The sequence below is a fragment of the Peromyscus eremicus genome, chromosome 5 (assembly GCF_949786415.1).
Source record: "Peromyscus eremicus chromosome 5, PerEre_H2_v1, whole genome shotgun sequence".
Classification (NCBI taxonomy): Eukaryota; Metazoa; Chordata; class Mammalia; order Rodentia; family Cricetidae; genus Peromyscus; species Peromyscus eremicus.
This window is the reverse complement of record NC_081420.1, coordinates 83,330,119-83,391,066: the sequence shown is the minus strand read 5'-3', so window position 1 is coordinate 83,391,066 and position 60,948 is coordinate 83,330,119. Positions and strand designations below refer to the sequence as shown.

At 49.1% G+C, this 60,948-nt stretch overlaps 1 protein-coding gene across 4 annotated transcripts; it reads left to right on the top strand.

Annotated features, from left to right (window-relative positions):
- Positions 1–6,061: 6,061 nt before the first annotated feature.
- Positions 6,062–43,957, top strand: Capn9 (calpain 9). 4 transcript variants are annotated; one of them, XM_059262486.1, is made up of 20 exons: positions 6,062–6,274; positions 14,085–14,154; positions 16,678–16,796; positions 18,624–18,757; positions 21,109–21,277; positions 22,365–22,448; positions 25,087–25,172; positions 28,123–28,200; positions 28,431–28,591; positions 29,810–29,967; positions 30,116–30,336; positions 32,320–32,356; positions 33,936–34,016; positions 36,243–36,300; positions 38,415–38,479; positions 38,896–38,964; positions 39,857–39,935; positions 41,360–41,476; positions 42,506–42,564; positions 43,775–43,957. In XM_059262486.1, exons 1-20 carry the CDS (start codon positions 6,062–6,064, stop codon positions 43,799–43,801), a joined length of 2,085 nt encoding a protein of 694 aa, XP_059118469.1. In that variant the 3' UTR covers positions 43,802–43,957. The 4 variants fall into 4 exon arrangements, with proteins under 4 accessions (XP_059118469.1, XP_059118470.1, XP_059118471.1 ...); XM_059262487.1 differs by having other exon boundaries at positions 36,243–36,306; positions 38,421–38,479; XM_059262488.1 differs by lacking the exon at positions 28,123–28,200 and having other exon boundaries at positions 36,243–36,306; positions 38,421–38,479.
- The last annotated feature ends 16,991 nt before the right edge of the window (positions 43,958–60,948 follow it).

Sequence of the window (60,948 nt, the reverse complement as noted above, 5' to 3'; positions counted from 1 at the left end):
AGGTATTCTACCCACTGAGCTACACTCAGGCAGACTCCAGTAGAAAGAAGTGTGTTTCAGCAGTCACATACATCTAAACCAAGTCTTCATAGTTAAAGTGGCAGAATCTGGGGGTGTCCTCAGGGTGCACTATGGGTCCTTTGGCACACAAAGTACTATTTCCATCACAGCAGAATGAGGCCACAGCAGCAGACAGAAAGTGCTGTTTCCTAATCCCTTTCTCCACCTTGGCTCATTAGCGTTCATGCGCCCACAGCCACAGCCACATGTTGCTGGTCCAAACTCCATGTTTGCATTGGCGCAGATGCTGGGAAAGCCTATGGGAGGGTGCTTCTGCCCCAGCTCAGTGAGTTTAGATAAGACGTGGCCCTTCCTACGGAAAAATGTCATCACCCTCTTTCTACCAGAGCTCCAAACAATGACAGAAGATCTGTCCTACGGGCCTGGCTGTCTCTTGCGAAAACTGAGCTCTGGAAATAATATTTACTTAATGGTCAATTCTTCTATGGAAAACACAGCAAAGACATTTGGAAACACAAATACGAGCATCTTTCCGCTGCAGACAAGGAAGAGGGGGGCAAGGTAGCATGGATGCAGGGCATGGTGGTACAAGCCCACAATTCCAATACTGGGGAAACAGAGCCAGGAGGATCCCCTCAAGTTCAAGGCCAGCCTGGGCTACAGAGTAAGATTCTATGCCCAACAAACAAACAAACACCAAGAAGGTGGATCAAAGGGCATCCCTGGAAGTCGGCCAGGGAACACTGTGGTTGCTGGGGCTCCTTAGCTGCCACTAAGTCGTGATTCCAGCCCCTGTACAGAGCCAGGCAGCTCACACTGCCTGGACATTCATGTGAGAAGAAACCACAATGGCTACTGTACTCATCTGAGTGATGAGAAGTAAAAGTGGCCTTGTGCACAGTCCGAGGCACAAGGTCCAGCCATGTGGCTAGGGATGCTGCACTTATGGGCCTGGGGAGACAGAGTGCCACCTGGTTAACATACACAGTGTTTAAAACAAGGGTGTGTGCCTCACAAGCATAAGGACCTAAGTTTGAGGGGGGAAAGGGAAAGAAAGAAAGAAAGAAAGAAAGAAAGAAAGAAAGAAAGAAAGAAAGAAAGAAAGAAAGAAAGGAAGGAAGGAAGGAAGAAAGGAAGAAAGAAGGGGTGAATATGGTGATGCATGCTTGTCACCCCAATACTGGGGAGGTAAAGACAGTTGTATCCCTGGGGCTCACTGAATGGCCCGCCTTGTCAGTTGTGGGGCAGTAAGAGACCCTGTTGCCAAAAAAAAAAAAAAAAGATGGTGGTTCCCAGGCGGTGGTGGTGCATGCCTGTAATCCCAGCACTTGGGAGGCAGAGGCAGGCAGATTTCAGTGAGTTCAAGGGCAGCCTGGTCTACACAGTGAGTTCCAGGACAGCCAGGGCTGTTACACAGAGAAACCCTGTCTCAAAAAAACAAAAACAAAAACAATAAATAAATAAATAAATGATAGTGCTAAGAAATGACACCAATAGTTCAACCTGACCTCAAATGTGCACATGCACCACCCTACACACATTCACCCCATACACACATGCACCCCCTCACACATGCACCCCCTACACACATGCACCCTCTCACAATGCACCCCCTACACAATGCACCCCCTACACACATGCACCCCCTACACACATGCACCCCCTCTCACACATGCACCCCCTACACAATGCACCCCTTGTCACACATGCACCACCCTACACACATGCACCCCCTACACACATGCACCCCCTACACACATGCATCCCTTCTCACACACGCACCACTCTACACACATGCACCCCCTACACACATGCACCCCTACACACATGCGCCCCCTACACACATGCACCCCCCTCACACATGCAACCCCCTCACACATGCACCCCCCTCACACATGCACCCTCTACACACATGTACCCCTACACACATGCACCCCCTACACACATGCACCCCCTACACACATGCACCCCCTACACACATATACCCCCGCACACATGCACCCCTACACACATGCACCCCCTACACACATGCACCCCCTACACACATGCACCCCTACACACATGCGCCCCTTACACACATGCACCCCTCTCACACACGCACCCCCTACACACATGCACCCCCTACACACATGCACCCCCTACACACATGCACCCCCTACACACATGCACCCCCTACACACATGCACCACCCTACACACATGCACCCCCTACACACATGCACTCCCTCTCACACACAAAGAGTTGGAAGAAAAGGAGAGACGATAGAGAAGAGTTTGGAGTAATACGTCTGTATGTGGCCTGTTTTACTCATGGGAGATGTATCTGTCATCAGGCATGTCCGCATAGTCTATAACTGTTAGGCTCACCATGTGGGAGGTCAAAGGTGGGTAAGCAAGACGGCTCCACAGACAAAGCACTTGGATCCAAACCTTCTAACCTGACTTCAGTCCCTGGGATTCACATGGTAGAAAGAGAACTGACTTCCGTAAATTGTCCTATGAAACTTGTGAGCACATGTGAGCGTGCACATACACACACACACACACACACACACACACACACACTAAACAAGTGAATGTGTGTGTGTGTGTGTGTGTGTGTGTGTTTTAAAGAGCGAAGGTGACCTGATCCTGTGCCTGACGTAACCTCCCTTCCACTGTGCCCTTTGTTACCCCACACTTCTGCTTTCATCTACACTCAGCCAGACCACAGCCTGGGGACCATAGCTTCCTGTCACCCTCCCCCAGCTCCAGGCACTAACCCCTAGTTAACCCCTAGTGCATGCTAACAAGTACCAGATAAAAGTAAAAGGTGTAATCCTTCCTACTGAAGATGGAAGAGTCCACTTCCCCTTTCACAAGGGGCGACCGTGTGCAGCCTGTCATTATGGGGACTTTCTCCTGTGGTTATGAAAAATTTCTTCAAGGACTGGGCAAGCTTAGCCAGTTGCAGGAACCAGGAATGTTCGCCAGGGTTCTGGACCATCTCTGGAGACACAGATAGAAGGACACAGGCCACAGTTCTGGGTCTCTGTGGGAAGCAAGACTTGACTTTGGGAGCATCTGCTCCAAGACACCAAGGCCTCCAGCAGGAGGATGGGAAGCTTGCCTTGCCTCTGGGTGAAGTCTTGTGAGTGATGGGCTCCTTTCTGCTGGGTAGTTCTTGGCAGCCAGGCTCCTGCATCGTCTGGTTCCCTGGTAACCAGAGCCTTACCTGATGCTGTGGAAGTTTCCAGCCAGGGAGCTGGCCTTGAGTTCAAGTCTAGTTCCAACAGCGCTCCCTGTTGTTCGGCTGCTCTCATGACTCCCAACAGCACCCGTCTGCCTGTCACATCTACACACCACCAGAAGTGAGTTTTTCTGTTCAAACTTCTGTTCAAGCCCCCCCAGAGAGCTGCTTTCCCAAGGCTGTTTCCCCAGTCAGTGTGCAGTCCCATTCAGGACACCTGCCTCCTCTTTACAGCCACAATACCTGTCTCCTGATCCCCCCGGTCCAACACCGTGAGCTCACTTCTGTCCCCCGAACCCAGAGGCTCCGTCCCCCACACAGTGGGATGCTTGCTACTCCCATTATGCTGTATCATTATACATATCTGGGCTCCAGCAGAGAGTTCGGTGACCACCTCCTTGCCCTACTCCTGCCTCACCCTATAGTACCACCCTGTTTCCATGTGACGCTGTTAGCACATGGCATGAAACTGTATTCCCACAGAAGGAAATCCCACTGACAACTCTTGGCTGTGAGGCAAATTTTCATGCTCGGCAATGTATTTTCACCTACCTGTACCCTGAAGCCTGTCTCATTTGCTAGAACTCATTAAGGTGCATCAAAATGTCATCCCTGGTGTGTGGAAACAGAAAGCTTCTGAGGGACTGGCCAAGTTCTGAGGAACTTGACCATGAAGTTCAGATGGGGAGGAATTATACAATTTCTTTTTCCTTGTTCCTTCCTTCCTCCCCTCCCTGCTGTCTCCAGGGTCTGTAGGCCAGGCTATGTAACTTTAGACTTCCACTGCTCCTGCCTTTCACCCAGGTGCTGGCATTACAGTCATTTACCACCATGCCAGTTTCTATGGTGTCAAAAATCAAACCCAGGGCCTCCTGCATGCCAGATATACTCTTGTCAGTGAAACAATAATCTCAACCCTATGTCTTGTAAATTAGTTTGACGGGGTCTCTTGAGGGCACTGTGAAGTTGGGGATCATTTTCATCTTAGCCAGCCACCCAGTTGGCATTTCCCAGTGGCTACCATAGACCTGGAAACCCTGTCACAGACTCTGCCAGCTGCTCAGGTACCCTTATCCTGCTCCAGGAAGAGAGGTTGTGCCAGAGAATGCCTGGGTCTACTTCTAAGATGCCTAGAAGCTTTGCTCAAGCCACTGAGAGCCTGCAAGATTCTGATGGAGAGTTTAATGTGATGAGAGACATTGTGAGCGTAAGGTCTGGAGGGGAGATTTATAGCCGTCCTTTGAGCTCACTTGCCTCAGGGTCAAACCACAAGGACCTCATGCTTTTGTAGAGAGTACATACTCCTCTGATGCCATACACCTTGTTGTTGTGGTTGTTGTTATTATTTCCTTATCTGTATGAGTGTTTGCTTGCATGTATGTATATCACCATGTGTGTGCAGTGCTTACAGAAGCCAGAAGAAGGACTGGATTACCTGGAACTGGAGTCACAGACAATTGTGAGCTATCATGTGGGTGCTGGGAACTGAACTAGGGTCCTCTGGAAGAGCAGTCAGTGCTCTTAACCACTGAGCCATCTCTCCAGCCCTCATACCTTGTTCTTTTTTGTTTGTTTGTTGTTTTTGTCTTGTTCTTTTTAGAGATAGTTTCTCTGTAATAGCTTGGCTATCCTGGAACTCACTCTGTAGCTCAGGCTGGCCTCGAACTCACAGAGATCCGCCTGCCTCTGCCTCCTGAGTGCTGGGATTAAAGGCATGTGCCACCACCGCTGGACTAACCTTGTTCTTTGGAGACAGTGTCTCTCATTGGCCTGGAGCTAGTCCCAAGAGACCCACCTATCTCCACTTTCTCAGTGCTGGGATTACAAGTGGGTGCCACTGTGCTCAGCTTTTTTTATGTAGCTCCTGGGGCTCAAACTCGGATCCTCCTGGGTGTGCAGTAAGCACTCTCCCACTTGAATCAATTCCCCAGCCTTGTAGGGAAGGCGAGGTGGGGATGTAACCTCATCGTTGTGACCGTCAAGTGCCTGGGATCCAGACGGTGTTCCACATACTTTAGGAAGGTCTGCCACACAAGAGACTGCTGAGCCCTGATATGAGTCAGGATGGGGTTGTCTTCACAAGGATCCATCTTTCTGCGGTGTACATTGTGATTCACCCAGTTCCCTCCAACCACAGAGCTCTGCCACTCTCTGCCTGACTCTAGACCCTCCAGCCACCTCCAGAACCAATTTGGCTGCTTGCTGTCCTTCCCTATGAAGCTGCCCTGCCTTTCCTTCAGGGACTCCTCAGTGCATCAGAAAGGTACTGTAGTGGGTAGCTGTTCCAGCTTTGCCCTGGAAGTACTACCCCCATTGAGGCTACTGTCACACCTATGAGGTGGGCCGAGATGGGACCCCTTAAGACCCGAGATCTGGATGTGCTGAATCTCTTGGTTCCTGGATCCTGGATGCTGGAGGTAGGATCAAGCAGAGTTCTCCAGAGAACACCGCTGGACTGCGCTTCACCTTTCCCGGACCCTGTAACCTATCCCTTTATTTGTAAGTTACCTCACAAAATAAACCTCCCTTTTAACTACGTGGAGTTGCCTTAATACTTCCACCAATAAGATACCTTCTCCCTCTGCTCAGACAGCCATGCTCCTGAGATGCCTATGGTTCCTCGGAACTCTGAACGGGCAGAGGTCTCACCCAGTATTTGCCATTTGGGAGGGCCCTATTTCATTTCACAGGGTGGTGCCCAGCAAGTGGGTGGAGGCCAGAGCAAGGGCCTCTGGCTGTTCCTCTCTGCTGCTGCCTACTCTCACCTTGCCTCTCACATCTTCTCTCTCCACCTGGCTGTGGAGAAGCAGTCATGCCTTACCTGCACCAGTCTCTGAGACCCCAGCCACACCCAGTCCCCAAGGATGCCCGGACTATCCACTCCTCGGGTCAAAGCTTTGAGCAGCTGAGGCAGGGCTGCCTGCAGTCCAGCACCTTGTTTGAGGATGCTGACTTCCCTGCCAGCAAGGGCTCCCTGTTCTACAGTGAGAGGCCCCAGGTCCCCTTTGTGTGGAAACGGCCAGGGGTAAGTAGGGTGAGGTGGAGGAGGAGAACCCGAGAGAGGAGGGGGGAGGGATAGGGAGAAGGAGAAGGAAGGAGAGAGAGGGAGAGAGAGAGAGACCCTGAAGGGGTGGGGAAGAGCCAGTCACTTGTTAAGACCACTTTCTGTCTTTTGTGGGAAGCTTTCTGGTAATGTGCTGGCTGGATGCATCTTCGGCTGGTCCCCATGGTATCTGGCCACAACCTTTTGGCCTCCAGCTCTGAGTCCCACTGAGTCTGGGGACATAGAGAGAGAAGACCTCATCTATGACCTGTGAGCAGGATCAGAGCTGTAGCCCAAGGACAGCTCTCTGGTGACTTGGTCAATCAGAACACAAAGGCAAACTAGCCAGGGTGAGTGGGGTTGATTGAGATGTGTGTGATGCACTAGGAGATCACCAACCCTGCTCTGAGGCTTTGGGCCCAGAACTTAGGATGCACTATGGGGACAGGTGGATGTTAGTACAAGCTCTCAGCAAGCATGGGATGCCTGGACCCTACTTTGGAAGAAAAAGCAGGGCTACTTTTCCAAAGCAACACACACCACTCCCAGAGAGACAAAGTCGGTGAGTGCCATCCCATCTCCAATGTCCCTAGGAGGCACCAGCTGGTGCTCAGGACACAAGGTCAATATTTGCAGCACCTGGTTAGTCAGGGCCCTCCCTGTGACCCAGGGCCATGGTGCTGCACCCTCTGGGTGGGAACAGATGTTGTGTGTGTAGGGAGGGCCAGTGCCCCCACTGCCTCCTCACCTAGAGATGACTGAGGTTGGGCTTGGCCAGCACACAGGTGTCCTTTGTAATCAACGGGTTTTCACTGTTAGTGTTGCCATGTGCTTCTCCATCACCGGTGGCTCAGAATCTCATCTTGAAATTTTGTTTATTTATTTTTATTACATTTACTTGTGTGTGTGTGTGTGTGTGTGTGTGTGTGTGTGTGTGCACATGAGTGAAGGTCAGAAGACAACTTGCAGAAACAGGTTCTCTCCTTCCACTATGTGGGTCCCAGGGATCAAATTCAGGCCACCGGCCTTGGCAGCAAGTGCCTTTACCTGCTGAGCCTTCTCACCAGCCCTTATTTTCTTTATTCTGTATGCGGGCTCGAACATGCCGTAGCACATGTGTGGAAGTCAGGGAACAACTCTGGGGAGCCTGTTTTCCTTGCTGCCTTATGGGATCTGGGGATCAAACTCAGGTCCTCGGGACTATGTGCAAGTGTCTCTACCTACTGTGCCATCCTGCCAGCCTTCAGATCTCATCTTGCTTACCATAGCCACCTCCTCCTATTGGACATCATTAAAGTAATGTGGATGTGCTAAATATATGACATGCCTAACGTTTAGAAAACAGCTACACAAGAAAGGCATCGGGCCTCCTCAGGGGCATTATTCATAAAGCAGTGAGGTTGTCTCAGTTTGCTTTCTGCTGCTGCCATTAACACCAAGACCATAAGCAACCTGGGGAGGAAAGGGTTTACTCACCTGACAGCTTATCATCCATCATGAACGGAAGTCAGAGCAGGGACACACGGCAGGAACCTGGAGGCAGGAACTGAAGCAGAGACCATGCGGGGAGCACTGCTTACTGGTTTGTTCCCCATGGCTTGCTCAGTTACTTTTCTTACACAACCCAAGACCACCTGCCCAGGGGGACACCTACCACAATGACCTTGACCCTCCCACATCAATTATTAATCAAGAAAATGCCCCCACAGACTTGCCTATGGTCTAAATTGGTGGAGGCAATTCCTCAATTGAAGTTTGCTCTTCCACAATGACTCTAGCTTGTATTAAGTTGATAAAAATTAACCAGTACTTACTGCTATTTCCTGTCCTGGACAGTGTGCAGTTTAGAAGTGTGTGTACACACATATGGGTTTGTTTTGGATTGTATATGTATTGTGTACACGTATGGGTATTTGTATGACATCTGCATGTACATATGTATTCACATGCATGCATATGTGTCTGTGTACACAGATGGTACTGGCCTCCATCAGTGAGGCAATGGTCCTCATGGGAGGATTCAGTAATGAGTCCTATTTTGGTGTCTTGTGTGTGGGGAGCAGCAAAGAACATTCAGTGGTCCTAGCAGGACGTACTGAGGGCTCCCAGGCTTTAAGTTAGTTTGGTTCTCTGCATGTGGCCAATAGCATTAAAGGTAGATACTTGGGCCATGAGGTGGATAAGTAGACTGCTCTCTGCTATGGAAAAAAATGGACATTTCTAATGTGAAAAAGTACAGGTCCTAAGACACAGAGAAGTGACCTCTGGTGGCACTTTGGTAACCCTCAGGTCTTCTTAGGCTTGTTTCCAGCCCTCAGGACAAAGATAAATGGGTACATGGCTGCTGCCCAGGCTGTGTGTGCATGTCATCCAGCTGTGGGCAACTTCCCAGGCTGTGTGTGCATGTTATCCAGCTGTGGGCAACTTCCCAGGCTGTGTGTGCATGTCATCCAGCTGTGGACAACTTCCCAGGCTGTGTGTGCATGTCATCCAGCTGTGGGCAACTTCCCAGGCTGTGTGTGCATGTCATCCAGCGGTGGGCAGCTGCCTGGGCCATGGGCTGCAGGAGCAGTTCATTCAGTCCTGGGAATTGCTGGTAATCAAGACCTTCGGAAATTGTTCTTGAGAAGTTGATGCCTCCTCCCAGGACAGTCACACTTGGCCTGGTCACTTTCCCGGGACAGTCACACTTGGACTGGTCACTTTCCCGGGACTGTCACACTTGGCCTGGTCACTTTCCCGGGACAGTCACACTTGGCCTGGTCACTTTCCCGGGACAGTCACACTTGGCCTGGTCACTTTCCCGGGACAGTCACACTTGGCCTGGTCACTTTCCCGGGACAGTCACACTTGGCCTGGTCACTTTCCCGGGACAGTCACACTTGGCCTGGTCACTTTCCCGGGACAGTCACACTTGGCCTGGTCACTTTCCCGGGACAGTCACACTTGGCCTGGTCACTTTCCCGGGACAGTCACACTTGGCCTGGTCACTTTCCCGGGACAGTCACACTTGGCCTGGTCACTTTCCCGGGACAGTCACACTTGGCCTGGTCACTTTCCCGGGACAGTCACACTTGGCCTGGTCACTTTCCCGGGACAGTCACACTTGGCCTGGTCACTTTCCCGGGACAGTCACACTTGGCCCTAGGCAGCTTTCCCTTCCATCTCAGGATGCCCCCCCCCCCCCACACTCACGTTTCCTGTGTTGTGTGATGAGGAAAAGTTGGAAGTTCTTGCTTTAGAAACTTCTGGGAGCGGACTTACTGGAGCCACAGACCTCAATAGCCACACTCTTGACACATGGGTGTATATATATGTGTGTGTAGATCTTGTGCACACAAATGTATATTTGCAAGAAAGTTCTGCATGCCTATGCACACATGGTGCACATGTGTATTTGTGTGTGGTGTGCATATGTAGCTCTGTGTTCATGCATGTGTACAAGTGTCTGTACACTGTGTCTGTGTGCACACATGTACATATTTGCGTGTATCCTGTGCATATGAATTTCTGTGTGTCCCTACATGCACAAATACGCTGTAGACATTGGCACTACATCTCTGCAATGTGTGGGAGTCTGACCTAGGGACCTCTGGGTGTAGCGAAAGTCTTGGTGTGTAGGTTTGGCAAGCCCTCAGGACTCTGGGGTGTTCCCAGATGCTGGCCCCCTCTGCTGCTCCACTCTCAGCGTGCCCTGGCTCTTGTTCCTCACAGTGTGCACTCTCCCCTCTCTCAGCCTCCCTGCTGAGGCCATCCTGCTCCTCTAGGACTTGCTCTGTGGCCATGCTTGACTCATTCAGGAGGCCCAGCCTCACACCTACACTAACATCCGAGTGGTTGGGAGTCCCGGCCTTGTACCCACACTAACATTGTTCCACTAGAGCAGCTGTTCTCAACCTATGGGTCACGGCCCCTTTGGGTCAAATGATCCTTTCACAGGGGTCCCATGTCAGATGTCCTGCATATCAGATATTTATATTATAATTCACAACAGCAGCAAAATTATGGTTTTGAAGTAGCAACGAAAATAATTTTAGGGTTGGGGATCACCACAACATGATGAACTGTATTAAAGGTTCACAGCATTAGGAAGGTTGAGAACCACTGGTCTAGGGCCTGAAGGCTTTTGTCTCTCCTCCTGGAGTGGGAGACCACTAAAAGCCATGGAGACTCTGAGTCTCAGCCCACAGCCCCAGCGATTGTCATCTGTACCCCGATATCCATCCAGAGTTGCCCAACACTGGGAAGCTTTGATCTGCAGGGCAGGGCCCTGAAGCACAGCCTCCATGGTGCCTGCCACATACCGCTTGCAAAGGTGTCCCAAATTTGGGCTCTTCTGCCCTTCCCTGGCTGAGGCTGGGGCCAAGCCATGCCTGTATTGTAGCTGAAGTTTTCCTGTGTCCACCCAGCTCCTGCAGCCACTCAGACCCAAATAAACACACAGAGGCTTATATTACTTACAAACTGTATGGCCTAATGGCTCAGGCTTCTTGCTAGCTAGATCTTACATCTTAAATTAACCCATTTCTATAAATCTATACCTTGCCACGTGACTCGTGGCTTACCGGTAGCTTTACATCTTGCTTCTCTGCATCTGGCTGGCAACTCCTGACTCAGCCTTCCTGTTCCCAGAATTCTCCTCTCTGCTTGTCCTGCCTATACTTTCTGCCTGGCTACTGGCCAATCAGCACTTTATTTTTTAACCAATCAGAGTAACACAATTACAGCATATAGACCGATATCCATAGCACTGTGTTCATCACATTCAGTCCCCAGTCTCCTTGCCACAGCCCATCCTGTGGACTCTTTCAGACCTGGATCTGCCTCCCCTGTGAATGTCACCCAGACTGTCCCTTATCTACATATTGTCCCTGAAAACACTCATCTGTTTCCTAGTCAGGGAGCCTGTTCTCTGCATTCAGCCCTACAGACGTGGTAAACCCCGAGTTTCCTCCTGTCATGCCAAGTTGGAAGTGTAGGGCCTGGTGAAGGGCAGGGTACAGAGAGGTCCTGAGCTGCCTCAGCCTCAGCCTGTGGCTAAGTGCATATCTCACACAGGACACATCTCAATAGCATGTGCCAAGCCACTTTATGGGGACAGAGTGACCCTCCTTCTTGTCAAACACAGCTGTGTTTGGGGAAAGGGAACACAAAACCAGTGTGACATCAGAGGTGTGACATCAGAGGCTATTAGACTCACCCTCAGGCAGCCCAGGGCTGGAAGCCCTGAGTGGACTAGAGTGGGGGAAGGGGAGGAGAAAGGAACCTGGGGGTCGGGAAGGGTGGGAGGGGACATACCAGGCTGGGTAATAAACAGACTTCTGCTTGGATGAGGACAACAGTGTGCCTTGCTCTACGGAGAAAGCCACACAGCCACCCTGAGGCACAAAGATGGAGACGCCCTTCTGCTGCCTCATGGTCTGCCCTGGGCACAGTGGATGCTGTCAGTTAGTGGACAGACTCCAGGGCTGCTGGGGCCTGGGCTGGTACAAAAGGTTGTGCAGGGTCTCAGGGAGAAGCTGGCCTCCCGTGTCCATCCTCTGCCAGGCCTGGGCTTCTGGCACAGCCAACAGCACAGCCTGTCCCCAGAACCCTCCCCCTAAGGTCACATGAACACTCTAGAAACAAATAAAGGCACACAGCCCTTCCTGGGCAAGTGACCTGGGAGACTACACTCCCCAAGACTGCCACATCCTGGGGGCCTGATGGAAAGCTACCAGCTTTCACTTCAGCCCTTGGCCTTAGTAGACCCCCACACACACACTCCCACCATCTCCCTGGAATCTGAGCCCAGCAAGGAAGCAGACAACTTGGACAGCTAAGAGGAGGAGTTGCAACTGGAACTACCCCAAGTATCAAGTTAGAGACTCCTGGAACTTTCTGTCCCAGCCCTGGCCTCTCTTCAGTTCTAGCTTTATCAATCCTGTTTTCTTTCTGGTGTCACCCTGATCCAGTTCAAGTGAGTCCTGCTCTGTGTTCAGATCATCCTTCTAAGCCTCGGACTATGCTTGTCCCTCTTCTGGACCTTCACAGGAATGCCTCCTGCAGATGCTTAGGCCTCTGTGCACCTCAGCCTCCCCTAGGCCTCCTGGTCCCCTAGACTCTCCAGCCCTGCCCTGACAGCTGACTGATGGTCTCTCTCAGAGATCACATGGACTTTCTCTCTCTCCCTTGTGCTGGGCTGAAGAGTCAGGGTCAGAGTCTGACACTCAGAAAGGCAGAAGAGAGCTGAAGCAGGAAGATCAAGTTCAAGGCCAGGCTAGGATACATAATGAGGCCCTGTCTCAAAAATCCAAAGGAAAGGAAGAAAGGGAGGGAGGGAGGGAGGGAGAAAGGGAGGGAGGGAGGGAGGGAGGAGAAAGGGGATGGGATTGGAGAAGGAAGAGAAAGAAATCAAGACCTGTAGGACAAGTCGAGGCACACTGAGTGGCAGCAGATTTATTCCAGGGAATAGCACAGATTCTCCAACTCTAGCTGCCCAGAAACAGTGTTCCTAAATCGCAGGGCTTGGGTTTCTGAGGGAGAAAAGAATAAGCGTGATGGACAGCAGGCAGCAGTGGTGTGGCTCTGCCCAAGGACAGCAGCCTATGGGGTAGGTGACCCCAGTGACTGCTATGAAGAAGTGAGATGATCCCAGCTACCAGCCAGCTCAGATAGAAGGATCCAAAGTTCAAAGCTGGCCTGGACTAGATGGGGGAGTGCAACACCAGCTTGGGCAGCTTAGTGAAATGTGTCTCAAAATAAAAAATAAAATAAAAATGGGGCTGTAGATCAGTAGTAGGGCACTTGCTTAGCATGCTGAAACCCTGGGATCCATCCTCAGCACAGTGGAGAAATGGCTGATGAGAAAAGGCTCCCACTAGAGCTATTTGTTACCTCAGCCAAGCCAGGGGTCCTCAGAGCCCTGCTGCGCTGTTGCAAAGTAACCAGGTGACTGCAATCTCATGCTTCATGTCATAGGACTTCATTCTTAAGAAACTTTAAACCCTTTTTCATATATGCACATTTCAGATGGATATGGTGGTGCATGCCTTTAATTCTAACATCTGGGAGGCAGAGGTAGGGGGATCTCTATGAGTTCAAGGCCAGCCTGGTCTTCATAGCAAGTTCCAGGACAGCTAAAGCTACATAGTAAGACCCTGTCTCCAAAACACCCACGTATTTTATATAATTGTTTTTACTTTTTAATGTTTATATGGAACTTTCCATATTAGATTTCTATATGTTTATAGTAATATACATAAAATATTCATAATTACATAAAATTCCTAGTAGGGTAATATGTAATAAAGTATACACAGTACATGTGGATTAAGTTATGAATGACATGAAGATATCCCTCTAGGTGTGGTGCAGATATAGAAAATCTACTGGGAAAAGGAAAGCAGCTGGGTAGGGTGTGGGGATGCCTGCCTGAGGTGCTGATCACGTGCTCATTACATGGTGAAGAGTTCAAAGGCCCAAAGCTGACAGTTCTCATGGTAAGGGGCTGCATAAAACCAGCCTGTGCCTGGAATGCACTGAGGCTTGGTACTTGGCTGACAGCCCACTCCGCTCCCCTGTTAGATGTGTGAGTTTCTGTGGAGGAAAGCGCTGGGGCTAGGCTCTCCCCTGGGCTGAGCTGTGAATGGACTAAGCTGAGTCCAGGAAGGTCAGAGCATGAATCCCTGGCAGCTTTTGCCTCCTCTTGGCCCTTCATGAGCATCTTTCCTCCCTGAGGGGCGGGGGCTGCCTTTCTCTCTGATATGACTGCTATGCTCTGGGCCTTTCCCTAAGACACCCACTCCTCCAGGAAATTGTGGAAAACCCGGAATTCATTCTTGGAGGAGCCACCAGAACTGACATCTGCCAAGGGGAGCTGGGTAAGTAGAGGGGAGGGGATGACAAGTGCCACAGCATCAGAGCAGCACAAGATCCTGAGGATCAGGGACAGGGCTGGGCAGAACAAGGCCGCCACCCTATCCACTCCCTCCCTAGTCTTCAGCTGCCTTCCCTGCAAGGATCCAGTGGGCTCCCCAACTCTGACACCCCTGCTTTTCTGGTACCATCATACTTGGGCTCTGGGCCTGTCCAGAAGTTCCTAGAGAGATGAGCCATCCCTAAAAGCAGCACCTGATTCAGAGGCTCCCAACCCTTCAGCTCCTCACAGGTGGCTCATGGTTTCACAGCCCACTGATGCCTACACAGTGAACCTATTCACCTGCTAGATACTCTCCCTAAGATTTCACACTTCTATTTCTCTTCCCAGACACATCCCCATGGCTGCATTCAAGGAAACTGAGGCAAGGGAACCAAACAATATGTCCAAGGTCATGAGTGCCAGATGGGCAGTCAGAATGCAAAGGCATTTCAGCTACAGAAACCATACTTCTGGCCATTACACCACAATTGTGTTCATGCTCACACCATCTGACTCCTACAAGGGACCCTGGTAGACCTCACAGCAGCTAAATCAGTCCAGTACACCAGGAGTTAGTGTGAAACTGGGCAAGACTAACTCTTACTGAATCTTTGAAAAACAAACACACTGTAGAATCTGCTAAAGAAGGAAGCATGGCTTGTGTAGATTGAGCTAGTCAGAGCCCAGGCTGTCACTGTGATCCTGGTGGTTAGAACAGATCATCTGGAATCTCAGTGAGACCCTGAGCTGTCTTCACACAGAATCCCAAAGCCAGCTGCCCAGACTGGTGACAGTAAACAGATTGAGAAAGAAAGAAAAGAAAGAAAGAAAGAAAGAAAGAAAGAAAGAAAGGAAGAAAGATAGATGGATAGAATATAGATGTGTAGATAATAGATTGAAAACAGATAATAGACAATAGATAGATAGATGATATCTAGATGATAGATTGACTATAAAATAGTCAATATATAATAAGTAGATATATGATAAATGATGAATAACAAATAGATGATAGATGGTAGATAATAGGTAAATATGATTGATAATACAGACAGATGATAGGAAGATAGATGGGTAGATCATAAAAAAGTGAGCAGATCATACATAAATAGATGTACAGATATGATATCTGATTGACAGATGGTAGATAGTACAATTGATAGATAGATGACAGGTGGATGGTCAATAGATGGATGGATAGAAGAATGATGGGTTGGTAGATGATGCATGGGTAGATTAGTGATGGATGGATAGTAGAAGGATGGATGGTCAGATGAATGGCAGATGTATGGATAATGGATAGACAGGTGGATAAGTGATAGATGAGTAAATGATGTGTAAATGATACATGGATGGATGGGTGATAGATGGATAGATGAATGACGGATGGATGGGTTGATGGATGGATAGAAGATTGCTATAAGTTCAAGACCAGTCTAGGCTACTACTGGGTCCAGACCAGCCTGGTCTATAGAATGAGACCCTGTCAGAAAAGACCAGGAAGGAAAAAAAGAAAGAAGAAGGAAGGAAGGAAGGAAGGAAGGAAGGAAGGAAGGAAGGAAGAGAAGGAGGAAGGGAGGGAGGAAGGAAGAAAGAAAGAAAGGAAGGAAGGAAGGAAGGAAGGAAATGAAGGAAGGGAGGGAGGAAGGCAAAGGAGCCTCCTTGGAGCTGCTGCTGCTGGTAGCTGAACCAAGCCTGGTCTAGAAGAGGCAATGCTCAGGATTGCTCAGGATTGCAGCAGGCACCACTGGAGTGTTTCCGAAACCCTTTCCCCACCCAGTACCCTAGAGCTACTGGGATGTATCATACGCCCTGGTCCTCTGGGACCTTATGAAGATGAGAGGCAATGGATCCCTGTGTCTGAAACTAGTCAGCAAATACTTCCACAGTATCCAGGAGGCAACCACAGAGCAGGGCAGCAGAGCGGGCCGGACAGGCAGAGGGGACAGAGGAATTTGCTATTACTCCATTGTTTTTAGCAAAGCAGAAATATGTCTCCACACCCCTCTGGTGTAGCTAGAGTTTTCCTGCCTGGCCCACAGTCAGGACAAATCTCTCTCACCCTCCAGTCCCACAGCCTCTCAGGCCCAACCAAGTAAACACAGAGACTTATATTGCTTACAAACTGTATGGCCGTACCAGGCTTCTTGCTAACTGTTCTTAGAGCTTAAATTAATCCATTTCTATAAATCTATACCTTGCCATGTGGCTTGTGGCTTACCGGCATCTTCACATGCTGTTTTTCATCATGGCGGCTGGCAGTGTCTCTCTGACTCAGCCTTCCACTTCCCAGCTTTATTCTCCTCCTTGTCCCGCCTATACTTCCTCCTGCCTGACTACTGGCCAATCAGTGTTTTATTTACCAACCAATCAGAGCAACACATTTGCCATACAGAACATCCCACAGCACTCTGGCATTGCTTTTTCTTGATTCCTGAGAATCAGCTGCAGAAAATATGACGCCTGTGTGACCTCCGCTCTGCAGGAGACTGCTGGCTCCTGGCGGCCATCGCCTCCCTGACCCTCAATCAGAAAGCACTGGCCAGGGTGGTTCCCCAGGACCAAGGCTTTGGCTCTGGCTATGCCGGGATATTCCACTTCCAGGTAAGGGAAGCCTGAGCCCCTGGGTCTGTTTGTAGGGGAGGAGACCAGGAGATACTGGTACAGGAGATACTGTTGACAGCTCCGGGAGCTGTGTGACAGTGTGCATGAGTGTGCATGAGTCATGGTGCCAGACCATGTGGGAATCTTCTGGGGGGATTTCCAGAGGCAGCAAGCAGCAGGAAAAGAGAAGCGTATCCACAGGGAAACATGGCTGCTCCCCTGGGGAGCCAGGGCACTTCTCACAAGCGGAGGAAGTGCAGATGGGGAGATGCTGGAGAAACACGGCTCTCCGAGCCATGAGCTTGTGTGACAGCTGCGTGGAAGGCTTGTCCCAGGGGCCTGATTCCTGTTGTCCTCTCGCTTCATCTGCCTATCTCTCTCTACCTGGGTAAACACACATGTAATACACAGATGAACACACATGTTCATATGTGTATATACTCACACGTGTGTGCACAATACCTGTATTCACAAACACACATGCACTCACATGCCTGTGCAAACACACATTCTTCTATGCTTGTAGGTGATGCACATTATCACATTCTCACACCTATGGGCTCACACACAGTACACTCACACAGACGTACTAACTCACATATATGCACACTCACACAGGTGTGCATACCTATACATTCACCCACATATTCACATATACACGTTCTGTCCCACACACATTCATGCATGTTCTCACCCACTGTTCCAGCTTCTTTCTGTCTCTGTGATAAAACACTTCAATGGAAAGTAACTTAGAGGAGGAAAAGGTTTATTCAGCTTACACTCTTAGGTCACAGTTCATCACTGAGGGAAGTCAAGGCAGGAACTCAAGCAATGCTGCTTACAGTTTGCCCACTAGTTCATGCCAGCTTTCTTATACAGGGCAGGACTATCCACTGAGGGTGGTGCCACCCACAGTGAGCTGAGCTCTCCTACATCAGTTATCAGTTAAGACAATCTCTCAGACATGACCACAGGCCAACTGGATCTGGGCAATTCCTCAATTGAGATGCTCTTAGATGACTCCAAGATGTATCAAGTTGACAACTGATGCTAACTAGGACACCCACACGGTGCACATTTAAGTGTGTACACATGTGTGTTAACTCACAAGTGCATGTACATGAACACACACCTCATGCACGCACATAAACACTCACATTCATGTTCACAAATATATGTATGTATGTAGGTACTCGTGCCCATAAATGCATATATTCACACATGCATACACCCAAACAGACTCTCAGGGGCATTACCCATATGCTCCTCACTTCCACATGCATGGCACGTAGGAAAACCAAGTCCATACACATTCATGTTGGGGCTCCATCTATGAACCAAGGGGGAACTATGTGGGTTGGAAAATGTGGAATAATGAAAGGCCAAAACAAGGTGTGAGTGTACATGGATACTGGGCTGTGTGTGAACAGAGCTGAGTTCACACACCACCCTCCCCTGGCCACCTAACCTGGAGTCCTGTGGAGAAGATGTATCAGCTCAGAGCACAGGTGTGTCTACTGTGACTGCTCTCTCACCCACTTCCACGGTGACACAGATCTGGGATTGATTTTGATGGCAGATGAAGGCCCAACATATGGCTGAGTGGACAAAGCCAGGTAGCCCTGCAGTGACACCTGGCTTACCCTTCTATGATGCCCAGATGGCCTCGCCATGACATCCATGTGGTCCTGCCATGGCACCAGATAAGATTTTCCTTGGGGCTCAAGGGCAGTTTGCTCAGAGAGAAGAACCACGGGGTAAGCATTTACCACCGGGCCACACTTCCACATGACTCGTCTTTGTCACCTGTCTTGCCCTGGGTGATAGTTCTGGCAGCACAGTGAGTGGCTGGATGTCGTGATCGATGACCGCCTGCCCACCTTCCGGGACCGCCTGGTCTTCCTCCACTCTGCTGACCACAATGAGTTCTGGAGCGCACTGCTGGAGAAAGCCTATGCCAAGTGAGTGGGGCTCCCTCCTGCTCCTGGAAGCCTGTGTGCATCCCCTCACAGGGATGTTTGGTGGAGAAACTGCGAGGCTGTTACTAGGGAAGAGTTGTTCCTCCCTGTCAGGGACTTGGACCACTAGGCCATTTTCATGCCATGGCCTAGACATTTCCAGCCTCAAGCCTCAAGGTGGCCTCATGTCTCCTCCATCTCCCTGAATCACTGATCTGGCCTTGGGAATGTTGGCAGGAGAGGCACTAGGAGGAAAGAGGGCCCTTGGCTGTGCCCACACAGAACAATGGTTCTTCAGGTCTCATACCAGGATTTGCCACAGCTCAGGTATGTGGCTTTAAACCACATACATGGAAAGACAGCAAAAGTGCTCCTTTCCTTCCCTCCTTTTAAAAATTGTTGTGAAATGTTCATGACATAAAATTTACCATTTTAGTATTTTGAGAGCATAGTCCCATGGCATTAACACACATATTTGTCATGTGACCACCACACACCCGTGCTCAGAACTGTTCACCTTGCAAAGCTAAAACCCCAGTCCCTGGCAGACACTGAGACTCCTGTTCCTCTCCTCCCAGCCCACATTGGCACCGTCCACTTCCTGTCTCTGTGACTGAACCAGTCCAGGAACTTTGTATACGTGGAGTTAACACATCCATTTCTAATCCCTAGCCAGATGGTCAATTCCCTCAGACCTCTAGTTCTGGCCTGTGATTCAAAGGTCCAAATCACATCACAAATGCATGAAATGAACCTCAATTGAGTGGAGGAAGACAGTAGATGCCTCACTCACCCCAGAAACACATGTCCGAGAGATTAAGGCACTGAACTCTGGTAGATAAGGTCACATCTCATAGGGCACAGACAAATGATCCCAATGCAGTGGTCCACACAGTGACTGAGCAATTGGTGAGATGGAGGACAGGAAGAGAAAAGCCAGATGTCAGCTGTTGGAGGGCAAGATTACCCACCAGTAGAAGGGCCTGTAGTGTATGCTGATGGAGGGAACTGGAGCAAAGGGTAGACTTACGATGCTCCCATCAGAGGCCGTGATGAGAAGTGTATGTATGTATATACATAGGTTATACACACAAATACAAAAGGCTAGGCTTGGTTGTGAATGACCATAGCCCCAGTGTTGTAGGGAGCAGAAACAGGAAGCTTTCTGGGGTTTGCTGGCCATTATCCTAGCTCCAGGTTCAGTGAAAGACCCTTTCTCAAGGGAATAAGGAGGAGAGGGACAGACAGGGCACTCAAGGTCCCCCACCCCCAGCCTCTGCATGTGCACACAGGCATATGCATCCATACACAAATGTGCATATACACCATATCTACTCACATACATTCACACATAAAAAAAATTTCAAGAAGAAATTGGGCATGGTGATGAATACCTTCAACCCAAGTTCTGGGGAAACTGAGGCAGGAAAATCACCATAAGTTTGAGCCCAACTTGGCCTGCATAGCAAGTTTCAGGCTAGCCAGCACTATATAGCAATGCTGTGTCTTAATTTTTTTCAATTAGAAGCTGAATGTGGTAACTTACTCCTACAGTCTTGAACTGGGGAATCTGAGACAGAAGGATTGCTATGAGTTTGAGGCCCACCTGGTCTATGGAGTCAGCGCTTGTCTCAAAAAACAACAATAAAAAATAATCTCTCTTGCAAAATATTAGTTTAACTATGTAAAGATATGCTGCATTTGTTTAACTATGTAAAGATGTGTTGCTGTTTTACCTTGCCTGCCTAAGGCATCTGATTGGTCTAATAAAAAGCTGAACATCCAATAGCAAGGGTGGAGATAGACAGAACTTCTGGGCAGGTAGAGAAGTAGAAGAAATTTAGGCTCAAGGAAGAAAGAAAAGAGATGTCAGGGAGACACCAGGGGCCAGACAGCCAGACACAGCGGAAGCAGGAAAGTAGGACATACAGAATGAAAGAAAGGTAAAAAGCCCTGAGGCAAAATGTAAATGGTTAGATTAAGTTAAAAGAGTTAGTGGGACAAGCCTAAGCTAAGGCCAAGCATTCATAATTAATAATAAGTCTCCGTGTCTTTATTTGGGAGCTGGTTCGCAGCCCAAAGAAAACTCTAACTACAAATCTCAGCACATTGGAGGCTGAGGCATGAGAACAAACAAAAAAAACTGAGCAGTTTAAACATATAAAAACACGTTTACCAGGAAGACGAGAGGAGTGATGTTCAGACGCCAATTCCCATGAGGCTTCAGCCTCAGTTGCTCAGCTTGCTAGTACCACTCCCCTTCCTCATAGAGTCTGGCTTGTGCTCTGTGGGCTGAGAAAACCCTCTTCCTGTCCCTCCATTTCCTCAACCAATCTGCTCTTCCATCTTTGTAGGCTTAATGGTAGTTATGAGGCACTGAAGGGGGGCAGCACCGTGGAGGCCATGGAAGACTTCACTGGGGGTGTGGCTGAGACCTTCCAAATCCGAGAAGCACCAGAGGACTTCTATGATATTCTGGAGAAGGCCTTGAAGCGTGGTTCCTTGCTGGGCTGCTCCATAGATGTAAGTGGCCGGCCAGCCATCTGAGCACCAACAGACAGAAGTGGCAACCCCGAAGGGGCTTGAGTGTCTGGAAGGTGGTCGTCTTCAATTATAACACAAGTTGGTGGAACACTTGCCTGGCTTGCAGGCAGCCCTGGGGTCCATCCCCAGCACTGTATAAAATAGGCTGGTGAAACATACTGTAACTCCCAGCACTCGGGAGATGGTGACAGGAGGGTCAGAAGTCCAAAGTCATCTTCCACTATACAACCTGAGGACAGGCTGGGGTACATGCGACCGTCTCAAACACACAAACAAATGCAATCTTTTGTGTAATGCTTGTTGGGTTGCAAAGGGCGAATACACCTGCAGCCAAGTGGAGCCCTCCGCGAGGTCTAGAAGCACAGCTGTCTGTCTCTCCCATCATGTCCAAGGCTGCTTCCCCAGCACGACCCCAACCAGGGCCCTGGCTGTCCTCAACGCAATGTGGCCGTGCTGCTGCACAGCAACCGTGGGAGGCTGCCTTCATCCCACTGAAGGAACACTCCAGTGTGCTCTCCTGAAATGTGTTCCTTTTACTCTCTATGAAAAAAAAATGCCACCAGATAGAAGGCTAAGAGCATTTTTCTAATTCCTCTATGCGTAGGATGCATATACAGGTATAATTTTATACCCTCTGTTTTTGAAATCTATTCAAGTTTCCCCTTTCTTTTTGGATTAACTATAAAGAGCTACTTTTTTGTGAACAAATTATTCACTTCTCCTTCAGGTTCATGTTTTGTGACTAAAATCGCATGTCACCAGTGTGACTGTGGTGCCATTCACTAATCTATGACTGGGGTGACTAGTTTCTGTTTGGGGGCAAAAAAGTAAACTCATTTCAATGTATGGGGGTCCCCCTCCTCACCCTGGGAAATGATTAATCTTGTTGAACTGGTGAACCTAGTAGGGGGTCCTCCACCCCTAACTTCGAAGGCCTACACACATGGCTGCCCTTGCAGAACTGGGGGCTAGGATGTGAGAGCTGGGCATAGGGCTGGAGCCAAGGCTGACCCAGAGGGAGGCTGGCTTAGAGGATAGGTCTGATCCCGGTCTTTCTCTCTTCTAGATCCTGAATGCCTCCGAATCTGAAGCCCGCACTCCTTTTGGTCTCATTAAGAGCCATGCCTACACTGTGACTGGACTCGACCAGGTAGGGGTGGGGCCCGCTGCAGGAGACCAAGGACGGGGACAGGACAACCCTGGTCTTTAGATATGTTGTGCAGCAGAGAACAAACCACCTAACACAGGCGAGCTGGAATAGGAAACAGACAGGAGGCAGGTGACCCATGCACCAAACTCACCTTTTGGGAATTGCAGTTGGCCTATCTTAGATTTTATGTTTTGTTTGTTTGTTTGATTGTTTGTTTGTTTGTTTGTTTGGTAGATTGGTTGGGTTTTCTCTTTGTAATAGTCCTGGCTGTTCTGGAACTTGCTCTGTAGACCAGGCTGGCCTGAAACACACAGAGATCCACCTGCCTCTGCTTCTGGAGTGCTGGGATTAAAGGTGTACACCACCATTGCCTGGCTAGATTTTATGTTTATAAATGAATTCTTTCCCAATTCCATAGCAGTCCTATACAGTCAGGGTTCTGCAGAGATACACAGTCATTATAAGAACAAATTAATAAATATATATACATACATACACATGTGCCCTCATTGTATATACATATGTATTTTTGTTATATTTGCATACCAATAAGCATATTCATTATATGTACACATATGTATACAAATTATGCATATGCACACATATATTCATGTTTGTCATGTATAATACATATGCATACTCATTTTATATAAGCATAAACACATGCACATATGTACATATCTGTTATGTAGTTATGCACACATATGTGCAATTATTATGTGAATGTATTGGATTGGCCTGTATAATTATGAAAATCACTCTGACTTGTCTCCTGTAGCTCGTAGACTGTAGGAACACCCCTTACCTCACTGCAGGCTAAGTCTGAGGGAGGGCCTAAAGGCCAGAAAAACCAGCAGTGTGATTCCTGGTTACAAGGCAGGAGAGTCATGCCCCAGCCCCAGCAGGCAGTGCAGACAGTGAGGCCTCCTTCCTCTGCCTTTCATTTACTCTCCTCATTCTTCAGATGTGGGCTGTTTGCTAAGTCTTCCACATTTCCAGCTTATCTGAATTGTTCTCACATGTCAAAACACAACTCCAATTTATCATGTGACAATAAACTGATAGCTAAGATTTCTGGTTAGTTGATACTTCCTAGCCTCTAAATCCTTTCTCAGAGTCTCCCTTTCCTACCAAGACCTCAGGAATGGCTGACTTGCCTCTTACTGGCTCAGGCCTACCCACACCAACACCAAAAACCTTTTCTTGACTAAAGCTAGAGAAGGCTGGATGTGAGATGCAGAATTCTTCATTTATTGTTGCTGCTTAAACTCCTGGCATGTAGGATTATAGTCTAATTAAACTCCCAGCACATAGGATTTCAGTCTAATGAACATTGGGAGCAGGTAGTAACTCCATGAACCTCTGGGGACTACTATGCATCATTCCCTGAGCAGATTACTAAAGGGACACACGTATGGGAACTTTGGGGACCGTAGCCTAATGGAAAACTCATTTGTGTCAAGATAGACCACTTTCCTATTAACTAGATTCACTTCCCAGATATGACATGACTATTCTACAGAGGTGGTTCAGTATTCTTTTCAGAAAGAAAGCTCCAAGAGCTTATTAAGAATGGATGAGTCAGGGCTGGAGAGATAGCTCAGTGGTTAAGAACACTAGCTGCTCTTCCAGAGGACCCAGGTTCAATTCCTAGTACCCATATGGTAGCTCACAACTATCTATAACTAGTTTCAGGGGATCTAGTATCCTCATACAGTCATACATGCCATACATGCAGGCAAAACACTAGTGCATGTAAAATAAAAATAAACAAATCATTAAAAAAAAGTTTAGAGAAAAAAAAAACAGAAAAGAAAAGTGCCAGTGTATTTTTTTTTAAAAAAGTGAAATCCATCTACCCAGCTGGGCAGTGGTGGTGCACACTTTTAATCCCAGCACTCAGGAGGTGGAGGCACATGGATCTCTGAGTTTGAGGCCAGCGTTTAAGGCCAACCTGGTCTATAGAGCAAGTTCTAGGATAGCTAGGGCTACAAACAAACATACGAAAAGAATGGATGAGTCAAGGCCAGCAAAATGGCTTAGCAAGGAAAAGGATATGCCACACAAACATAACAAGCTGAGAAACTGAGTTCAACTGCCAGCTCCCATGGTGGAAGGAGAAAATCAACTCTCAAGACCTTCACATGTGCTCTGTGATATTCCCGTGCCTACAGACACACACACTATGAATGAAATAAAGTGTAAAACAAATGGATGGGTCATCTGGGGGTAGCACTGCACATCTGTAGCCCCAGCACCCTATAACTCCAGCAACAGGAGGCTGATGCCAGTCTGAATTACACAACAAGAATGGGATGATCCTGACATAGTGAGACTTTGTCTCAAAAGAAAATTCATTTCTCACCAGGCCCAGGGGTGCAGGCTTATAATCCCAGTAGTTAGGAAGGTGAGACAGGAGTCTCAGGAAACCTGAGGTCAGTATATAGTGAATCCCGTCTCAGAAGAGCAAGGAGCGGGCACAAAAGAAGACATGAGGTTGTGCGGCACATCTTTGGTGTGTTTTCCTCAAGAGCTTGAATAATGCTGTCACACACAGCGATGGACCTCGGTCTCATGGACGGCTAAAGCCAACTTCAGGCTCATTGCACCGTGTTCCCTTGACGCTTTTTCCTTTGAGGTAAACTTCCAAGGCCGGAGAATCAAGCTCATCAGAGTCCGAAACCCTTGGGGCCAGGTGGAGTGGAATGGGCGGTGGAGCGACAGGTGAGTGGCCTCATCCCTCCTCTGTGGCCAGCTCCGCCTATAGCCAGGCTGGCCTATGCAGACCCGTGGGGGACTGGCTTGTCCCAGAACTCCCTATTTCTTCCCTTCAGGCCTTACTTAGGATACCTGTATTAAACTTGATCCTGGGTAAACGACTCTCAGGCTAGCCCTTCCACTGTCACGTGATCATATTTGCGGATAGTTACTACCATTGGGTTATCAGGAAGGACTTTGACTCCAGTTACGAGCAACTGTGCGTGCATGTGTGCGTGGGTGGGTGTGTATGGGTTTTTTTTGAGTCTGGGAATCCCTGAAATACTATCAAACAGGTCATTCTAGGGCTCTTTCTAGTGGTCATTGATCACTGCCTAAAGACCATGTATTCAACAGAGAAACAAGTAGGACAGGAAATTGGCCCATTACTAATAATTTGGAAAGGGCAACTTTCCAGGCTGTCCCCACCTGTCCCTTGTGACCCAAGTGACTGGGAATTGAGAAGCTGCAGCCTCTCCCCATCCCTGCAAGGCTCTTGTCCTGCTGGTCCACATTTGCCCTTCTCAGAGCTCAAGGAGACTGGCTAGGGAGGATTTGGACCAGAACAGCAAAGGAGGGACAAGATTGGCCTCCCTCTGCTGGTGGAAATGGGAAGAACTGAGACTGAGCGGAACTTGAATTAATAAGACTGACACTGATACTAGAATTAACACGAGGACACCATGTTGCAGCCCTTCCTACCTTCTGTCCACAGAAGCAGTCTGTACAGGAAGCTGCCATTGTCCCCTTCTGAAACTCGGGCTGAGGGAGAAGCAAAGACGGTACAGTATGAGAGGGACAGAGGCTGTCCGCCTACAAAGCCCGCAGGAGGTGTGGCCACTCTAGCCCCTTGGTGTCGTGTGCTGCCATCAAAGGCATTGCTTAGCTGCCCGTCACTGGATGTGACCCACCCAGAAAATGACTCGGCGAGCCAACAGAGGCCCCTAGTCTCTCTTCTGTCCTGCTGAGGCCCTTCCTGAATGTCATGGGCCCCGCCTAGGTGAACACAAAATAGACCTGCCGCACAGTCTCAGCACCACAGCAGAAGTGATGAGATCTCAATGAGAGAAACCCCCTCTACCTGAGGTTTCACCATCCACAATTTCAATTAAACACTATCAACTGAGGTCTGAAAATAGAGTGTCATATGGAAAATTCTGGAAATAAATATTAACTGTCTAGAATATATTAACTGTCACGTAATTTCTAGTGGTGGGATGAATGCTACACTATGGTGTAGACCCCTGTGTTGTGGTCTATTGCAGTGTGTGTGTTCAAGCAACCTTATTCTGCTTAATGATAACCCCAAGTGCAGGAGTAGTGACACTGGCCACTTAGACAGGTCAGAGAAACCAGAAAATGCACCCTTCAAGTGAAAACATACAAGTGCTCAGCTTAATTAGGAAAGAAACATTTATATGTTGGGGTTTCTGAGATCTACAGGATAATTAGAGCAATAGATGATGGATGGATGGATGGATGGATGGATAGATAGATAGATAGATAGATAGATAGACAGACAGACAGATAGATGTTGAATGGATTGGTGGGTAGATGAATGGATTGATGACAGATGAATGGATTGATAGTAGATGAATGGATTGATGGATAGGTGATGGATAAATGGGTAAATTGGTGGGTAGATGATGGATGGATAACAGGTGGATAAATGCACATATGATGGATAGATGGATAATGGATGGATGGATACATTAATGGATGGATGCATAGATGATAGATGGATGTATAGACAATGGACAGATTGATAGATGATGGGTTAAAAGGGGTATACAGATGACAGATGGATGTGTGAGTGGATGAATGAATAGATAGATGACAGATGAATTGGTAGATAGATGATGGACTGATGAATGTAGATGAGTAATAGGTGGGTGGGTAGATAAATTAATGGATGAATAGGTAGATGATGGTTGAGGAATGAGTATATAGATGATGGATGACTAGATAATAGATAGATGGGTAGATAGATGAATTAATGGATGGGTATATGATGGATGGGTGAGTGATGTGCGAACGCATGGATGAACAGATGATAAGTGCTATAGATGGATGACACAGATGATAGATAATAGATTGGAGAGTGTAGATGGTAGATAACACGTTCACACAACCTTTGTTGCTCTGATTGTCCTACTTTGGTATTAGACATTGCTGCTGGACTCTTCCTGTGTCTGTTTATAAACCAACTTCACCATCTGTGTATATATAAGAAAGCATGTATAGGGCTCTGTTCTCATGGATTTAACACTCCCTGGGGATCCTAGGACCTCCCCAGGGCTGGGGAGACTGCTGGGTTGGAAAGCAGTGAGGAATTCACAACACACACAACTGAGACTGGAATGCCAAGCTTGAGCCTGCAAAGGGGCCAGCATTTCTCCTTGATAGCTCTTCCTGCGAGTGAGTTCTAGCTCTATCTGAGCCTTCAGGTTGGGGCCTGAGGTTGAACTCGCCCACAGCAGACCTTTCCTGAGCTCCTAGTCACATAAACAAGGCACTCAGTATTTCAAATGGCAACCACAAGAGTTAGAAGCACTACCCAAATGTCAATTTATAAACCAGAAGGGCTTTGACCTGCCCCAGGCCACAGGCAGGCTATTGAGTGAGGGACACGCGTGAACTGTGATCTCCAGCTGGGCTGCTGTGTTCAGTTCCTTGTGACTCTCACATATGATACATCACATATGTCACCCATGAAGGGGCTGTCTACCAACAACACTTGAAAGTGCATTTTCTAGCCACCATCATGCTAGAGCCAGTGGTGAGCTGGCCTCATATTCCCTGGGCCCAGTGAGCCTCACTAAACAGGATATGATCACTATGTTATGCATATCTGTTTTGGTGTGGCTCCTGGGAGGTGGCCCTGCACCCAGGCTGAATTGCAGCTCTGGTCTTTCAGCTCTCTCGAGTGGCGCTCTGTGAGCCTGGAGGAGCAGAAGCGTCTGGGACACTCTGCTCTTGATGATGGGGAGTTCTGGTAATGTCATCCTTTCCATTTTTGCTTGCAATCAGATCTCATGTATCCAACAACCACCCTCCTTTCTCCCTTTCTTTTCTCTTCCCTCTTTCTTTCTCCCTGTCTTCCTCTTTCTGGGAGGGACCCTGAGGGTATCCCCCTCCCCAGGAAGAGGGTTAGGTGGTTGACTGCACCGACAGCTGGTGTCATCACCATGTTGCTCTGATGGTGCATCCTCCCCTCCATCTCAGGATGGCATTCGAAGACTTCAAGGCCCATTTTGACAAAGTGGAGATCTGCAACCTCACACCTGATGCCCTGGAGGACAATGCCCTCCACAAGTGGGAGGTGACTGTCCACCAAGGAAGCTGGGTTCGTGGCTCCACAGCTGGTGGCTGCCGCAACTTCCTGGGTAGGTGGCCTCTCTGTCCTTCTGTCTCCTATTCCCATATCCAATCTATCTGGGGACATGGAGGGGGCAGTCTGTGTGGAGAAGGACAGCAAGCTCAGGGGATGACAGCTGAGCCTTAGGCAGGAAGCTGGCAAGACACACTCAGGGTAATGTCATTGTAAGGTTCAGGTGACGAAGCCACAAGTCATACCAGGTTAGTGGGGGGAAAGGATCTACTGCCCAACAGAGAAGTGGGGCATGTGTGAGCACCTTTAAGAGCTGTGTGGGTAACGGCTGAAAAGGTGGAGGAAGAGGAAGGCAGGAGTTTGGCGTATTGCTGAGGATAAAGAAAATAGGGTGAGAGGGCCAATGGGAACAAGGAGGGAAGAGACCACCTTTCTGGGTTAGAAACAAGCATCAGGGGTGCAGTAAAGAGTGTATGTGTCCTTTTTAGTGTGGGTCCGGTCATTGTTTTCTTTGTGTTAGTGTTATGTGTGCTCACATGTGTGAGCCCATGTGTCGGGTTTTTATTTTGATTTTGTAATTTTCTTCTGTGTACTCACATGAGTTTAGAGACAAAAGACAACCTTGGCTGTCACTCCTCAAAGTCACCTGCCTTGTTTTTGAGACAGGGTCTATCACTGGCCAGAAGCTCATCAAGTAGACCAGGCTGGCTGGTCAGCGAGCACCAGGGATCTGCCTGGCTCCACATGTCCAGCACTAAATGCACACATTATACCTACCTTGTGTTTTCATTTATCACATTTATTTAGTGTGTGTGTGTGTGCATGTGTGTGTGGTGTGTGTGTGTATGCATGTGCATGGATCTTAGTCTTCACTGCTCGTGTGTGTGTGTGTGTGTGTGTGTGTGTGTATGCATGTGTATGCATCTTAGTCTTCACTGCTTGTGTGTGTGTATGTATGTGTGTGTGTGTGTGTGTGTGTACACATGCATGTGCATTCCACGGCGCACCAGTGGAGGTTAGAAGACAGCTTCTGGGAGTTGTCTTTCTCTCTCTATCTTGTGGGTCTCAGGTCATCAGATTTGACAGAAAGTGTCTTTATACATGGAGGTGTTCTGCTGAGCTTTTTGTTAGTTGTTTATTTTGTTTTTGTTTTTGGTGGGGGTAGAATCTGGGGGATCAAACTCAGGTGCCCACACAGCAAGCACCTTGTCATATGAGCTATGATTTTGTATTTTTAAGGATGGGATAGTAATCTACCCCCTTTCAAATGCAGACACCTTCTGGACTAACCCACAGATAAAGCTGTCCCTGACTGAGAGGGACGAGGGCCAGGATGGCTGCACTTTCCTAGCAGCCTTGATGCAGAAAGACCGCAGGAAGCTGAAGAGGTTTGGCGCCAACATGCTGACCATTGGCTATGCCATTTACCAGGTAGGGGACCGACTGCTCTCAGTGTCCCTGCAAGGGCTTGGAGTTCCCTGTTTCTTCTGGACTCTGTGCCATGATCAACAGCCAATTCGCCAACTGAGTATGAAGACCAGAGTCATGCCTCCCTGATGACCCCTGCTTTCCCTTGTAGTGCCCAGACAAGGACCAGGACAAGGATGGACACCTGAGTAGGGACTTTTTCAGGTACCATGCTTCCCTAGCACGAAGCAAGACATTCATCAACTTGAGAGAAGTCTCAGGCCGCTTCCAGCTGCCCCCGGGAGACTATATCCTCATCCCCAGCACCTTTGAGCCACACCAGGAGGCTGACTTCTGCCTGAGAATCTTCTCTGAGAAGAGAGCAGTTACTCGGTGAGGAGTGGGGGTCACAGAGCCCTCCCTCAGTGTGCACTGTACTTCAAGGCCACCGGGGATGCGTCTAGCAGAGCTAGACCCCCATTCTCTCCTCCCATCGCCTGCTCAGGAAGTGAGATGGGTACAAAGCAACTTGCATCCCCTAGCCGCAAATTCCTCCCCCTCCCCCCTCCCCACTGCACACCAGTGACGACTCACCTGCTTCTGGAGTCATACTCATCAGGCCTTTTGGGTATAACCATTCATTTCTCAGCCCCAAGTCCCAAGAAGCTTCTAGAATGGGGAGAGCTCATTTAGGGATACGGGGCGTATTATGCACGTGATGTTGAAGGTGACTATTACAAGCTTCCAGAATCACACAGTCTTTCAGCTTCAATTTAAACACCCACTAGTGAGTGTGAACCGTTTCACACTACCACCTCGTGCTCCGGAGTCTTAAAAGAGGTCCTTTTAAATTAGTTCCTCCTGATGCTAACATTTTTCACTGCTATCATTCACCGCCAACGAGTGTGTTTGTGGCTCCGGGGGAGTGGTTCAAGATATAAGAACTCTCTTCCTAATCTAGGGAAGACCATCACAATGGTTCTCAATCTGTGGGTCAAGACCCCTTTGGGACTGAATGGTCCTTTCACAGGGGTTGCATATCAGATACTTACATTACAATTCAGAACAGTAGCAAAATTATAGTTACGAAGTAACAAGGAAGATAATTTTATGGTTGGGGGTCACCACAACATGAGGAACTGTATTAAAGGGTCACAGCATTAGAAAGATTGAGAACCACTGACCTAGAGAATTCCAGAAACAGCCCCAAAGGGACCAACATGCACAGATATGTGGGCTCACCACTCTAGTCTACCTTCTGTATAGTAACGTAGAATGGGACTGGCAATATGTAATGAGGAGGCCCCAGCTCCAAAGTGTGGTTGGGGTTCTCAGCAGAGGACAAAGGCACAATCCTTTTCCTTGGCCAAATAGAAGAAATGAAATCTTCACATTTCTCCAGTGTTCTCCTGGAAGCTGATACAAGCCAAGGATGGGTTTCTCAGCATCCATTCCCACATAACACCTATATATAAAAGCCCAAGATGACCATATCCTGTGAGTGGCCAGTACAGAGCAGAGCCAGATGACACCGGTCCTAAGCCTCTGTCTTCTACCCCAGTAGAAGACTGAAAGTTGAGCCCTGATGGTCCCACTATGATGCAGGGCCCAAGCCAGCACTGTGTTCTCATCAGAGGGGATATAGCAAGTTCTGTCTGTTGGTGTGGCTCTCAGGAAGGGTCCTAACCTTCAGCATTTCTGGGGGGATAATGTCGTATCTGTTCAGGGAATATTGAGAGAGGGCATGGTGTCTTGGTTCCCTTTCCTATTGCTGTGATAAAGTGCCCTGGCAAGAGCAATTGAAGGTTTTATTTTCAGTTCACAGTTCTAGGTGCATTCCATGTTAGTGGGGGAGTCAAGGCAGCAGGAGCTTGAAGCAGCCATTCACACTGCATGTGCAGTCAAGAAACAGAGAGATGAATGCTGCTGCTCAGCAGGCCTTCTCCTTCCTGTGCAGTTCAGGACCCAGCTCAGGAAGGAATAGGCTGAGCAGGCTGAGTGGCTGGTCTCTGGCGACGTCTGTCTCCTCTGGAGGCAGAGCTTTTGGATTTTTGGAGGAGCCACTGTTCCGCAGATCACCTCGAGAGCCCTCTTTGGAGTGCATCTGGGAAGCAGGGGATGCTGTTATAGTATTTGCTTTCATGTGCTGAGGATCGCAAGCTGTGTTTGAGTTAGGATCATGCCAGTCTCCTCTCTGGCACACTGGGCAGGGGTGAAAGGCTGGGGATGGGATACTGGTGCAGGGAGAGGTTGCCAACCCCACGAGAAGCAAACAGCACTGAACAAGAGGGCTCTGACAGGCCAGGACCTTTTCACAGCTCTAGTCTCATGGGATGCACGCCCACAACTAAGACGGTGTGCTTTCTGCCACTGCAGGGACCTGGATGAGAACATAGACATTGATCTTCCCGAGGTGAGTCCTCTCATGTGGCTGGGGAGGATGGGGTTCAGCTGAAGGTTCTAGAACTTGTCTCTGAAACCACAGTTCCTCTTAAAAATCAAAGTCAGGAGCTGGCTGCTTGCAGAGAGGGAAGTGCCCTGGCTGGTTCTAACCTGGAGGTCAGGGCTTTTGTTTCTCATCTCTCACAGCCCAAGGGACTGGACAGGGGCCAGTTCTCTCGGGTGCCATCTTTCTTTGGGGAGAGGCCCCTTGCTAGTTGTGAAGGAAGTGAGTGAAATGACTTCAGATTTACTTTGTTTAAGAAGATAACTAAGGTGGAGCACACTTGTGACTTCAGCACTTTGGAGGTAGGGGCAGAAGGGGCAGGAATTCAAGGCCAGTCTTGGCTACTGGGTGAACTTAAGATCTGCCTGGGATATATAAGGCCCATCTCAAAATATACACACACAAAAAGAAAGATAAAAGAAGGAAGAAAGGAAGGAAGAAAGGAGGGAGGGAGGGAGGGAGGGAGGGAGGAAGGGAGGGAAGGAGGAAGAGGGGAAGAAGAAGAAAAGAAAAGAATGAGGCTGGTTGATTTGGAGAATACAGGACTCACTGTGAAGTGCTGTGAGATCCTTAAGATGTGCTTAAGATCTATGTACACATGTGCATATGTCTATGTGTCATATATACGTCATAAAGGTAGGAGGGCTAACCAGAAAGAGGCAGGGCTCTAGCAGGGAGAGGAGGAGAGGCTAATGGAGGAATTAATAAGGTCAAAGTACATAATATGCTTGAATCAAAATGTCATTGTGAAATCCAAAGCTGTATAATAAATGTTGGCTATATGAGGGGTGGAGGAAGACATGCTAAGTGCTTCTGAACAATCTCCACCGACCCCAGAAACCTGCTTTAGGGAGAGTCTGCTGCTCTGTGCTGCCCCCTAGGGGCAGTTTATAAATGGGCCAAAATCTACAGAATAGCAAAACACCCAAAGTGTACTGAGCCATTTGTCTGCTCTGGATGCTGGTGACAGACTCTTGGAAGGTGACTACCAAGAGAGATAATAGATTGGGGGATGAGGCTGGAGCATGGCTGCCCTGTGCTAACCTGCCAGTCGTGTCCAGACACCCTTACTTAGCCTTCTTGTTCACATTAAGTGAAACTTAAGGAGCCCTCCATGAGTACAGAGCTCCTACTCTGGCCAACTGAAATGACGCCATTCAAGCTGGAACTTCATGTTCCTGAGATGAAACCAAGTTGTTTATCTAGCTTTGAGAAATCAGGAGATGTAGGATGAACCCGACGTGACAGCTCTGGCCATATGACTGGGAAATCCCCCTGCTCTAACTCCCATGTGGAAATCTCTGGAGCAGCTTGATGCTGGCCAGCATATTCTGTGCTGTGCGCTTCCTGTTCTTTTCTTTCGTTGTGTTGGGATTGAACCCAGGGCCTCGTGCTAGGGAAGAGCTCTACTGGCTTTTCCTTCAGGGACAGCATAGTCTCCAGTGTGGGGCTCTTCTGTTTGCTATTTGTGTGGGAAAGCATGTGTCAGGTTTCTCTTCTGTGAGCCCCGCTCTGCCCTTCACACAACCTCACGTGGCTCTTTCAGCCCCCAAAGCCAGCTCCACAGGAGGAGGAAACGGAGGAGGAGCAGCAGTTCCGGGCCCTGTTCCAGCGAATCGCTGGTGAGGTAGGAGGCAGCTGCCTTGGTCCCCTCCTCCCTCTTCTCTGACCCTGGCTAGGGGCCTGCTCTGGGTTCCCAGCAGAGGACTGTGATAATGAACTTGTCAACAGCACCTCCCCAAGCCCTGCTGGGCTTGTTGCAAAGTAAAGCCAGCTCTGGTCCCTGGGGGCCTGAGTACCAGCTTGCTGACTGTGTCAAATCAATGCACTTCTGCTAACTAGTGATAGGTTAGGGATTGGATTAAGGTTAGGGTTAGGGCCCATTTCCTGCCCTTGATCTTCCACCTCATTCCCATCTCTGCTCAGCTTCCTTTGGGGGAGCCCTGGCAGTTCTGGGGGATGAGACAAAGCCTCACCTAGCTCCGGGGCTCACATCACTGCTGGTTACTGCCTCACTGAAGACCATAATAGAAGGAGCCTGATGGATTAGCTCACGTCAGACACTGGTGACTGTATTACCTTGTTCCCTTCTCCTGCCTGGGGCTCCTGGATGGAAAGGGGCAGTGGAGGGGGGGGGGGGTGACCGCACACTTAGAAGACGACACCTGCTGGCTGCTTTGCAGACACACAAGTGGGGCAGGGCGGAGGGGCGGAAACACCACACTTGGTTTCTGGTGGAGAAACGAAGCCATATGCAGACACCCCTCTCCAGATCGGGGCAGAGGATGATAGGAGGGAAAGTCCCAGAGTCAAACGATCTCTCAAGGATTCCAGAGGTGATGGGCTGGCCCCACATCATGATAGCTGTGAACCCCGGCGCAGGTGCATGAGGCAGGGACAGAAGTCACCGAGGGAGAGGTGCAGCCTTTGGAAGGAAGGAGGGAACCAAGGCAGGAGAATTCACTCGACCTTCATTAGCAACAACAAATAAAAAGCCCGAGAGCGAAGCTCTACCTGCTCAGGTCCTGTCCTGCTCTTCCTCCACCTGGGTGGCTGGGTGTGTAGCTCCATGCCTCTTTCCCCTGGCCAGGATAGCCGTGTACTGCAATTTACTTTCTTACCAGAGCTGAAATCCCAAAGACCCACTCCCCAGGCCAGGAAGCTTCAGTGGCAGAGCCGACTGGCATATATTAAAATAATGTCAACAGTGACTATGTTCACATGAGTTAATTCAGCACCCAGGCGTATTGAGGAGCTAGCCAGACCTCCACGTGCATAAAAACCACACAGGTGGCCAAATGTGGTGACTCATGCCTGTCATGAGAGCACCAGGGAAGCTGAGGCAGGAAGATTTTTCAAGCTAACCTGGGCTACAGAGTGAGACCTTGTCTCAAATAAACTAAGCAAGATCTGGCAAGATGAAGGCCTGATGACCTGAATCTGATCCCCAGAACCCAGGTAAAAGTGGCAGGAGAGAACCAGCCCCACAAAGTTGTCCTCTGACCTCCACACACATACATGTGCACCTATACATCACACATACACACAACACACACACTGACCTCCACACACATACATGTGCACCCAAGCATCACACACACACACACACACACACACACACACACACACACACACACTGACCTCCACACACATACATATGCACCCATACATCATACACGCACACACACACACATACAACACACACACACACACACACACACACACACACACTGACCTCCACACATATACATGTATACCCATACATCACACACACACACACTACAATAAAATTTTCTTTAAAATGCCAGGGCATCCTAGAACTTCGGGCTCCCATTCCCTGGTTCTGGTAACACCTGAGTGTATCTCTCACCAGCTTCTGCTCTGCGGATGCTGGGGTTAGTGACTTTCTGACACTGATGATTCCAACATTTGCCCCTAGAGGTTTTATATTAACCAGTGAACTGTGCCCTAGGTCTTCTGTCCTGCATTGCAGATAAGACCCCAGTTCAGGAAATGTTTCCAGTTCTCTGGGTACTCCTGTGAGGAGGTACAAGGACCAGCTAGCTCTCCAAATGCCTTTGGACTCTTCATAGTACCTGGCAGCTTTTGAAGCCTTCTCCAAGAATCTTGCATGTTCCAGGGAATGGGCAGCCTGCCTTACCCTCCCTGAGTCTTCCCAGGCCACTGTCTCTCCTGGGACAGTTGGCCCTTCCCTGAGAAACCAGCGGGTTGCCTCTCCCTTGGAGGTGAACTCAGCTCCAAGCACAGTGGCCTCAGGGCCGTTCTCTCCAAGGAGCCAAGTCAAGCTGAGAATTGCTAAGGACCATGAAGAACAATTGTCTCTACTCCACAGGACATGGCGGTGTCAGCTGAGGAGCTTGAGTACATTTTAAATGCTGTTCTGCAAAAGAGTAAGTGTCAGTTCCCACAGGGGACAGGGCTCCCTGGACAGGAAGAGTGGCCATGCTGTCAGACCTCTCCCAAGCTCTGCTCCTTAGAGCCTAGGACCTGCTCCCCATGGCTGACCTGTGTGCAGACTAGAAACTGTTCTCACTATTTCCTAACTACGAAAATGATGCAGGCTTCTGGTGGAGTGTTCTATAGACTTTTCTACCGAAAAGTCTAGCAGCAAAGATAAAAATCACCGCACCTCATGACCCCAAGTAACTACTGTCACCGTGTGTGGTCTGTGCTCTGCAGACAGGAATGTGTATGTGTGCGTTGTCTGTGCTGTGCATGTGTACATGCGTGTGTGTATATATGCATACATGTGTTATCTGTGCTGTGTGTGCATTTGTGTGTACATGTACGGGTTTTCACATGTGCATATGTGTCTACGTTTGCATATGTATGTAAAGTCCATTCCAGGACATTTTTTTTTTTCCCGCAGCAGTCACCCCCTATCCCATCCTCCCCCAGCTTCTGACAGCCTCCCATCTACTTTCTGTCTCAGACTTGCCATTCTGGACATATTATATAAAAGAATCATACAATATATGCTTGTTACTGGACTCTTACATACTGGTTTTGTGTGTGTGTGTGTGTGTGTGTGTGTGTGTGTGTGTGTGTGTGTGTTCACAGGGGTGTGCACCTGCATGGAGAGCCAGAGGACAACCTCAGATCTGGCTCCTGCTACTTTTGTTCGTCTGGACAGAGTCTCTCATTGACCTGGGACTCACCAAGTAAACCAGTCTGGCCAGCCCGTGAGCCTCTAGGTTCCCACCTCCCCAGTTCTGGGGTTACAAGCTCATGCCAGTGTTTCGGGCTTTTTTATGGGGGTTCTGACTTCAAGAGTAGAGACTTGAACTTAGATCTGCATGCTTCACGGCCTGAATCATCTCCCTAGCCCTGTTTTTATTTTTTTGAGAGAGGGTCTGGCTAAATGCCTAGGGTTGGCCTCAAGTTTACGTACCTCCAGCCACAGACTCTTGCTTGCTAGAATTAAAGGCACGTGGTACACCCAGCTACCACAGTGTTTTTGAGGTTTTACCAGCTGCGTATAAATATCAAATTTCTTGAGCAATTTGGGGGTTTATGGTTTGTTTGTTTGTTTCGTTTGTTTAAAACCAGGTCTCAGCTGGGCAGTGGTGGCACATGCCTTTAATCCCAGCACCTGGGAGGCAGAGCCAGGTGGACCTCTGTGAGTTTGAGGCCAGCCTGGGCTACAGAGCAAGACCCAGGACAGGCACCAAAACCAAAACTACACAGAGAAACCCTGTCTTGAAAAACCAAAAAAAAACAAAAAACAAAACAAACAAACAAAAAAAAAATGGGTCTCACATGGGCCATGACTGACCTGGAATTCTCTGTGATTCTCCTGCCTCTACCTCCCTAGTGTGGGGATTACACGCATACACCACCACATTCAGCTCTTTAGCAATTGTAAATCCCGCCCATTGAACTTTTCTGAACTGGTTGTTAAAGTGCACTTGGGAAACAGTGGAATATGGTGTGGTTGCAGTTAAGTCATGTTAATATTCCTTGCTGGCCATTTCTAAAGAATGTTTGCAATTGTAAACAGGATGGTGATTGGGCTGGAGAGATGGTTCATGGTTAAGAGCTGCCCTTGCTGATGACCAGAGTTGGGTTCCCAGCACTAGAGTTAGGCTGCTCATAATCTTTTGTAACTCCAGCTCCGGGGCATCTGATGCCCTCTTCTGGCCTCCACAGGCACCTGTGCATACACACATGCAGACAAACCCACATATACACAAATTAAAAGAGAACAAATCTTTAATAGACAGGCAGATGGTAAAAATCTTAGGATCACTAGTGCTAAAGTAAATGCGGGACAACAGCGCCCCCCATGCCCCGCACACGCCCCATCCAACCCCCACCCCTCCCCCCACACAGATTGCAGACTTTTCTTCCAGAAGTCCAGGCCCTACTCTCAACGTCCTAAGACAGTGTCCACATCATGGTCCCAGAGAGCCTGATCTGCCTACACCAAAGGGCTCTCAGAAGAAGGCAGGACATGTTTGTCTTGTAAGGGTCATTGATCACGAAGCTTCCCATGTGATTGCAGAAACAGCCCTCAAGTTCAAGAAGCTGAGCCTGCTGTCCTGCAGAAACATCATCTCTTTGATGGACGTATCCTTTCCAGCAACTGCACTGGTCCCTCTGAGTGGCAGTGTCCTGTGGTGCTCACTCTCCTGGAACAGGCGCCACAGCTCTAAAAACAGGAGGCCTTGCCAACCTACCTAGGGTTGGGTCAGAGTCAAGAGGGTCAGGACAATGCAGTGGGGAGAAGGCTTCTGAAGGAATCTGCGGGGTCTCCCCCAAGGGGATAAATAGGTCTACTTTCCTGTATTGTAAATATTCAGGGGCTCACCCCATCTCACCTGCCATTTCCCCTCTTCAGAGGTTCCTGTTTCCATCACTAAGGTTACTCCCGCAGGGCCCCAACTCCATTACTCATGCCACACAACTCTGGCCTCCTCCTGTGAACCCAGAGCTGGGCTCCCACAGGGATCCTGAGTTGAAAGAACCTTAGCCCATGTGGCCAGACCAGTGGCAATGGAACGCTGGAGTTTGAAGAGTTCCGGGTATTCTGGGACAAGCTAAAGCACTGGATGGTATGTGATCTGGTCCAGACCTCCAGCAGAGTAGGGCAAAGACCTCAGCGACAGGCTAAGGGCAGTGTTGGGAGGGGAGTCCAGGAACCACAGCACACCTGATGCTGTCAGAGGTGCCACGGTGTTTCCATTCAAAATGAAAGGAGGCAAAAGAGGACCCGTGGCTCGGAGTAGAGCTGCCATGTGAGACCCTAACTCCCCAGCACTGCACTGAGGAAGAGAGGGCCCAGCTGGGCGGGGGTGGCACACGCCTTAATCCCAGCACTCAGGAGGCAGAGGCAGGCAGATCTCTGAGTGTGAGGCCAGCCTGGTCTACAAAATGATTCCAAGACAGCCAGAGCTACTCAGAGAAACCCTGTCTCTAAAAAACAAAGCAAGAAGGAGGAGGAAGAAGAAAGGAAGAAAGAAAAGAAAAGATAGCCTACGGGCTAGGGGTCTAGCAAAGTTGACAGTGTTTTCTTAGCATGTGTGAAACACTGGATTTGGTCCCCAACATGAAACTAGGCATGTTGATGCACATCTATAATCCCAAGACTTAGGCAGTGGAAGTACAATGATCAGAAGTTTAAGGTCATTTTCTGCTACATAGAGATTTGGAGGCTAGCCTGGGATACATGAGACTCTGTCAAAGAAAAAGAGAAGGAAAGAAAGAAAGAAAGAAAGAAAGAAAGAAAGAAAGAAAGAAAGAAAGAAAGAAAGAAAGGAGATAGAGAGAAAGAAAGAAGAGAGAGAGAGAGAGAAAGGATGGAAGGAAGGAAGGAAAGACGGATGGACGGACAGGTCCTGGTCCAACCTTGCCTATCTAGAAGGCAGCCATCATCCCTAGGCAGCTACTAGCTGTAACTGGCCCCTGGGCTCTGACTTCTCAATGCTCTCTACTCCCTGGCCCCAGAACCTGTTTCTCCAGTTCGATGTGGACAAGTCTGGTACCATGTCTTCCTATGAGCTGCGGACCGCACTGAAAGCCGCAGGTAAAGAAACACCAGTCAGATGTGTGCTCCAGTGGATATTTTCATGTTTGTTTTAAGTGGGGGTGAGTAGAAGCCATGAAACTGGAAAGAACATGAGAGGAAAGAGAGGAGATGAGGATGGATGGGTGGTCAGTCGGACATGTGACAGGAACGGCAAAGGAGGCTGGGTGGAATACGGGGGTGCAAGGAGAGAAGGGGGAGGGGAGAAAATATGGGGGAAAGAATCATCAACAACAAAAGCCTGAAGAGGGCTGTCTGTGGTGAGTGTGATTGGCATTTGCAGCTGGCCGTAGGCACAACGTAGTGTGACACCCTGGGTCCTTTGTGAAGAACAAAGTGTGTCATAAACCTGAGATGGTGCCTGATTCTCTTAGGCGCTTGTGACTCCACCTCCTGGGCAGAATAGACTGAGCAGGGAACTGTGGGGTTTAACCAAGCCTTTGCGTGGGGAGAGCTGCTCATTCTGCTCCTTTGGTCCTGTGCATGCAGATGCCAGGGTTTAGGAATGGATGAGGCTAAGCACGGTATACATGCTCCGGAGACAGTGCTGTGAGCCTGACCAGCCTCCACCTCTGGTGGAACTAGAAGCATAAGTGAGAAGACTTCTGGCGGAATTCCAAATGCTCCTGTGAACACGTGGACAGGCATACAGCCAGAGTTACAGCGGGGGGAATGAATACCACTCCCAAAAGCATAGATTAGGAAGCAGAGCAATAAAAGTCAGACCCAGATGGAATCCCAACTCATCCAAACTATCTGACGAATGAGGAAAAGGAAGGCCAGAGAAGTGGAACCATGTCATGTGGTAGCCAGGGCCTCTCCAGGGCCATCCTGACCTCCAATGTGCATGGCACCTCTCTCTAGCATGATGTGAGGAATGAGCCCCTGCATAGCACCCTTCATTGAGGGTAGCAGCACCCTTAGGAAATAACTACAACACTCTGGATCTTAAGGGTCTTGAGAAATGCCAGTGGACTGGGGAGATGGCTCGGCCATCAAGGTACTGACCACACTAGCGCAAGGACCTGGGTTCAATCCCCAGAACCCATGTAAGATAAGTCAGGTGTGATGACATGCACTTATAATCCTAGCACCAAGGAGGCGGAGACAGGAGGATTCCTGAAGTTTGGTAGCCAGCTAGCCTAACCTACTTGGCAAGTTCCAGAACAATAAGAGGCCTTGTTTCAAAAAATAAGGTGGGGGGTGGGGGTTGGGGGGGTGGGGGGAAGGGGTGGCCCTGAGGAATTACAGCTCCCATTGACCTCTGGCCTCCACCCATACTCACACATGGACATCCATATGAACACATGCACACAGGCTGTGTAGGTTGAATAATTCACCTTTGTGGCTCTGGGGACCCCAAAGCTGTGGGTTCACCATGAAGCTCAGCCATGGAAGGTCCTGAGTCTCCTGTCCCTCTGCAGGTTTTCAGCTGAGTGGCCATCTCCTGCAGCTGATCATCCTCAGGTATGCAGATGAGAGCCTCCAGCTGGACTTTGATGACTACCTCAACTGCCTGGTGCGGCTGGAGAATGCAAGCCGTGAGTGTGCAGGGGAGCCGTGAGTGTGCAGGGGAGCCAAAAGTGTACAGGAGATCTGAGAGTGTCCTTGGACATGAAGTGCCCAGCTCAGGGTCTCCAGACCTCATCTATGAGTATATAAGAAACAACCTGGGGAAAATATGGTAGATCTAGGACACAGAGAGCCACCATGGGGTCTGTGCAGATAACTGTGCCCTGTCAGCTGAGAGATGGAATATGAATGAATGTAGCAAACTACATCCTGTGGCTGTCATTCATCACACACCTACAGGCTGTGAAGGGCTGTGAGTGGGCAGGTTCATGCCTCCTACTGAGGAAAGGTCCCATTTAGGATCAAGTCCCCTCATAGAACATTGTCCCTCATCCACTGTCCCTCTGAAAGCCCTAGACACAGACTCAGTCATTTTAAGCAGGGTCTGCTATACCAGAAAGTGGAAAGGCATGTATAGGTACTCCTAAGAGGTGGTTCATTGTCATGCTGTTCCCCTACAAATAGCCCTGGAGGACAGCCAAATGTGTCCAGGGCAGCTCAGTCATCCTCTGTCCCTTCTGTTGAAACAAACATGTCACAATTCTTGCGGTGTTATAATTTCCATGCATTTTACATCCCTAGAAAAATTCTTAGCTAATCTTCACTGTCATGGATTACCCAGTCCATAGTGAAGTGTCCAGTGTAGTGACAGAACATTGTCACCATTGCTTGGTAGACTCGACATCTAAACAAGTCCATACTGCATTTATGGAGTCTCCCTTCTCTTTTTTCTGCTCAGGGACAGCCCTCCTCCTCCTTGTTAATCAAGGTTTGGCTGTTTCTCTTCTAGAATGGGAGCCTGGGGTCCAGAGAAGACAGTTGCTTCTCAGATCTCTTGGGCCAGGCATTGAAGCCCCTTCAGTGGTCTCCACCTTGTCAGGCAGGGAATCTGATCTCCACTAGAGGGAGCAGCTACCCACAGACTTCCCAGGGGTCCAGGAACCCTTAAACCTGCCCAGGGGCTTGTCTCCAATGTGATGCTTCCTCCCTCCCACCAGGGGTGTTCCAGTCTCTCAGCGTGAAGAACAAGGACATCATCCATCTCAACATAAATGAGGTACGGCCAAGAGGACCCCAGCCAGGGCCCAGCGGAGTACAAATGCTCTATAATCCTTATTGGATGCCCCAGTTAGGGCCAGCACTCACAGTGGGCAATCACACAGTGTAGAGGCTGGTGTTTCTGTTCACTTGGCAGTTAGTATGATGCATGCTGTAATCCTTTGAGCTGTGGGTGTCTTCATGCATTAGTGCCTGCTCATGAGATGCCCAAGAAAGAACGTGAGGAAACAGAACATTCCATGTAAACGTGAGCAAGCCTGGTGGGAAGAAGGGGAGAGATGAGACATTTCCGGCTGCTTCCATAGCAGTTCGCTTTCTCACAAAGAGCCTGAGCAGCGAGCTTGCCTCTCTTTCCCTCAGCTCCACTATGGCAGAGGGTCGCCTTTCTCTGAAAAAGGGCACGGGGGGGGGGGGGGTACCAAAAAGCGAGCACAACTTACATTGCCCTGCCCAGGATGTCTCTGTGAGATTGTCCCTTTCAACAGGGAAAAAACGTATTTTCATCTCTCTGTCCTGCAAGTTCATTTAGCCTTTATGAAAAGCTTCACCTGGCTGGGGAGATGGCTCAGTGTGTGAATGCCTGCTGCACCAGCCTGAGGGCCCGACTTTGGGGCCCACCCCAACCCCGTAACCCATGTAAAAAGCCGAGTTTGGTGGCGTGCATCTGCAATCCAAGCACTGGGGGCTGAGGCAGGTGGATCTCTGGAGCTCATTGGTCAGTGTGGCCAATTAGTGAGCTCCAAGTTCAGTGAGAGACCTTGTCTCAAAACATAAGGTAGGAAGGAAAATGCCTGATATCAACTTCTGGTCTGCACACATGCGTGTGTGCGTGTGTGTGTGTGTGTGTGTGTGTGTGTGTAAAAATTAAAACACACCCCCACCAAATTTGTTTTAATTTAATTTTTTTCCCCCAGACAGAGTTTCTCTGTAAATAGCCCTGGCTGTCCTGGAACTCCCTCTGTAGACCAGTCTAGCCTCGAACTCACAGAGATCTGCTTGCCTCTGCCTCTGGGGTGCTGGTATTAAAGGCGTGAGCCACCACCACCTGGCTTAATTTAAATTTTTTAAAAATGGTTTCATGTTGAGTCAGACGTCCAAATTTGTAGGTAAAAACGAGCATCAGAGTACTTGTGACATAAACTAACTGAGGCCACTCCTGTGCTAGACCGGACTTGGAAGTGCAAGCCCTCCTCTCTCTCTCTTTCCAGTTCATCACCTTGACCATGAACATCTGAGGCTGCACTGACAAGATGCCGACTGCTCCTCTGATACTTGGCTTCTGGACCATGAACCCCAGAACTTTTACTGGAGCACCATCCTGACCACTGCTCTCTCCCTGCCTCATACCACCCTCCCCCCTCTCCTCTGTAATCTAGAGGAATCTAAAAGAATTGGCTGCATTCTCTGACTCCGTGATACTTCTTGTAAAATCATTTCTTCACAAGAACCAATGGTACCACTTGTGCCTGTTGCTATGGGTTTCTAGGCACCCCTCTTTCCACTGTGCCTCACCACCGACTGATGAGTCAATGTTCTAGTACCCTGAGTCCTGGCTTCAGCTTCTGTTGTTGTTTGTTTGTGTGTGTGTGTGTGTGTGTGTGTGTGTGTGTGTGTGTGGTGTGTGTGTGTGTGTGTGTGTGTGTGTGTGTGTGTGCTTGTTTTTTGTTTCTGAGGCAGGGTCTTTCACTGGCTTGGAACTCACCAGATGGGCTAGGCTGGCTGGCCAGTGAGTCCTAGGGATCTGTCTGTTTCCATCTCCTCAGTGCTAGTCTTGCAAATAAGTACGCAGCACCAAATTCACCTTTTTAAAAAGGTGGCTTCTGAGGATTAAACCTAGATGCTCCAGTTTGAGAAGTGAGCACTTAACCCACTAAGCCATTTTATTTTATTTTATTTTATTTTATTTATTTATTTTTTGTTTTTTCGAGACAGGGTTTCGCTGTGTAGCTTTGCGCCTTTCCTGGAACTCACTCTGTAGCCCAGGCTGGCCTCGAATTCACAGAGATCCACCTGCCTCTGCCTCCTGAGTGCTGGGATTAAAGGTGCGCATCACCACCGCCCAGCTGGGAGGAGGTCTTAAATACAGGCTTACAGCACAATGGGAGAACCCCGAGGACAAAAGTTCGCTACTGATGTTTTACAATTTTGCATCTAAGCTGTTAACACCCAATATGCAGGATACACAGACAAGGAACTTCACTTAAGCATTCAGGAGGGTGGAACCCGGCAGGGAATTAGCATAGGAGGATATCAAGATTAAGGTCAGCAAGCGAGGCAACAGTTACCCAAAACGGGGGCCAGGGCCCTACAGGTCCCCCTTTTACTAATAAATGAGCTTCTGACTTAGGTTGCATGGGACGTCAGCAGGTCACCTTACCCATCATAGAGACGCCTGTCCAGACCACACAGGTGCTCTGTCTTAGGTTGGTGAGCACCCCCCCAAGCATTACCTGTCTTTGGATATTCATTATCATACAGGCTCAATCGTGTGTGAGCTGAATTCAGAATTAACTGTTGCCAAAGATCTCAAAGTGGCACTGGGCTTGCAATCTGTGTGTTTGACACAGAAAAGACCAACAGAAGTCCTAGCCCACCCATAGCCAGTAGGCTAAAGGTAACTGAGCCATTCCCTTCCTTAATGAGCCTTACTGCAAATTGGATTTATTTTATTTTTTAAATGAGGCCTGTGTGGAAGAATGTGCAAAGGAATGCAGGTGCCTGAGAGTCCAGAAGAGGGCACTAGATTCCCTGCAGCTGGAATGAGTTATAGGCAACTGTGAACTTACCTGATGTGCATGCTGGGAACTGCAAGAGCAGTATGCACTCTTTTTTCTTTTCTTTCTTTCTTTTTTTTTTTTAAGATAAAATCTCACATATATAGCTCTGGCTGGCCTCAAACTCACAGAGATCTGTTTGTCTTTGCCTCCCCAGTGCTGGGAAAACAGCATGTACCACCAGGCCTGGTTAGTGGTATTATTCTTAACCCATGAGCCATCTTTCCAGCCAGCACTACTTAAGAAAATTTTTTTTATCCATTTGGAGAAGTGACTCAGTGGTTAAGAGCATGAACTGCTCATGTCAAGACCGAAACTAAAGTCTCCACGCTCACAACGGTGACTCACAATCACCTGCCACCAACTTGTGTCCCTCAGAGTGGTCTCTAGGCTTGACTCCATCATAGCCCTGTGGTCAGACCTAAAGAACACACACCTGAGGCATAGAAACTGTCTCTACAGGTACTTAGACTTTATCCTCTGGGCTCTGCCTGGTGTGACACACAGAACCAGCCCCTGGTATTTGAAATTTGGAGCTGGCTCCAAACTCCCCCAAATTCTGTCACCTCAGAGCCTTGTAGTCCAGAGAGGCCAGAGCTTCAGAAAAACAGGGCATGTGACTTGGGCAAGAGTACCAAGTTCACTGGTGCCAGCCCAATTCAGGGCCCTGGATCTTTTGTGGAAACAAAGCGTCATTCTACAGAGAGCCAAGAGTGCCTGCCAACCCCCAGTGTGAAGGATACCCACCACCACAGTTGGGAATCAGAAGTAGGCTGTGCTGGCTACCAGTGTGCCCTGGCATGTTCCCAGCCCCCTGGGCCTTTCAGAATGGAAAAAAGGGAAGGAGAGGAGAGAGCTCAAAAGACTTTCTGGGTACCTGAATTGGAACACTCCTGGAGACAAAGCCCAGTTCATTGTCTGCAGACTATGCCATGAGGGGCAGTTTTGTTCCTTCCAATGAGAAGGAACAGCCAGGCAGGCCCTGGAGCCTCTGGGAACAAACACAAGATAGCATAACAGAAGCAGCTTTGAACTCAGAGTTCCTGTGTTGAGACCTCTGCTGTGCCACTTGCAAGTCCTTGAAGGCCCAGCCACGGGAGGTGTCTCCTAGTCTAACTGAGCGATGGAGACACTAGAAAGAGGGGGAAGAGAATGGCCCCATCCCCAGACAGCTCAGAGTTCTGACAAGGGAAGATGTCTAAAGAACCGACTCTGCCACACACGACCTAGCTTCCAGAAGCTTCTCAACTTTCTCTTTCCCATCACAATACTGGAAACTGCCATCTTAGGAGTTTGCCACATCTTATGCACTATATGGTCTTAGTCAGCTCTCTTGTCTCCCAGAGTCTATCTCTTTCATTCTGGGATCTTATCCCCATGGTTGGTTCTCAACATACTTCATCAGGACAGTGCCAGCCACTTGAAATAGGAGAGTCACTGAGATCCATGTGAGATCTACAGCCCCAGTCCCTGACCAAGTCTCCTCCGTGACACTGGTTTTTTTCACACCCTAGCTGTCCCTTGCCTCCAGCCTATCTTTATGGTCTCCTTGGCACGGTCACTTGCCTTTGCTCTGGCTGACTGGTTAAGCCCCTCTGCATTCCTGGTTAAGGGTCCTGTAGCTTCAGTCACTATTCTGCTGTTTTCTGGTGTCTGAGTTTCTGGACTCCTTGTCTACACACCACAGGAGAGGAGGGTATCTGCATTTCCATCCCTCATCCTTTGGAGTCATACCAAACACCTCTGCCTCAGCCTCTCTCCACCTCGGTTTTTGAGACGGAGGTTATCATTAATTTGGAGCTTTCCGTTTGAGCTGGGATGGCAGCATTTGTATGCGTGCTGGGGATCGAACTCGGGTCCTCGGGCTTGCATGGCAAGCACTCTACCACTGAGCCATCTCCCCAGATTCTTCATTTCTACCTTCTTAATACTTTATAGTAAGGATTAAATTTTAACACCGGAAACCTTGGGGGACATATTGAAACCACAGATTCGATACAAGGTATTACTTCTAGATGGTTCTTTTTTCTTCCAATGTATGAAAGCTGTTGCTCCAGTTTCTTATAGTTCACAGTATTTCTGATGAGAAATCTGTTGTCATCCTTGCTTTTTCCTTTGTGTGCACTGTGTTCCTGTGGTCGGGCTTCACTGAACACCTCCACCCTATTGCAGGAGTGAGATTGCTCCGGTGTTCTCTGTACTTGCTGTCCACTGAAGTTCCTGGGGGGTTATTTGTTTTAAATTTATGGCTTTTATTAAGGTTTGAAATTGGTTATTTCTGTAAAGTATTTTTTATTATCCCGCTTCTGCTTTGGACAATTCTGGGTATAGAGATACAGGACGGCACTTGAATTTATCTGATAGCTTGTAGAGTATCTTATTTTATTTTATTTTATTTTATTTTATGTGTGTGAGTGTTTGGCCTTCATTTACATATGTATACATGTAAACAATACCTGCAGAGGTCAGAAGAGTGTGTCAGTTCCCCTAGAACTGAAGTGATAGGTGTTGTATGGTATTTTGTTTGTGTTCTGACAAAGTGTGCTTAGAGTCAGAGGGCGGAGCTGGCCACTAGCTAACCATAGAGGTTTGGAGGACTGTAGAAAGAGGGACAAGAAGTGGCAAGGCAGGGCTGAGACCAGATCTTGGCTCTTTTGGTCAGAGGAACAGAAGAGGTCACTGGTGGCGGCTCCCCTGCTTCTCTGATCTTTCAGGTTTTTACCCTGATATCTGACTCCTGGTTTTTATTGATAAGATTAATTATATTTGTGCATCAGACAGGTGGTTGCCAGCAACCATGTGGGTGCTGGGAACTCAACCTGGGTCCTGTGAAAGGGCAAGTGCTTGGAACCACTGAACCAACCCCTTATCTGGCCTTGCATATTTTTCACTTTCTCTTCCTTCCTTCCTTCCTTCCTTCCTTCCTTTCTTTCTTTTTTTTCTGTTGTTGTTTTTCCCTTTTTTAAGATTTATTTTATTATTTTATGTCTGAGTGTTTTGCCTATGTGTATGTATGTGGGTGCCTGGTATGTGCACTTGAAGGTCAGAAGAGAGTTTTGAACCCCCTGGGACTGGAGTCACAGCTTGTTGTGAGCTACCATGTGGGTTCTGGGAATTGAACCCCAGTCCTTGGCAAGGGCAACAAGTGCTCTTAACTGCTGAGCCAACACGACAGCCTCACTTTTTTTTTTAGGGTTCCATTATATAACCTTTTCTGTTTTCCATTTTCTCTGTCTGCTTCTCATTCCATCCGGTGCATTTTCTCGCCTGAGCCAATGTGGTTTCCGTCTCTCACAGTCGGCTTAGGTTTTCCCTCTTTTCCCTGTCTCTGTTCCATCCTCACTCTGGCTTCGTGCACACATGGAACACTGTAGAACCCTATTTGTGTCCTTGTCTCTTAATCCATGCTCCAGGTCAGTTTAAATAATTGATTTCCCCCTCATTATGGGCTATGTCTTTCTGCTTTGTCTGCATGACTGGGCATTTTTAATTGATTGTGAATTTTAGCTTGGTTGCTAAATATTTTTGCATTCCCATGAGTGTTCTTTAGCTCTTCAGGGACACAGGTTATTGGAAATCAGTGTGAGCATTCTGCATCTTGATTTTAGGTTTTGCTTCTGGGACCACCGCAGCATCTACTGTAGGGTTCATTTCCCCTCTGCTGAATGCACAGAGAAAAATTCAGTATAACCTGTTGTTAGTTTTAAGGCCTGTAATCTTTTTGAAAATTATTTTTAAAGAATATTTATTTTTTAAATTGCATGTGTATGGGTGTGCTCTGGAGTATATGTATGTGCACCACGTGAGTGCAGGAAGACTAGGGGGCCAGAAGAGAGTGTCAGATCCCCTAGAACTGGAGTTACGGGTATTTGTGAGCCACCATGTGGGTGTTGAGAACAAAATTTGAGTCTTCTCCAGCATCCCTCTCTCTTTTTTGAAACAGTCTTATGTAGCCAATCTGGAACTAGCTTTGTAGCTGATAATGACCTTGAAATGTTGATCCTCTGCTTCTAACTTCCGAATGCTAGGATTACAGACATGCATTACCAGACTTGGGTTCTATGGCATAGGGCTCAAACCCAGGGCCACAAGTCAAGCTCTCTCTACCAACTGAGCTACATCTCTTGCCCAAAAGGTCTGTAATTTTAAATCTCTTTTTTCAGGCACTACAACAATGTCAGTGTTCTGGGATTAGAACCTGAAAGCCTTTAGAGGCTATTATTAGGCCCACCACATTCTCTGTGCTCACACACACACACACACACACACACACACACACACACACACAAATTTATTTCTGTCCCCTATATGAGAAACATTGGTATTCATTAGCTCACACTTCCTGCTGCATTGTGAGGAATGGAAACGTCGTGAGGAATGGAATCGTCAAACACACTGCCTTTGCTGGGTTCCTAGAGTCCAGACCAGTCCTGCCTCTGCTCAATTGCTATGCCACTTCCCCAGCTGTCAACGGCCCCACGGTCAGGTCCAAAATGGGAGCTTTTCTCTGCTTTCTCGTTTTCTCCCAGGGCTTTTCTCTGATTGACAGGCCCTCACAGGGAGCAGGCTGTCAAGGAACCTGTAGTTTATAGAAACCTCACTCGGTCATGTGGAGCAAGGAGAGGTGGATCTGGTTTCGCTTGCCTCTTCTGCCCTCTCAGGAACTTGAAGAGGAATCCACGGACCAAGGGCTGCTGCCAAGTGATGAGCAAAGAGCCGGATGTCTTCACTGCTGTGGAGATTCCCTGAAGCACTGTTCAGGCTGGAGCTGTAGAATGCAGCCTCTCTAAAGGAGAAGCCTTCAAGGCAATGCTTTGAGGGCTGAGCAAGCTATGTGCTAGCCTCTGCCACAGCTGTGGGAGGGCACAATGTGAGGGGGAAGAACTGAGGCAGTGTTCTCAAGACCAGCGCACGGGCAGGAGGCGGATGGGAAGAAATGAGCCTCCTCCATGGGTCTCTGGACTTTCTTTCCGGCCACTTGATGGCAGAGCCTTGTAAGGGCAGCTGGCAAAGCAAGAGTGGTTTTTGTAGAGAACATCCTCTACGGGAGCCAGGAGGGTATGGAGCTTAGGAAACAAGGCTGAGAACTGGCTCTTCAGAACCCTCTCCCAAGTGGTGCTTCTAATATTGGGCCTCCATGCTGCTTAGTGAGTCCAGCAAGAACCCTCCCAGACATACTGACCGCCCCTGTATTAGATCAAGTTCCTCCTCTGTTGCCCACTCCCACCAGGGGACATCTGTCCACTCTAGTCTGTTAGCTTCCTTTAGCCAGAGTGCCCCTTCCTGCTAACATTTCCTCTTAGTAATTTTCCAAGTCCTGACCATCCACCCCACTCTACCCCTGGGCTGTGAATGATCACTTTTCCTTCCTTGAGTGCAGAGAGGAGATCAATGTCCTCTGCAAGGCAGCAGCCCACTGCACAGTCCCTACAACACAGCCCGCATTCCCCAGTAGTCTGCCAGGCTGTCTTTAACAAGCGCTGAGGATAGATTTTTTCCTTACCTTACCTCCTAGCCAAGCTCCAGCCTTCCCATGCACGTATCTGTGCCCTGATACTGCTCATGCCAAACTCTCCTCAGAAGAGGAGACACATAGCTGCCTCCCTCCTGGACCCTTATTTGTAAAATTTTTGTTTTCCAAACTAAAAGTTTTCCTGAACTAAACCAAACCCAGACACATGTGGTTTGTTGTATTTTTATTACCGTTGTACCAAAAGGAACATGTAGAGATTTATTGGTGTGTACATGTGACTCGGAACAATCTATATAATCACACTGAATGAACTCACGCAGAAGGAAGCTGGGACATCATGTGTCTGTTAAATAATGGAAAATGAAATGTGCATTTTGAGAAAAAGCCTTTCAGCAAGACAAATGAGATCATGTCCTAGAAAAAAAAAAACAAACTATGCCGGGGTAGAATGAGGCCCAGGCTTCCTCCTGCCTCTTGGTGTGAGGGTGTAGAAAGGCTCAAGGGTCCCTTCACCGAGGGTATGGAGCTGGCATCACCCTCTAACAGCAAGAGAAAAGGACAGCCATTTGTCTCTTGGTCTGTCCTCCTCACACCTTAACCATCCAGACAAGACAGTGCCTGGACAAAAATTGACCAGTGTTTACTCTGCAAATCTGGGAATTCTTGAGAGAGGTCGGGATATCACCAGACTAATGACCCACTAGCTCATCAAAGCCAGTATACAGGAGAGGAGAGCCAGGGAGAATAGAATCCAGGTGATTCAAAGACCAGTGTCTTGGGGAGATAGATGGACTGTTGGCCTCAGAGCTGTACTTTGGGGAGCTGGAGCAGGGGCCTGTAAAGCATGCATGTCCCCCGATCCCCTTTAGTTGTGATATTGCTGTTGACTTTGACTTCTTGGGGCTAGTCCTCAATTTTCTGAAATCAAACATATTACTTCCCATTTTTAGAAAGTACATTTATTGCCGGGCGGTGGTGGCGCACGACTTTAATCCCAGCACTCGGGAGGCAGAACCAGGTGGATCTCTGTGAGTTCAAGGCCAGCCTGGTCTTGAAAAACCAGCAACAACAACAAAGAACACTGATCGCTCTTTCAGAGGACCTGGCTTCAATTCCCAGCACCCACATGGTGGCTCACAGCTATAATTCCAGTTCTAGGGGACTGGACACACTCATGCAGACATACATCAATGCCCATACAATAAAAACAAATTATTTTTAAAAAATAAAATGATAAAATAAGATTAAATAAAATAAGAAACTACCAGAGATGAACAAGAAGGGTCACAAGGCCTGGGGGCTGGTTGGAGTTGAAGAAAGACATTAGAGTCCTGGTCTGTTTAAATCCAAGGCCATGCTTTTCCTTCCCAGCTTCCAGAGTAAAATGGAACCCCTCAACTCAGCTCTTCCCTAGTCTTAGCTAGAGTCTTCCAGAACCTCCAGGGAAAGAACTTACCCAAGATCACAGACAGGGACCTGAGTGGCCAGTTGTCAAGGCCCAGAGAAAAATCAAATGGTATGAAGCAGATTGCCTGGTTGAAAATACGTGATTGACAGATGCTAACTAGGGACAATGTGAGTCACACATAGTTTCTGGCCTTGGGAGCTGGAACATGGTGGGCGAGAAGGGCCAGGTGTTTAATACTAGGCTGTGCTAGAGGCCCCTCCCTGGGACCTCTTCTCCTTTGGGGCTGTGCATATGTTCGAGGTGACTTAGGTGCACACAGCTCCACTCTTCATCAGCCAGTTCCTGGGGCTTCCAGCTATCTTAGGAGTAACCCTGTTTTAGCTCTGGGACCAGCCAGGGGGACACAGTGGAGAACTGAGATGGCCTTGTTCTCTCTGGACGCTGCCGTGGGAACTTGTTCTGAGTTGCCTCTCCTGCCTGGGGAACAGGAGAGGCATACAGCCAGTCACCCTAATGTCCCATGCCGGCTGCCTGGATACATGAGCCACTCCAGAGACAGAAGTCTAGTTGGAAGATCCTCAGCCTCTGACCCACAGACAGTGACCTCAATATGCTCGCTTGTTTCTAGCTGTGGGAATCTGAGGGTGTTTGTGAAGCACTTTGAGGCTCTAGAAATGGATACATTATTTGACTAGGAAGAGATATCATTGTTTCAGTTTATCTCGGAGAGGCAAGGGTGACAAAAACCGGGGGCTGGGAGAAAAGAGTTAAGGCTTTGCAGACCAGAGCAGGCTGGCAGAAAGGCCAGTGCGCATCAATGGCGTGTGAAGCTCGTGGCCAGGAGGGAAGGTCTGGACGGTCCTAGTGGGACTCCTGACTCACCTGGTTCAGGGAACTACGGCCAGCTAGGCTCCAGCTGGCTGCAGGGTATTAGCTGATGGCATGAGAGTGGAATACAAAACTCCCACCTCCCATCCGCAATGGCAATCCAGCAGCCCCGCCTGTTAGGAGTGGGTGAAGAGCTGGCCTGGGGTGGGAACATAAAATGATGTGTATACCGGAGTGAGAGCAGGATAGCTCAAGTCTAGTGGAGAAGCTGCCTCCCTCAGGCAGCTTGGCCTCAGCTTGGGAAGATCACTGGCCTGTAGTTCTGGAAGTATCTGATGATGAGGTCTGTGCCAGGGGTCTCATACTTCCCACTTCCTCCCACCCAATTCCAGACTCCTGCCTTTATTTGTCAACACATTCTGTGGCTTGACTCTTCCATGAACAAGAGGCCCGGAGGGAGCCTGGCCTGGAGGTGACTGAAGCAGGGGGTCATAAGCTCAAGGCCAGCCTGGATAACTTAGTGAGACCTTGTATCAAAGTCAGAAATAAAAAGAGTTCTGGGAATGTAGCTCAGTTGTAGAGTACCTGCCTAGCGTGCTCCAGGCCCAAGAGGCTGCAAAAAACAACCAAGAAAAAGCTATCTGAACTCAAGCCTCATGAGGACAGACTCTTTCCACTGTAGCCACTATGAATAAATCTTTCTCTGCCTTTCACAGGTGTGTGTGTGTCTGTCTGTCTGTATCTCTGTATGTGTGTGTGTCTGTATGCATATATCTCTGTGTGTATGTACGTAAGTGTATTCGTGTATCTCTGTGTGTTTGTGTGTCTGTGTGTATCTGTGTGTGTGTGTGTGTTTGTGTATGTGGGTCTGTGTGAATATGAGGAGGTCACAACAGGGTGCCAAGTATCTTCTGTCCATATCTGTGTTATTGTTGCGTAACTTGAGGATCACAACCTGTACATCAAGTCAGGTCTGGCCACTCATCCTCAACAAACCAGTTAAAAGAGCCAAATTAAAAGTGGAAAGCAGGAAAAGAAGATGTATTGAAACTGGCTACGTCGGGAAGAGGGACAAAGAGATCCAGTAAGCCCCATCTCCCCCAAGTCCAGCTTCATGATCTTGAAATGAGATCAAAGTTTAAATAGAGAGCCAAGGACATGCACGTCTGAGGTTTCCCTGTCAATATGTGGTCCTGCCCACCACTGACCCATCATTGTCCAGATACCAGTCTCGTCCTGTAGGGTGGTCTGATGAGTTATTAGAACTGTGTGACGCCTCTTTCTGGGAGACAAGTCCTCCTCCAGCTGGTGCCTTTTCTGCCAGGCAGATGACATTATTGCCCTGAGACTCGGCTCCTCCAGCTTGCAAAGCAAGCACTCTTACCCACTAAGTCAGCTCCCCAACCTCACATCTCATTATTATTGCTTGTCTGTTTAATTGGCCTATTGAGGACAAGTGGCTGAGCCTTGTTTATTAGGGCTGCCAGGGCATGGACTGACCTTGACGACTACCATAGCATTTTGACTCCGTCTCTGCGGATGATACCCAGGGCCTGGCTGTTACAAGCCTTCTCAAGCCCTAGGTCGTAGGCCCGCCCCTTTCCACATGGGCCTTTGACGTTGTCGGGGCAGAGCAGTATCCACCCTGCCTGCCCTGCATCAGGGCTCAGAGGGAAGGAGGGCCAGCTGTAGCCCATGTGCGCTCTGCAAAGCGCTGCATGCTCCCTGAGTCACTGGACCTGACACCCCACCAGAACCCTCTCTGGCTTTGGCATCTCTGAGCAGGGCCAGCTGGCGTGGCATCCACAGCCACCTGTTTCTAGGTGCATCTGGCCAAGTTTTGACACCACAAGAGGTGGCGGGTGCCAGATCCCCAGGGCCTGTCGCAGGGGGAGAAAAAGGCCACTTACGGCTTTTGTTTTCCACCCTGGTGACACTGTCTGGCTCCTAGACACTCAGGGATGATTTGTCACTTTTCCCTACAAAAGCTTGTCATTCTCTGTCCTTCAGCACAAGGCAGAAATTCAGGAATAGGCTGTTTGAGGCTGGGAAATTCAGCTTCCCACGCTGGGTGAGTTGACATCCGCCTCTGAGGGCGGAGCCCTTGTATTTCTGGGACCTCCCTACTTAAGTCTGTTACCAGCTTCAGCAGCCCCGAAAGACAGGTTCAGCCACCATCCTCAGTTGCCAGTGACATGGGCAAGTCATAATGAAATGCATCTAAAGGAGATTTAATCACCGTGGCCACATTGGAAGAGGAACAAAGGGGTCCAGTGACCAAGCCCATCTTTGGACTACTGATGTGAGGTTAAGGTTGAAATTGAGGGCAAGAGCGAAGTTGTCCTGCTCAAGGTGTGGTCCAGCTCATCACTGACCCATCACTGTCTCAGCCCCAGTCTCTTCCAAGGTGGCCTGACAATTTGTCAGAACTGTGTGAAATCTGAAATCTGTCAAGAGACAAGCTCCCCCTCCGCTGGCCCTGGACTTCAGCCTTTTCCTCCACTCGGCATCAGACTCAGGAAATGCCAGCTCCTTGGCATCATTTCAATAGTCTGATAGCCAAGAAGAGGGGCACAAGTGTCTGTGGAATATCTACATTCCTGCCAACACCAGCAAGAAACCCTTTGAGAATGGGTCCCATCCTCTGGGAACTGTCGACAGCCAAGCATTCACAGGCCCTTTTTGAGAACTCGGCTGCTCTGACACCCCTGGGGGTGGCAGGTGACCCTGCCTCTGTCCCTTGAGCTGCAGAGAATGGGCTGCTCATCTGCAGGCCAGGAGCAGTCCTCAGTCCCTCAGTGCCCAGTTCTTACCCTTCCCTGCTCAGCACACGGCTTCAATTGCTTGACTCATCCACAACCTTCTGGGTCTGGTGACCCGGTGACTCTGCCCAGCAGGAACTGTTCTCCACTCAGCTTCAGCCCCTAAGAGACCAGCCATGCCTGCCCCTCCTCCTCTGGGGTCACACTCATGGCTGGTGTACTGAGCCTCCCGGGGGGGGGGGGGGGGGAGGCAGCTTGAGGATTGCTGAGGTCTGGATGCTGGAGGCTGAGACAGCAGCTGTGGCTTCTAGGGACATCACGTCTTAGACAGGCCAAGGGGTTCCCAGGAAGTCCCAAAGTAAATAGAGATTTTTCAGTTTAAACTGAACTGCCAGAGCTGGGTCACAAGGGAAGCAGAAAAGGGCATTTTTCTCCCCCACTATCGACTCCACCCCTCAGTGGCACTCCCGTGTCCTAACACCTTCTTAGGAGCAGTGACTTGCCTCTCCAGCACACACCGCATCACTCTGAGTAGCTGTGAGCCCAGGCACCTTCAGACTCCTGGAATGGAAATGGAGGAGCTCCCTCCCTGCTTTTCCTGCCGCCCCACTGTGGACACAGCCCAGCCAACCTCCACCACACAGGAGGAGGATAGCAACTCATAAAACAGCCTGCGGCAACAAGCCTCGGTACCGTGTGGGATATCATTCCAGTGCCTGATGGAGACCCCAGTCCAGGGGCTCCCATTCCAGTGGGCAAACAGGCAGAGACACTTTTCATCACAGCCAAAGGACAACCATGCCGTCTAACATGACTCGGTCATTCTGACCCTAAAGCAGAGACTGCTGTCAGTTGCTTTGGGTTAAAATCCAATCCAGAAAATTCAAAAATAGATGCATGAGTCACCCGTGATGTTTGGAGGCAGAGAGCAGCAGTTTGCTGAGAAGAGACCCAGATGGCTGGTGACAGGGACCTGGCGAGTTTTGTCCGGCTGTATCCCTAACAGCAATCTGTGCTTCTCACTTGCGTTGGCTGCAAAAGGCGGGCTTTGCTGCAGTGATGCCGTTTCTCTGAAAGCTACTAAGATGGCTGTCACAGAGTCCCAAGGGCAACAGGGAACCTGACGCCAGGCCATCTCAACACCAGGCCACTCAGGTCGACACAGTAGTCCTACTGTGTGCCGGCCCTGTGTCTGCATTTTAGTTTCATTCCGGTTTCTCATCCTGTCCCATGTCACAGAGCTACTGTTTCACATGGACTTCAGGTAAGGAGCCTAGGGGAGGGAAGCTGAGAGATGGCCCAGGTGACTTACCGAGAAGCAGTACTTAGAGACCAACACTCATCTATGGGCCATTGAACTCACACTGTCACCTAATGAGGATATGGCCCAGGGCCAGGGCTTTGGTGGGTGCTGAGGTTCCAGCAGACAGAGAGCTCATGGATGACATATTCTCCAAAGTGGCTTTCCAGAGTGACTGGGCCAGAGTCTCAGAGACCTGGGTCACTGGTGGCAAGGGGTAGAGGAGCGAAGTGTTCTAGAAACACAGAATAAATAAATAATAAAGCACCTAGTAACGCCATTGATCACAGACTGCCAAGTCAGCTCTGGCTGCCTCGATGTAAAGGAGGCTGGCGATGGGGTTCCGAGAGATGGACAGCTTGGCTTGCTTCTGGGGAGCCGTGAAGCCTCGCTATCTCACAAGTGTGTGACAAGCAAGAAAGCCAGGGGCCCCAAGCAGAGCACAGCTGGAGTGCAGGGGCTGGAACACAAAGACCACAATCTCCCAGAATTCCCTCCAGCTGCCCAAGGGTCAGTTGGGGCTTCTCTACACTGTACCAGTCCCCTCCTTTTACCCTAGTGCTTCAAGGTACAAATATTTTCCTAGGAAGAGCCAGTAGACTTGGGAGGACTTGAACCTGGAACCTGTATCCCTCTATAGAGTCAACCCGTGGGAAGCCAGGTAACAGAATGGCAGAATAAACAACCCACTGCAGGAAGCCTGCGGCCAAGATCTGCGGAAGACAGCAGGCCTGAAGTGGGATCAGAGAAGCATGGGTGACATGACCTTCTGAGAGGGGCAGGCAGGACCCTGGCGATGGAAGTGAGGGCTGTCTCATTCCATTTGAGGTGAGAGCTGGATTGTGCATTAATGAATTTATTTGAAAAGCGACATCTGGCCCAGTGTGGTGGTACATGCCTTTAATCTCGGCACTTGAGAGGCAGAAACAGTCAGATCTGAGTTCAAGGCCACCCTGGTCTATAGAGTGAGTTCCAGGACAGCCGGGGCTACACAAAGAAACTCTGTCTAATAATAAATAAATAAATAAGGTGACGTTCAAAATGTTTCTATCTACACTCGGCAATTTATCATTCTGGGTCAACAAACTGGACCAGACTAATTAACTAGGCTAGTGAATTTCTTCCACACCAAAACAAAAACTCACCTCAACTGTACTCACTCAGTAGGGAGAGTCATGGAATTCAGCATTTGCTCTGGGGTCACTGCAACGAACCTGTCTTTGAAAAGTCTTTCTGTAACTCTTGTTACCTGAGGGTCCTATGACCCCTCTGGAAGGTCACAGTGACAGACAGGGGCACTTTGGCTTTCTACATTAAAGGAACATGGATTCTTCATGTGGTAAGGGGGAATGTGCATGTCCACATTGTCAGTAGCTCAGTGTGTGCACACTGCTAATGGTGTGTGTGCTCTGAGTCAACCCCAAGTGTCGCCATGGGAGGAAAGCAAGACTCACCGGCTGCGGGAGTGTGCAAACCCAGCTGCACAAAGACAATAAGTAGGACCAAGTGCAGGAGACACAATGAGAGGCACTCCAGCACATGAACCTCAGGGCTGTGGCTGACCGCCTGACCAGGGGTGAAACTAAACACTGTAATAATCGACAGCCTCTGTTCCCACTCCCTACAAACCCTGCTGCCTGGAGGTGAGATGGAGGGCAGTTTTTACGGTGTTGGTGCATTGCCTTCTTGGATCTCTGGCGCTCTGAATAAGACTCAACTTCAAGATTCATCCCTGCCTCTGCCCACTGGCATTTGCGGTGATGAGCACCATGAACTCGAACGCTCTGGTTACATCTCCAGGACAGAGTCATCTGTCTGCTGGGGCAGGTGCACCTGGGCCATCACCTCCACTAGCGGCACAGGGGATGGTATAGACTCCGATGGGCTACGTCCCACCGGTGTGACTCTTTACTGCATTTTGTAGTGGAGCCATCACCCAGGCCTGATACGACTATTGGTGTCCCAAAGCAGAGTTGCTGTGGTGCAGAAGACCATGCCCACAGGAAACTAGAACATGGTGGGAGCCAGATATGGGGTCATGACAAAGGGGCAAACTGAGGTTCCAGCTGCCACTCCCTCCTGATGCACTTGGTCCTGGAGGTGGCCTAGGATGTCTAAGAGGGAGAGGGTGACTTGGGAACTCTTCAGCGGTGGAGCTGCAAGATAAGCCACCAAGTTGAGGAAGGGGACCTCCTGGTTGGAGGGCCCACTTTGGTAAGTCACCCAACGAACTCACTGGTTCACTAAGTAGAACTGGATGGAATCTTCTCTTTGGTCTATTAGTGACCTATCTAGGGTGAGTCGATATTTCATGACATATGCCTAGGAAACACATCTTGGCATTAAACTCCCACCACCCTGATCAGCTTCCTGAACATGGCAGAAAACAAAACAGATCTCTCATTTTTAAAACGGCTTTATTAAAGGCTAGTAGTATAAAATAGGACCAAGTTACAAGTTGTCAGTAAGAATTTACCATTTTGAAAATATGTATCAAAGGAGAAGGTACTGTGAAGAACAGAAGGCCACTCCTGGCCCCGGCATGAGGGGTGCACCTGGCCAGGAGGCCAACTCCGCTGCTCCTAACAGAAGCACATCCAAGCCTGGAGGGCCTGGGATTCAGGGTCAACCCAGACAGGCAGAGCCTGGGTTCCTGAGAGCGTGTGTTAAATACAGCCACCAAGAGCAAGACACAAAGCCCTGGAGCTGCCTCCCAGGTGTTGAGCCTGGGCATGTGGTGGAGTCTAAATCCATACACAGGCTTCAGCCAAAGAAGTGCTTTAAAGAAAAATAATGAACGTCGTACTCCATCATGATGATGGAGGGAGGTGGTAAGTAACTGGTCAGTCTGGTCACTGTCACATAGTCCCTGGGGGAGACCAAGAAGCCAGCTTGGTGTGGATCCTGCCCAGGTGCAAGAACAATCCCCAGGTCAGGTGGGTCCTTTAGGATCCCTCCTAGACTCCCTACCTGTGACCTCCCACCTGCTCTTGGGAGGTCTCCTTGAGAAACACCACGGTGCCTACACTCAGCCCCTCTCCATGTTTTCACTGGAGAAATGAGAAGGGAATTAGGAGAAAGGGGGAAAAGTGAAAAACATCTGCAGAGAGCAGACAGGTCACCCTGGTCAGGTGGGCAGGGCGAGCCTTCTTCCTGCTCTGCTAATGCTATGGACCATAGACCTACAGGGAAGGAAAACGTGTGCTCAGGCTTGAAATCAACCCACCACCATGGGGTGGGACGGTAGGCTCCTGGTAGCCTGAAGAGTGAGTGCCAGCCTGGGCGGTGCCAATTGTGGCTTGCCTGTGCCAATGGTGGCTTGGAAGTTATTTCTTCCTTGTGCCAGAAGCCTCTCTTCCCTTCCCCATCACCTGCTCTACAACAGTATGGAAAGATGGCGGGTCAAAAGTTGCTAAGGGAAGGCAAACCCAAACCTAAGGGACCAAGGGAGGTTCAGGACCTAAGTGAATTGGCAGCTATCACATCAACATTGGCTAAGTACAGCTTTGGCATGTTTTCCTAGGAGAGAGGATAAGGGTGGGACAGTTATGTGTGCTTTACCTTGGTGAACAGGGCCTAACAGCACATTCCAGAAGCTATTTCAGAAAGTCCTATGACACAAGCATTAAGAAGGTGACACCTTTCAGTACTGAAACCAGGCGCTCGGAGGAGGGGGCTCATGGAGATTAAGGCTTCAGGTGACGAGAACGGAGTGACGGTGAAGGGTAGACCATACCACCCAGAGCTCACAGATCTGCTTGGCACCTCCGGCAAATGCATGTGGTCTGGGGGCCACAGCAGGGTGGCAGTGAGGACAGAGAGCAGCGGGTCTGGGTG

Coding starts and splice junctions, on each gene's coding strand:
- Capn9 (XM_059262486.1), top strand. CDS start 6,062: ATGCCTTACCTGCACCAGTCTCTGAGACCCCAGCCACACCCAGTCCCC. Junction 14,155..16,677: donor CATCTGCCAAGGGGAGCTGG/GTAAGTAGAGGG, acceptor TCCGCTCTGCAG/GAGACTGCTGGCTCCTGGCG. Junction 18,758..21,108: donor CTGGAGAAAGCCTATGCCAA/GTGAGTGGGGCT, acceptor CCATCTTTGTAG/GCTTAATGGTAGTTATGAGG.